This window comes from Amblyomma maculatum, chromosome 10 (genome assembly GCF_055883805.1).
Source record: "Amblyomma maculatum isolate TAMU_Amacu chromosome 10, ASM5588380v1, whole genome shotgun sequence".
Classification (NCBI taxonomy): domain Eukaryota; kingdom Metazoa; phylum Arthropoda; class Arachnida; order Ixodida; family Ixodidae; genus Amblyomma; species Amblyomma maculatum.
The window spans coordinates 149,367,990-149,439,576 of NC_139353.1; the positions used below are offsets into that span (position 1 = coordinate 149,367,990).

The 71,587-nt window shown below is 45.5% G+C and overlaps 2 protein-coding genes and 1 long non-coding RNA gene across 3 annotated transcripts; 1 reads left to right on the forward strand and 2 right to left on the reverse strand.

The window, feature by feature from the left end:
• Positions 1-2,982: 2,982 nt before the first annotated feature.
• Positions 2,983-21,646, reverse strand: LOC146177709 (uncharacterized). The gene is made up of 3 exons (XR_014701077.1): positions 21,563-21,646; positions 20,681-20,846; positions 2,983-3,677 (listed from the first exon to the last, which is right to left on the reverse strand). It is a non-coding gene; the product is annotated as an uncharacterized LOC146177709 (long non-coding RNA).
• Positions 21,647-22,787: 1,141 nt separating this feature from the next.
• LOC146177710 (uncharacterized) lies at positions 22,788-31,074 on the forward strand. Its single transcript, XM_084581623.1, has 3 exons — positions 22,788-23,035; positions 26,838-27,031; positions 29,201-31,074. The coding sequence occupies exons 1-3, from the start codon at positions 22,788-22,790 to the stop codon at positions 30,667-30,669; spliced, it is 1,911 nt and encodes a 636-aa protein (XP_084437749.1). The 3' UTR covers positions 30,670-31,074.
• Positions 30,980-50,658, reverse strand: LOC146177711 (uncharacterized). The gene is made up of 4 exons (XM_084581624.1): positions 50,561-50,658; positions 47,321-48,402; positions 31,118-31,177; positions 30,980-31,020 (listed from the first exon to the last, which is right to left on the reverse strand). Exons 2-4 carry the CDS (start codon positions 48,312-48,314, stop codon positions 30,980-30,982), a joined length of 1,095 nt encoding a protein of 364 aa, XP_084437750.1. The 5' UTR covers positions 48,315-48,402; positions 50,561-50,658.
• Positions 50,659-71,587: the final 20,929 nt, after the last annotated feature.

Sequence of the window (71,587 nt, forward strand, 5' to 3'; positions counted from 1 at the left end):
TGTGCTTTATGAAAATTATATCTTTGTGCTTAGATTCAGAAGTGTGCACCTAAGTGCCAAGGAATGGGTGACGCCGGGATTAAGGAGGTTGAATCAGGACAAAAAATGTATTCTGATCTGCTTACCGCTGTTTTTGCCCGAATTCCGTCGCTTTTAATATACTTTATTAACCTTTTTCTTCGCCCAGCACATTGATGAGCACGGAGGCTACGTAGGGCCCATCGCACGGTATTTGAGGGAACTGCTCTTGATGGCATAGAATGCCACCACGGTAGGGAAGATTTCTCCTTTGGCTACTACTCTTGTCTTCACCCCTCGCTTTGTTGATAACATTCGAAACGGCACCGCATTTTCATTTACCTTATGGAATGAAAAACGCAAGCGGTTTAACTACTACCGAAGCACTTTTTTTGCGCGGCTTCTGAGTGTTTGCTTCTGAGTGTTCTTTGCTAGAAGCTCTCCAGCACCGATGCTTGCTGCTTGTGCTAATGGAACGGTAGAAGTAGTGTGGCGTTCACGGTTTACATTGCTTGAAAGCAGTTTTATCTAGTGAACACTTCGCAGACTTGCAGCTTGTGTCAGCAATACGGCTATTTAATGCAGCAAAATAGAGAAATATTAATGCCTTTGTCATGAGGCGAGCCCAAGCTTTTAAGAATGGAATTATCTAGTGGTTGCATAGCGTTTGACCCAACAGTCAGGCAGATGACTCCACAGGCTGAGAATATTTAGTCAGCCATTTCCTTTCCTGTCCTGTGTACGTACCCTCTCACTATTTTGTAATGTTGGTAATTTCCTACACCTAGAATAAAGCAGCTTGTGCTTTGCCCTGTGAACCATTTAACATTTCCTAATCTAGACTTGCGCAGCACGTGTGCCAATGCTTTTTTGTGGATGGTGCACCAATCAAGCCAGTAGAAGACTTTACTGCCAAATAGTGTCATACGCTTGAGCTTATTGAAGGCACTGTGCAGCTGAAAAAAGCCATTTAGCAATCGCCATTCCTTGCAACTTTCAGGCTCCAGGGTGTTTCCGAAATGCAAATTTATTGAAGAACCCTGGCTAGTTTTGTTCAAGCTTGGTTGGGGGGCTAGAGTGCATCATTTTAAATGATGCACGTTAGCCAGCTGGCAAACTTGCACTGCAATAATTTGCACAATGCTAACGAATTAGGAACAGCCCAACAGCTTGAGTAAGCTTGAAGCATGCAATAAAAATGGATTCTTCACAGTTAAGCAAGGTGCGAAACTTTTGATTATCGGTTTTCAGATGGGCATCTTATGCACAACAGCTGTGCAGGAAACATGGATTTCATGTTTGGCAAAAGGAATTTTGGCTTTGTACACATCTTTGAATGAAGCTGAGCATTGGGGTTTTCAAAATGCATCATTTCATTTTTTGCATGTGCAGCTTTGTGGCCAAGCTTAACCTTAGCTTTGGAAACAGGTGCCGGCTTTGTCACTGCAGCCTCCTTGCAGGTTGTGCACAAATGTTGCTTGTTTGCAAGGCAAAATCTTGTAGAAAATGTTTCTGCACCTGAACTTAAGCCTACAGGTACACCAGCTGGGAAAACTTTCCATGCCGTGGATCAGCCATGTTCACTTGTACCCTGCTGCGGTGGCTCAGTGATAAGAGAGCTTGATTGCTGATCCCAAAGATACAGGTTTACTCTCAGCTGCGATGGCAGCTGATGGAGGCGAAAGGCGGCTTTGTACATTGCGATGTCAGTGCACATAAAAGCCCCAGGTGGTCAGAATTTTCTGGAGCTGTCCACTACAGCATCCCTTATAGCCAATAGACATTAAACCCCATAAACCAAACAGAACACTTGTCAACTGTAAACTTCCATGAGGAGAAAACAATCTATGCAGCTCAAAAGCAGGCCCTGTGGCTGCAGACAGTTCACCAAAATGTACATGCGAAATTAATTGCAAAATAAAGTACAATCCCTTTGTGCACGTTACACAAGGCATTGCAATCCAAGGCAAGCACAGATGGTGGAGGTAGGTGCTGCGTATGCCTAGTTATCAAAAGGCAGTATTTCTGTGCATATCGGCAAAGTATATGGGGTTTTATTTCCAGGCTGTAGGAGGGCCACAATTTTAGCCTCTTGGGAACCTTTATTGTGCACTACTAATACTGCTGCATATCATATGGGCATTTTCGCATATTGCCTCTATTGAAGCTGCATCACTTTTCTAGGTAAAAGTGAATATTCTAGTGTCTCATTGCAGGTCTGCAATAATCATTGTAAAAATGTTGAGAATCTTTCAGACGACTGCGTACAAACTTGACTAACTACACATAACTTTCCGCATCCACAAAACCATATGCTGGCTTAGTCCTTTATCTCAGAGCTTCATTTGTCATTGGCAATTGTGGCAGTATTGCCAGTGACAAGTGGCACTTGTCCAACCTGCTCTTACATTGCTTGCACTGCCAGTGAAAAAGGAATAGATTTGGTAAATACATTGATTGCATTTTCAACTCTACAGAGCCATAGTTATCCATGGAAAAAAAAGGCGCATTTCAGTCTTTAGCACACATTTTTGGCATGACAAAAGTCATTTTATGATAGTGCCACACACAAAGAGTGCCGGTGGCGGTGATGCCTCAACAAAAAAGAGCTCTTTCGTAAAGAGTTCAGGCAGCAGCTTCGCTGACAATCTAGTATTTGTACCTGACAGTTACTCTGACCCCGTTTGCGATGTGCATAAAGTGGTAAAAGAAGAAGAAAAAAAAGAAAAGATGGCGAAGTGACAGCATGCTTTACTAATGAAGGAAACTTTTTAGAATTAGAATGGTATGAAAAACATTACAACTAAACCTGGCGATGTTAGTATGTTTTTTGGGAGTTAACCCGTGCTATGGTCTTTCCAGTTGTGATGTATGGATGCGAGAGTTGGACTGTGAAAAAGGCTGACCGCCGAAGAATTGACGCGTTTGAATTGTGGTGCTGGCGAAGACTCTTAGGAGTTCCTTGGACTGCCAGAAGATCAAATCAGTCGATATTGTCGACCATAAACCCTGACTGCTCATTGGAGGGTCAAATTCTAAAGTTAAAGCTCAGCTACTTTGGTCATCTGATGAGAAGAGAGGAGTCGCTGGAGAAAGATTTGATGTTGGGAAAGGTTGAGGGTCGCCGGAGAAGGGGTAGGCAGCGAACGCGATGGTTAGATGGCATTTTCGAGGCATTGCAGATGAAGCTATGTGATGTTAAGAAGATAGTGAGAGACCGGAAAGCGTGGCGTGACATGGTCCATAGGGTCACGAAGAGTCGGACACGACTGAACGCCTGAACTGACTGACTTGGTGGTTACAGGGTTAACGTGCAGCTAACTTCATATGATTAGCATCAATTAAATGCTGTGTATCTTGGGGACCATCATTAACAATGTCATTAAACATACAAAATACGTAGGCACCTTTTATTCAGATAGCATTTGTATACAAAATCAAAAGCACCATGGCAATGTCAGAAGCAGCTTAGGCATATAAGTACAGCCTATTTTGAACATGATGTGGAACAGGTTCCTTAGCCCTCATATTTTTCAAAGTCTGCTAACAAACAGATGTGCATTTGCAAAACCCTGCATGGTATGCAGATGAGCCATTCCTGCCACTAACAAAATGAGCCACTTCACAGATTTCCATATGGTCCTTCCAGGCTTTGAACTCTGCAAAAAGAAAGATTTTCCAAGTGAGTCTCAAAAAAAGACAGCAAGAAACAGAACTCTTGTAGACTGGAAAATACAAAATACAAAAAAAAAATACAGGTATTGCCAACACCAGCGGATTGCACAAGTAAACTGCGCATGTTGAAATCAATTTTTGGAAGCAGATTTCAGAGGCTAGGCTACACTGCCATGCATTCAGCCATAACTACTGCTGGATGAATGTCAACATATCCAAAATGAGCTAGATAACTTCTTATCAAGTGGTCCTTTGTGTGCCTTCATAGAGGCTCTGACAGGGCTCAAACATGGAAAATAGACTTGTCCTCCGCACTCATTGGTTCTTTACGATGCCTGTCACTGGAAAGGCCTAAAGCTTTTCCTATTGGTTCATTGACTTGAACGAGAACATCTTTGGTGTAACTCCGCCTGGTTGGGTACTTGAAACAAAAGTTTAAGAAACACCATCACCAACCAAATTTTTTATTAGAACCCGACGTTTCAGGTCCAACTCAGTCCCTTCCTCAGGGGCGACTAAAGTTCGAGGCCCGCAGTAGCAGGCACACGTGGCGATGTCCAATTGTGTAGCAGAGCCAGGGTAGCATCCCCGGATTCTTGTTCACTGCTGCAGCTGTCAGCCGGATGAACCGAAAAAAGACATGACATCTTTTGAAAGGATTGGTCTCCACATCAAGTATGTTCACCTCGTCAAAGGCGATTTTGTGGTCGGCGCATTCGCAGTGCTCGGCGAGGGGGGTTGCTTTTCGAGTTCAATTGCCGGGCGTCGTTTTTGTGCTGCAATATGCGCAGACAGAGATTTTTTGTTTCGCCGATATACGAGGCAGAGCACGAGATTTTATAAGTAACGCCTGGTTATTTTTCTCTGGGAATATGGTCTTTTGGTTGCGGCAGAAAACGGCAGACTGTTGAGGTAGGTTTGTGCGACACACAGACGTGTTTGCGCAGGATGCGTGCAAACGCCTCACTGGTGCCCGCCACATATGGGAGCACAATGCGAGGGCGCTTCGTCGTTTGCGTGCTGACCGACCCTCTTGTCCTGCTAGCTCGACGGTGGGAAGCACATTGGAATAAAGGCGCGTGTATAGCCATTCTTCTTCAGATCGGCTATGCATAGGCCGCTGCCTACTACTGCAGGCCTCAAACTTTAGTCGCCCCTGAGGAAGGAACCGAGTTGGTCGCGAAACGTTGGGTTTTAATAAATAATGTGGTTGGTGATAGTGTTTCTTAAACTAGTGGTTCATCACACCGATTAACAAGCTAATGGCAGAAGGAGCACAGGTAACTTCTTCAAGAGCCTACATATGCTCTTTGCAACCATGTGTTCTTATTCCATCATTTACTATCAGCCAAAAAGAACTCAGTACTCTGACAGCATTATCTGCACACTGGATTCACTTTCAGAGTTTATTTCGTTGCAGCAAGGTGCCAATCACGACAAAGGCACTGGTCATCGAACAACAGAATGCCCAGTGCTGAGTTTAAAGGCAACAAGGAAACAGAGGTAAACCTGCCAAGTACAATGATCAAGAACAATGTAGAAGCAGTGTTGTGTTGTGGCAATTATTCGAGGTAAATCTCTGTGCATCATCATTGTACAACAAAAAAAAGTAAAAGCTGCGTCCAGGTGGCATAAAGCGTGAAAAAAAAAAAACAAAGCTTTGCGGTATGACTTCCCCCTCAAAGAAGCATCGGCCCAATGCTCTACATTGAATAGAAAGGTAGGCAAAAATAAACATCAAGCAAAATATAAACACAGTGCCCATCAGTTATAATAGGGCTTTAGGCACACAACATACAATTTTTGGACATGTATCACCCCTGGGGTCCTGTCAGCAGCATCTGGGGACAATTCCATAGCCCATTTCATCTAGATGAGTGAACTTGATTTGCGGAAACAGCAGCATAAAATTTATGGTTTTCATTAAATCCACGATGGTGATTCAGCATCCAAACCTAGAGTCGGTCTGCTGGCTCGTAATTTTCATTGTCATTGTAGGTTACGTTAGGCATTGGTGCCTTGCTGGCTTTTTATGCGCAGCTGGGCGAGTCGTCGGGCTGCTTCTGCACGCTGAAGGTAGGCAGTGACACTGAGGCTGTCCTTTTCCGTTACATGTGGCATCAGCATGACATTGAGCGCTGTATTAAGGCAAAAGCCTTTAAAGGGAAACTGCACCGGTTGTAGATTTTGATGAGTTTCAAGGAATCAAATGATTACAGGTTCCAGGTTAAGCATGCAAGATATCTTCGCGCTAGCATTTCAAACAATGGCGCAAATAGCAATTTAAACCGCTTCAGCTATCAAGCTTCTCCTCACCACACAGCGACGCATGGGGTGCACATGATGACATCATTGATGGCACCGGTATGTTTCCCGCATAGAATGGCTTGGTTGGAAGAAGTAAAAACAAGGCTACCAAAATTGAAGGCCCAGAAACACTGTTTGATGGCATTAAAAAAGGCACCGCACGATGTGGGCGAAGGTAACGAAAAGAAAAAATATTACCGTCCGTGATATCAAGCTTCTACACAGTCCTTCAGTGCTGTGAGGAGAAGCTCGAATTGTAATCGTTGATTACTTCATCAGTTTTAAAGATAGCACACAAACACTTTGCAAGCATTACCGACAGCTTATGAAGAGTCAAATTCTTTAATGTCGCAGAATTCTCAAAAAGTGATGCAGCTGCGCTTTAATGGCTCATACTGTCTGCGTTCGTTCGGTCACAATATAGCTTTCAATCAAATGACATCACCTGAAACCGAAACTAATGTCATCGGAAAGATAAAAATCCTGCATCCACCGGGAATCGAACCTGCATCCCTCGCATCGCCAGCCTAAGCTTTAACCAACTGCGCCACGCCCGGGATCGTGAACTGCACATAAATCTTTTCTACAGTGATTTGGTTTGGTTTGCGGGGTTTAACATCCCAAACAGACTCAGGCTATGATAGGTGCCGTAGTGGAGGACTCCGGAAATTTCGACCACCGGGGGTCTTTAACGTGCACTGACATCGCATAGAACACAGGCGCCTTGCTTTCGTCTCCATCGAAAAGCGGCCGCCGAAGCCCGGTTACGATCCCGCATTCTTGGGAACAGTAGTCGAGCGCCGTAACCACTGCGCCACCCCGGCGGGCCCTTGTCTATCGTGAGGATGAGTTAAAACACATTATAATTCTCCTTGTCTGCATGATGCTGATGCGGCCACTCTCCTTTGTAGTGAGGGATCACAGAGTTCTTCATTAGGCCAATAAATAAAGGAGTAGAGAAAGAACAAAAACTATACCAACTGCTGTGCATTGGCCAAAAGTCCAGAAAAAAGAAAAGAAGGAAAAGAAGGGGTCAGTCCTTCAACAATCTTCTCGTTTACGCCACCAGTCAAGGCGGTGCTTTGTCACCTCTACTGCCCTACCCAGGGTGTGCTCTTTGGGTGGTGACATCGACTGCAGACCAAGTGCTGTCGAAGGAGTCTCCATCAGTGCTGATGTCGCAGTTGTAGGGGGGGAGGGCCACAGTTTCGGGCACTCGATCACAACATGCTGTATGGTTTTATCGGCTGCGTCGCACTTGGACCACTTGTGCGCAGAAAACCACTCCGTGCCTCGCAGAGTAACCCGCTGCCGTCCGCTGTCTCGTGTGTTGTCATAGATGTTCTCATTATCGATCGTGTGTTTTGTGCTGGAGTCCACCGCCAGGGATGACATTGCCCGTGCTTCGCTGTGCCATCTCTTCATTTCTGCTTCTCAAACCTGGTTATGGATCTGCTCTCTCCACGCAAGCTGGAATATCTCCAACAGCCCGGCTTATGGAATTCCGTACTCCTCTGCCAACCTTCGCGTTCAAAGCATCCATCTGGTGTTGGAGCACTTGAGTACGATGTACTTGTATGCCTCGCTGGACCATCTATGGCAAAGTGCTCAGCCGGCGCTGCAAGGCAAGCTTGGCGGTAGTAATGTTCTCTTCTGTGCTTGGGTGTCCGCTCGTGGATGAGAGCGGCTTCCAAGAAGGTACTCAGCAGACGGTGCCGTTCAAGATAGCACAACAGGCGTGTATTTGGTTGCCTTGGACATAATACAACACACACACAAAAGACTAACTGTTACGCAGTACGCCGCAACGTACTAGTAGTACCGCGCACGGTACACTCACGGCTCGCAAGCCGTTAAAAATCGGGCCAGGCGCGCACGACTGCCCGTAAAATATGCGGAGCCCTCGGGCGACCGCGGGAGCTTCAAACCAAGCGACTGCTCACAGACGCGGCTCCGTTCTAACTCGAGTTGCCTCCCCGCCAGAGCGTAGCCCCCCGACGTGCAGCGCTCCATCTCTCTGTTTTACGAGCCGTGTCACTCGCGTACGCTTTACTTTCACGCGGCAGACAGCCGAGATCATCGCCTCTCCCCGCGGGGGTATTGCCCGCCGTTAGCAATGTTTAGTCTGGCTGTTTCTTCCGAGAAGTTCCGCTCTTTGCAGACACATGCGAAACCGGAGAGCGATGCATTCCTACCGTCCCGGTGCTCTGTCTCCGGAGAAACACGGCTGTTGTATATGGGCTTCAAGTGGGCGCATCGGGGCCCGCCCGGTGGAGGAGAATCTCCCATTGCCAAGGTGCCGACATCACTACAGCGGTTGTCTCACATGCGACGATAGTAGCGCTGACAATGACGCTGCAATTAGTGATATGACAATGACGACATTAGCAATGATAACGGTGCATTTAGTTGATAATGATAATGAGAGCAAACGTGATGCACCGTGTGCACCAGCAACGCTCAGCCTTTCGCACTTCTGCAGTGTAGATTCCACAGTGCTCTCGGAATTTTCGGGCTCCCTGCCATACACAAGGTGGAATGGAGTTGACCTGCTTCTCCGCTTCTAGCCGGCAGCAACAGCGTGGTGGGCTACTGTGCTGACATTAAAACGAGAAACTAGTAACATCGGCTTAACTTTCAGGCCGACTGACTGCTAATGCATGCAAGGAGGACAATGCCACGGACAACGAGAAGTGGGTTTTTTACACGACGGATATTATGATGTGCTTCTCGCTTTCTACAACGATAATTAGTCTGAAGAAGCCTTTGGCCCTTTGCTTCGGTGTTGCGAGTCAGGTAGTCAGTTGCTAGTATTATCCACTTGTTGCTAGATTTCAATGTCGGGAAATGACCTGGTAAGTCCATGCCGATCTGTTGGAATGGCCTCGCAAGTGATTGGTTTGGTTGTATATCCTGCAGTCTTGTTAGCAGTGTTCGGTGTCGTCAGCAGTCGCAGCAACTCCTGACATAGTGCGTGAGATTAGCAGATAGACGAGACCAATATGGGCCCATGTTATTTAACCTGAATGCGACTGAGAGTAAAATAAAGTTAAGACGCCCAGCTGTGGGCTCATCATGAGGGGCCTGTAGGATTTCATCGAGAATGCCCACAGGGACAAGTAAGTAGGCGGTCAGGGTGCGAACGCCATTATAAAGCGCAAGGGAGGCTAGTCCACGTTTGAACACTCTAAGCAGCAAGGATGACTTTCCTTCAAGGTAGTCGAAGTCTGAGTGCTGAACTTGCATGAAATAGGCCCCAAAATAGCATCGTTATTGTCTTCTTCCAGCACTTTTGGACAGGGGCTCGTGAAAAGCAGTACCATATGTGCGTGGCCAAAATAGGTGTCTAGAGCAGCTCTTGGAGCAAGCAAATATGCTTTTTGGAGCAGCTAAATGGAGCAGAAAGCAGGACAGACGTTCTGAAACAGCTATGGAGCAGAAATGTTAATGTTTTATAGCAGAAATATCGACTTTTTGAAGAAACTTCAGAGCATGTGGTCAATTAAATCTCCAATAAGTCATAAAGGCCTTTCTACCCTTCTTGGCAGCAGAAATTGTGCTGCTTACAAACAGGCCCGCTGTGTTCTGAAGACGTTTTACTGCGGACTGACTGTAAACAACATGTCACCAGCGTGCAGTTTAAAGGCCCATTCACGATTAAGGATTGCAAAGGGTGTGCGATTAAGGAACCGCTCAGATTGACCGATGTTCACACTTGCAAAGGCAACCCGTGGGTCGCTTTCCCAAATTGGCCTCGTTCAGAACGAGACTTGTCGACCTTGACTGCTCACCAAAACAGAAGCCGGATGTAAACCGAACTTCGATTCATATCAACTGTGTTGCTGAGTGGTGGCCGATTTAAGACCAGGAAGGAAATGTTGGACATGTGCCTTTTTATATATGGGAGCGCTTGTTGCTAAACAAGCTAACTCTCAAAACATAAAAATAATGTGCTTCAAATTGTATGCTTAAATAATACAGCATGAGCACATCTATTTTGGCTTTCTCGACAATCTCTAGACGAAGCCCAAAACAAGTCCAAGGATCGCTAAGGTTGCACACTATAGTGAAGGCTTGCCAAAGTAAAAATAATATGCGAATGAAATATTTTTGCTGAAGAAAGAAAAAGGCTCTTAGTGACCACAATCCACGGCATGCATGCAAGAGTGCCGCAGTCACTATGAATAGCAGAAAATATGGGGATGATATCGTGCGACGTCAGCGCCCAAGGTTGCCAAACCATAAAGCTGCTTTCGCTATTAATAATAAAAATTCATTTTAAACTATCTACTGCACTGAAATCTCAAATTCGAGGATTTATAATCAACGTGAACGGAGTGAAATGCAATAATCAGTTTATGCTCAAATTTTAGCTGTCATGCCCTTTAAGTGAATATAGTTCAAGCATATGGTACCAACATAAGAAACACTACAGAATTATATGAAAATGTCACTGAAATACACTGAACTACGAGCACGTGAATGAATTAAGCTGCTAAATTTGAAAATACACAAGATGCGGGCAGAGTCATTAAATAGAGCCCTAGAACATAATTTTTTCCATCTCCTCACCTTCAGGTGCATTATCTGCTCTGGTTTAGAGCTCTGCTCTTAGTTTAGTGACGTCACATAAAAACAGAACCTCATCTGGAAGAGTAATTTTTTTGTCATGGGCAGAATATCCAGGCTCGGGAACCTCTGGGCTTTTCAAAAACATAGCAAAATTATGAATGCTGCTTGTCTTAATCTCAATTATTGAAATGAAATAAATAATTTTAAAAAAATCGAATTTTCCAGCGTGTTTACGAGCTTTGCAAGCTCTGCAGACGTATAAAGAAGACCTCGGTGGTCAAAATTTGAGATGAATTCGTTTTCTTTTTCGCACACATAATTTGCTCAAAATTAGATACAGAATAAGTACTGCATTTTGATTTGTGCCAGAACTTTCGAGCCACATATCTTGCAATATACCGGGTGCGCGAGGCATTTGAGGATGCAATGTTGGCTTCAGGCAGAGAATATCTCCAGCAGATATATATTTTCACCAAACTTTAGGAGATATTTCTCTTACTGTTTATTTTCACATTACTCAACGAATGCGCCACTTGCAGCAATAACCAATTCAATTCGGCTTCGGAAGTGGCTGCATGCACGGATCAGGTGGTTCTTAGAGGTACTGCCCATTGAGTTCGCAGTGGCGACCTTCAGAGCTTTTTGTATTATGTGGCCTTTTGTCCGCTTCTCTCTCAACGATGCCGAGTGGATTCAAATCTGGACAACTAGGAGGCCACAAGTTGGGAGTGATGTGGTTATAGGGGAGAAAACCTGGGCCAGGGGGCGCTGCGCCGCTCTGTGCGTCAGCGCCCTCCATGGAGACCCCGTCAAAATCTACGCGCAGCCCGGCCGCGTCGTCTGCTCCGCGCTGCTCTCCAGCATGTGTTTGCGCGCGCGCGCTCGGTTGTTTCTCTCCTCCTCCGGCCGCATTGTGGCCACCGTCGCGCTCTAACAATGAGGGGGGGAAGAAAAAAGAAAGAAAAGAACTAGAAGGAAAATAATGACGGCGCACTTTTTTCGCGAAGCTTGTGTGGAAACGGTAATGGGATGGTTGTGGGCCTTTCTTTTTTTCTTTTTTCTTTTTTTTTTTTTGGGGGGGGGGGGATTTCTCGTACCGCTCGTGTGTCATACTTCTCTAACTGGCGGTGCTGAAGCAGCCATCGTGGAACCGGGTCGGCCTCAAGAAACAGATATTCGTCATTAATGCGATCACTTTACGTCAATCATCCTATCCTCATACGCGATCCTGCTTCGGGAGCTCAAAACTGGGCGTTCGCTATAGGAGATAACTGAACTAGGAATTGCGCAGCGTAACAGTGGAATTAAGAAGACAAAGATTTCCGTGGAGAGATGTCCCCGTCTGCATGGAAAGTCGTCAGACATTTCCTCGCTGTTCGTCTCGTGGAGAGGAAACTGCCGCAAAAATGGCATGCCTCGGCTTCTGGGGAATGACCCAGGTCGTTAAGAAACCCCTCATCGTTAACGGTAGCTAGGTCATTGATTTCGGATGGCAGCGCTGCAGCAGTGAACTTCCCCTGGCCGGTGTCGGCAGGAACCAAAGGGTAAGGCGGCATGCTTTGTGCCTTTGTAGGGAACGCATCCTAAACGCGCCGAAAACAGGCCCCATGGCGCCGGCAGCACTGCCTAAAACTTTTGTCCCCAAAGAGCTGAATAGGCCCCTTTCAAGTGACCAGTTACAAAGGGAAAGGAAGGAGCACTCGAAGGCTGGACCCTTCATTCTGTGAACATGGACAGAGGCATCAAGAGGTGCCGCCTCAAGTCCTTCAAGATACCTGTCGTGTACCTCCGGCCTCCAAGCAGCGAATTCGCGTTCTTTTTTTTTTTTATGTATGTCTGAGCCTGCCAACAAGCGCTCTTTGAAAACAATGTCTGGCGATCAATTAATCATAATTTCTTGCTTTCAAAAGCACCGATAAAAAACATGCCTCCAGCCAGCCTCTATGTCAGCCGGGGCACAGAAAAAAGCAAAATTAAGAAATCCCACTGGCAAAGAGCGCCGGCTTTGCGCGCGAGAACGCGCCACCAACCCCCCTCGTCCTCACTCTCCTTCTCCCGCTCCGCGTGCACGCGCGGCTGAATGTAGCACGCGCTCCCGAGCGAGCGGGCTGCGCAGACTCCGCAGACAGCCACGCGCAGCGCGGGCGCGGATGCGCGTAGGTTTTGTAGTTCCTCTCCGCTCCGCTGTAAACCGAGCGCTGGCGTCGCGGAGCAAACTCCAGCTTTGGTTCCCTATTGGAAGTTGTTGGCCAGCCACTCGTGGGTGACGCAGGCGGTGTGGGCGAGAGCCGAATGTTGCTGAAAGACACGAGGTTTTTTTTTCAAAACAGTATCAGTCCAGGCCTTCACAACGGTGGCAAGCACCTCTGCGTACTCGGCAGCATTAACGCGGAGTCCTTCTGCAAAACAGTGCGGCAGCATGACATCACCCTTGTTGCTGACGGCTACTGACACCATCACAGACAGAATTTTTGTGTGCAATGCTGTCAGCACCTCATTAGCGCTTCCGTAAAGCCATATTTCATTATGGCAATTAGCTTTTTGGTCTTGATCGAAGTTCTTCTTATCTGAAAGAAAAAAAAGCATTCCAGGCTCTTCAGCTTGCCTAGCAAGCGCTTGGACCAGAGCAGACTATTCTTCCGAGCTTTACCAGAAAAAAATTGCGCCCTCCTCATGACACAGAAATGGTACCTCACGTCCTCGTGCACAGCAAGCCTGACAGCTGACTCTGCGACATCGAGCTCCTTTGCAATGGCCCGCATTGACTTCTCTGGGTTGTCACTCACGATGACTTGCAGCCTCTGAAGAAAATCAGGTGTTCTGACGACGTCTGACCACTGAGTGTGCTTTTTCCTTTTCGCCACAGATGCCACGTCACCGTCACAGCACATCAGTTCTGTTCGCACCTTGTTAACGAAAGACTTTGCTACATTCAGAAAGTTGGCAATTTCCAAGTCGCTGTGGCGCGCGGCCAGTGCGATGAGGACTGCATGGTGTTTCATTTCCTGCGTCAACTTGTATGCTTCCATTATTCAACAAACTGCGCAGTATAAATGATAAGGGGTCAACTAACAAGAAGCCGCATGCCTAGATACATATGCTGAGCCTGCTGGTGTCTATGGCGATAAGGAGTAGTAACCTCAAATGCCTCATGCACCCAGTGTATAACTGTGCCTAGTGACGGGCAATCAAAGTAGCTTCAACGTCCTCGAGCCTTCCCTCGTGAAGCAAGTGGTCAAATTCATCATTCGCAAAGAACACGCAGTGAGCAAAAAAAAAAGAGAAATTACAGGTTCTCAATTTGTGTTTGAAGTTTTCAGGTGCAAGAAAAAGTAAGCTTGCAGCGATGGTATACTGGCTCCTAATCACAAAAACACCACTTTCGCTGAAAACAAAACTCTTATAAGGTAGAAAAAAGAGAACAGAAATGCAGGCATTGCAGAAATACAGAAATCGCAAATGCATGCACAATGACATGCAAGGGATCCCGGAGGCTGCCTAACATGTATTATTGTTGCATGTTTGAATTGTTAACTTTTGTTTCAAAAATGGCAAAAAGACAGGCTAAATATTGGAAGCCAAAAAAAAATTTGCGCTTGGCAGTGCCACAGGCAGTCAGTTTTGTTTTGGTATGTTTTGGTTCTTTGAAGTCACAGCTATGCATTTGGCATGCCCACATGGTTTCATTTTTAATATACATGCTTTGGTTTACAAGTGCGGAGCAGCAGTTTTCCTCTGATGAAGTTCATGCCTCAGTAAGCGCTTCTCTATTGAAAAATCTGGTATGAAATGCACACAGGATTACCATAAGTTATAACTTACTGGGCAGAATAAACCTGCACTGACCCGAGTGGAGCTGGGAAAGAAAAGAAAGGCTGGAAAAAGTAAGATTTAAAATGGCATGGGTGCTTAAGGAAAAAAAAAAAAAGCGACAAAAAATAAATAAATAAATAAATAAAAAAAACCAGCCTCGAACGGGATTTAATCCTAAGTCCTTTGGAGTTTTAACTGAATGTCTTAGCCATTGCGCCACACGAACAGCTGAGACCTCTCGCATTACATTACTTGTGTAGTGCAATTGCATTTTTTACACATATTTTTCACTCACCGCTAAAAAATTGCATCCCAAGTGTGCTGAATGCTTTTGCTGGCTGTTGATAGTGTCACCGATGTCTCATATCTATGATAAGCATAGGAGTCTGCCAAACTATCTCGTAATATTTCTATTTCTGTATTTTCTGCTGTCCCAGCGTGCATGCACAGACCTTACTGGCACATCAGTTTGCCATCTGCAGGGCAGCGACGCTAGAGTACACCACATAAGGTATTTTTCCCAAGTCTAAATCCCTTGGAAGGAAAAAAGACCTCTGCAACTTCAAATCGAAATATCTGGGCAATAAATGTTTCTTGCTGCCGGACAAGCGACAAAAAAGTCACGAAACACTGCACTATTGGATTCTGGCAACAAAAAATATTCTGATGGGTCCCATACTGCAGAAAATCTGGCATCCATGAAAAATTATGGGCATGTATCTGGCAAGTGGCAGGAAGGTGACGCAGCACTGCAATGACTGTCCGTCAGGTTGTGTGACATCACAAGGCCACATGACATGACCAAGTCAGCAGGTGCTGCTACACAGGGTGCTTTTCATGGTATCAAGTTAAAAAGGAAAACAAAGAGAACATCGCTTGGAGCAATTACGCGCCACTATTTGTCTCTTGCAGGTGTATCCGTGACAAAGGTTTGTGCATGCAGGGCTACTGGAATCACTTGAGGCAAATCCTTGAAGCCTTTGTTATGAAATATTAAAAATTGTAGAGGTTCAGCTCTCTTTGAACCAAGTCAAGAGCATTAGCCATCGGCCGGTGCCGCATTTGTAGCTGCCGCTTCAGTCTTGGCTTGATTCCGCATTTGGTAAGCTCAGCAATAGGCTAGTCTGGCTTCTCGTTCGATGTCTTGGCAACCTGTCTGGCATGGTTGCAGTCTCTGTCACAAGCACAAGTGGATTCCTCTACACCACACTGCCTCCTTTTGTCATGCCGCCTGGTGAATTCGCCCAACACTATGCTCGCGGTCTCGACTGCACTTACCCAGAAATGTTTTAAAGCAACGAACAGAATATGGGTGCACAAAACACAGACAACAGAACATGTTGGTGCCGCTGCAAATGAAATAGCTATTAGAAATGACAGCAGTGCCTACTCTGCTGGCAGAAATCTTAAGCAAAAATTTCTCATCAATTGGCCCTAATTGGCTATACAAGGCCATGCGACATTTTCCCATGAAAATAGCAGTGACTGAAATTTTTCATACTTTCACAATCATCTTTTAGCAAATAATGACCTCCTTTTGTTTCGCACTACATGCGCCATAGTGTCAGCAAATAAATTGCAATGCTGTTTGTACAGCAAGCGACTGCAGGCAAGGGACACGTCTGGGTGATATTTTTGAGGTAGTCGTGTAATCCAGATATCACCCAAGTTTCCAGGGCAAAAAAATTATGGCATGTAATTTCTTCCTAACAAAGATTACCAAAGTACTGCCTGCTGAGAACTTATTCTCGGCAAATAATTTCAACAGTATATGGAGCAGAGCATGAATTCAGGCAGCCCGAAAACCTGGGCCGGGCTGGAAAATTGCCGTTTTTATGGGTCTGGACCTGGCTCAGGCTTGACATGCAGGCCTGGGCTTGCAGCTTGAAGTGGCGGAACCAGGCCAGGCTGGGTAAAGCTGTGTATGGCTTCTTTTGGAGATGGAATTCCAGCACTAAAATCATTCCAGTGGTTTATGAATAAACCACTACTAGTACATATGTTGACAGAGAATGAGAGAAAGCTCATTTGTAAACAGAGTTTAATCAGTGCCCATCTGTGTTTTGTCCAAGTAATTTAGTACGAACATGCCGGGCTGCATTCAATGACACAAGTGAAAAAAGTTAGAAAGAAAAGGCTCAAAACTCGATAGCGAACTGTACTACAATGGAGGTGTTATGAAGTGCTGTGACCTGTCATGCATGACACAGCCCGTTTGCATAAGCACGTCAGGCCGCGGAAAGTCAGGGGCACTTCCGTCCCGTCTAATCCGCCTTTTGCGCGAGTTTTCTGCGCATGCGCGAAGTCGTAGCGGCGACCGATGGAAACACATTGAGCGGCGTCGACGGCGTTTCTCGGCGCCGCCAGTGCATGGGGGCTGGCGGCACCGGGCGGCACGGTGGCCGTCACAGGCTTGGCAAAGCGATGCCAACCACATCTGCCGCGTACGGTTGCCACACTCTCTAAGCGCGCCAAGATGCAAGACGCGGTTTTTCAGGTTTCCTTCGCCGAGCCGCGGCCAACAACGACGTGAAGCTACAATTAGGGCCACCAAGTGTCAAGATGCGAATGGCCGACCTTAGCAACCGACTGCGTACTCTCGACTGTGCAAAAAACACTTCGTTACAGGTATGTATGCATCTAAGGGAAATGTGCATAATGAAAAGTATCTACCGGAGTTTGCACCAAGCCTGTAACCCACCAGTGATAGCCGCAATGAGCATTTGTTCGGCGCGTCTGATGGCGATGTATTTTGTCGTTTGTTTTCTTTATGTGCGAAGGGGCCGGGTAGCGCATATATCAGGTGGCTGTGTGCGCTAGACCGTAATATTTAGCATGTTTTATCGCGACTGCCGCCTGACTAAAAAGAAAAGAAAAATTGGGCGTTTGTTGTGATGCACCGCCGTTCGCGAGCCGAGTGGTTGAGCTGGTCATGAGGCTCGCGAACGGCAGTGCATTAAAACGCCGTGTTTTTTTTCTTGTTAGGCAGTCACGATAAAACATGCTAAATATTACGGCCTAGCGCACAGAGCCGCCTGTGATATCTAAGCTACCTAGCCCTTTCGCACATAAAGAAAAGAAAGGACAAAATACATCACCTTCAGGCCCCGGCGCAACTAAAGCAATCACGCACCGAAAAAATCCTCATTGCAGCTATCCCTGGTGCGCTACAGCCCGGGCGAAAATTCCAGTAGGTACTTTTCATTATGCATATTTTGTTTAGATGCATACATACCTGTAGTATCTGTGTTTTTGCCGCTCGGCGCATATGACGCACTTGACACTCTTGCACAACGCACAGTATTTTTTTTTTTTAAATTAAAGGCTCGCCTTCGTGCACGCCAAAGCATCCAGATTTTGTTCCTTTGGTGTACGCAATCAGATGCACTTCGTTAGGGAGCTTGATAATCGTCGTCTACGTCCAACCGTTTGCAACGGCAAGGAAACCACCCGGCACAATAAATGAGTCTCCTGGAGGGTTCATGCTCGTTCACTTGCAGAGTGGATCCCTCTGGACGTAGAACAGGGTTGGTTCCTGACCGAGATGCGCATCCGATATGTAGGAGATTCACATGTGTCACCAAGTTGTTGATTCTGCAGAAATCGTGGCGGAGGCAGAAATGAACGTTGGAGATCCTTTCACAACAGAATGACCATTCTCTGCGCACCGAGAACCTTTTCACCACTGCGATCACATCTGTTCTGACTCCTGAGGCCAGAAACTGGCTACAGCTCTGAATCATCCATTGCCAGAAACATGCAGCGCGTTTCCTGCAGGTGTGCATTCCGGCCGGGACAATGCCCTTTTCACGGGGTGTGTATATGTGCCCCTCTGCCGATCTTCGTGGATGAAATCCTATAGCTGCACGGTTGTAGATGACGCGAGGAGGAAGCGACGCCCATTGCACCATGCCGGCGCCGCGGTGACCGCATTGTGCTCGGTAACTCAAGACACCCCGCGCATATGCGCCGCTCAAAGTCACAGGAGACGATTCCACCTAGCTCTGCAGCATCAACAAACCCCTGGCTGCTTTGCCCTTTGAGATCCCTCTCTCTCTCTCTCTGCCCCCACCCTCTCCTGTCTGCCGAAAACCTGCACGCTGAGAGCGTCTCATTCTGTCACGTCGAACACGGCCCGCACTACACGCTCTTACAATACGAAGATAGTATATGTGTACGTGCGTTATGAGTGGATTGTGAAAACGCTCTACCTTCCCCCATACTGCGTGAACATGATATGCTGCAATCACTGTCACTACTTTTCGCTCCGAGGCCAAAAAAGGGGGGAAGCTTTCGCTTTCTACCAGCGTTGGCGTGGCCATTTCGTATGGTGCGCTTTCGCGTCGTCTGCTACACTGCCGCTCAATGTGTTTCCCGCCCGCTCCCGCATGATGGCGCCACATCCTCGCGCAAAAGGCGGATTCTCCCAAGCGGGGGCGAAAGGAGGAAAGAAAAAGCTGGGAGGAGGACTTCTCCCTCGCGCCTAAATTTTCCCCTCGCACTGACGGCGCCGCCGACTGCGCTGCGTGGCTTGCTTCGTCCTCGCGTGAACCGCTGCAGCCGTTACGACTCCGCTCGTTTTGAATGCGAGCGAGTTGCGATTTTTCGTCGCGGTTCTTTTACTCTGTGCATCTCATTCCTGCTGGCTCTTCGCCCCTTCGTGAGACGAGAGACTTGTCTGCGTGCACCTCCAGTTCCGTGGACCCATCTCGTCTGCTGATTGTGCTGGCCATTACAGTCGGCGATATCCGCTGTGTTTCGTGTTGTTGAACTTGTTACCTTCATGTACTGTGGAGAGACGTGCGTTTCGAAGAAGACGGTTCTTCCAGGAAGGGTAGTGTAAATTTTTAATCATGCACAGTGACATGTGATTACTTGCATCAAATACCAAACTAGGTAACTAGAACGCAGGTATTTGCTCATGTTTCTACATTGCTTTGATGGTATGGAATGCGTAGAATGAATATGTGCATCATTTATTTAATTTCATATCAACTGTACACATGCTGGCAGAAGCAGTGCCGGCAAACTGGGTTCTTTTGTAGTGATAAAGCAAGCGTGCAAGATTACAATGTTAGCGCAGAACACAGAACACTACTGTAAACTGTTAGCTATGTAAAGTGCGTGTGTCTGAGGGATACCTTGTCGCATCTTTTAATTTTCTGTTTCACGTGCAGTTAATAAAAAAGAGAAACGATATCTGCTGTTCTCTGTGCTATTTCTTGCTGCGGTCGGGTAAGCTTGCTCGCGAGCGCCTGCGCCCTCGAGAGCGCTATGCTTGTGGTTTTTCTTTCCATCACACTGTTCCTGCCGCGAGCCGGTCGCGCCGCGGCAGAACGATGATGCGGTAGAAAATCCACGGGCGCACGTGAGCGCGCGACCCGCGCTGCTTGAAGCAACCTACCCACACCCCCTTCAGCGCACCGTTTTTTTGGACCAGTCCGCTATACGGCCTCCCCCGTCAAGTCCATTTTTTACGCGCCCCCTCCCGCTATAATCCTATAATGGGGAGTTTGGCGCTAGCGTCTGTAATTCGTGGCCGCTGGGAGGTATAGGGAGTTTCACACCCCTGAGCACGTGCCTACTGGAGTACTCAACACCATCAGCTTAGGATTTCTCAGCAATCAGTGAGCAAGAGGGTAGCTTCTAACCTTTGTGTTACCGCTAACGGCTGGACATTTGAAGCCTCATAACAGCCCCTGGACAAGGACCTTCAATTGACTGCTCGGCAGGCAGCCATCTGTTCATAAAAATTCTGACTGTCTGCTTTGCCCCCCCCCCTTCCCCCCCAAAAGAATGTCTCTACGCTACAATAAATGCTGTAGGATAAGAGCTTATTGCTTTAGGAATCTTTACGTATTGAATAACATATACATGCACAATGAACAGACACTACCGCTTTTTGTCTCCACAGAGATGTGGTAATGTGGCAGTGATTTCTTCAATGAATATGTAAATTTCGTTTTTTTTCTGCCCTTGCCCACACATGTTCCTGGGGCAAAGTTGCCAGGGGCAGTCTTTTTGTAGGTGATTAAGCAAAGAACTTGCACCAAGAGCCAATTGTTTATAAGGAGTCATAGTTAAAATGTCCGTAATCCACACCTTTTAAATGTACATTGTGCTAGATAGCTTTACACAAAATGTCTTATCAAAATATTCTTCACCAAGCCTTTGCTTCTGTCGGTGCTTTAACTGTGCCCTTCTCTACCAAGAATATTTTACAAGGTTTGTCTCTCATCTTGATTTATTGTTATGTGCTAGTTGAGCAATTTTTAAGGCGTCTGCTCAGACTTACTTTGCAGGTTTGGCTCGGGCCGTCGTGGAAGCGCAGGCCGGATCCGGGACATGTAATCATTGCCGATGGGCTTGGAACCATGGGCCCGGGATGGTCTTCAAACGTGGGCCAGGGAAGGGGCTGGAAAATCCAACCCGTGCAGGGCTCTAGTAAGGAGTGTAAGAAACTAAAGGTACAGGAAAAAAAACACACACACATAAGGGGAGTTCAGTAGCGAGTTCATTACTTTGCAGCACCGCTACGTGGTCTCCGTGCTACAATGGAGTTGTCTAAACGGTATTTACGTTATCATTTCTGTTGCCTCAACAGAGCTTATCCTTTTGTCGTACCCGACGCAAACTAGGTAAAATTTCATCAAGGGTACGCAGGATATCATCCATATAGCTGCCGCTTTTGGCTGTAAAAGGTTCAGTGCTAGTTTCGAGCTTTTGGTGCTCAATATGTATCACTAGTTTCAAGCTAGTGATGCTCGAGCGATATCATAGGCAAGTATTTCACCCGGATGTGATCAAAACGAACAGCGTATGGAGAAGCTGGGCCAAGAACGAAAAAAGCATAAAATGAGCTTCGTCGCCCTAAGCAGCTAATCACTGACGAGTGCCGTGAGTATCTGGTTGAGAGAAGACAAAGCATCAAGCGCCAGTTAGCAGCATCATAAGACAGTGCAGTGCTCGCCTTCAACCGTGCTAAATTGGCGCGTGCTGTAAGTGCATACCTTGGCACAAATCCCTGCAGTATGTGACAAATAAGAACGGTAAGTGGGCAGCATATAACCACGAACATTGTACGCAAATGGGGCAGCTAAAATTTGAACATGGCGGCACCTTCATTGGCATGCTTGGTCTACAACTAAACAAATCTTTTCACAGACCGGGCACTAACCTTTCTGTACCGAAGCCGCAGCAGATGTGCCAGGGTTGTTCATGGCGCGCACACCAGTCAGTTCAATCGCACCCGTCCGTCCCTCGTTTACTACAACAAAAGCCACGGCACCAAACCGCCGCCGCGGCACCGGCGGCAACCCCAGGCAGGGCGGTTGGCGGGCGATGAGCGGTGGCCCGCCGGCACGCCGTGCCCCCAACTAGGGACAATCCGACCTAGGGATTGCTAGGGATTCAGGGCGGCTGTCCAGCAAAAATCCAGGCAACACTGGCATTATTCATGGCGGACGCGTCACAGGGGGCGCGCAGGGAGAATGTAGCGATCATGAGCCCTGTATACATGGACTCGACAGAGTCGGGTCGAGTAAGCCTGTCGAGTAAAAAACCAGTTGTCGGGTTCATGAATACGCAGTCGGGTCGAGTAAAATAGCCGCGGAGCGGGTCGCGTTAACTCGCTTGCAGGGGGTAGGTTAACTCGCTTGACTCGCTTGTCTAAAAGCATGTAGACGCTGTCGAGTCAGCGAGTCGAGTTATGGCGAACTCTGGGATTAAAAAGCAACCGGAGCGGCGATGAGCGTCAGCGAAGTTAAATGCTTTTTAGCCCTCATGAATGATAAAAAAGAATAATCGAAGCTCTCAATAGTAAAAGGAAACGGAATCAAATACGAGTAAGAAACTTGCACAATAACTACAAATCTCGACGCTACGCGCCGCTGCGTTACTTACTCGCTAGAAAGCGAGTTCGTGTAGACACCAATCGGGTCGAGGAATGGTGACTTCACTTACTCGACGCTTACTCGACCCGGTGCTGTCGAGTCCATGTATAGACCTTTTCAAAATTGGCCAAAGGGCGCTGCCATATTGGAGACTGGGCTGTGCTCATAACACAGGAAAAAGCTGCGGATTCTCCCCCCCCCATACCTGGTTCTCAGCCCAGTCAAACCGGTTTCTCCAAGGGTCGTGAAAAGGTCTATACAGGGCGCTGGGGGACACGAGCCCCGATGGTAACCGGAGGGAAGAGGGGACACGGGTCGAGACAGCAGGGACTGGATACCACTGACAGGGAAGAGACAGGAGCCGGCAGCAAGAGGGTATGGGTGGTAGGGAGCTCTAATGTCACGAGAATTAAAAAGGCAGTCTTAAAGACAGTGAAGTTTACTGAGAAAGTACAAGTGGAAAGCAGGCCGGGCGAGTGTTTTGGGCAGGTAGTGGAGAGGACAAGGGATATGCTGTGGGAAAATAGAGAAGGAGACAATCTGGTAGTCATCCATGCCGGAGTAAACGACGTGCTAAAGAACAGGGGACAAAACCTAGGCAGGCAGATAAGAACAGGGGTGGCGAAGCTACGGGCTACAGCTGAAAATGTGCACATACTGCTGTGCACAGTGCCGGCAGTCAAGGGACAGGGCCCGTATGTAGCACACCAAGTACTGAGGGCTAATGAGATGATCTGGGAGGTAGGGAAGGCCCTCAGGTGCGATGTCATGGATGTGAACAGGGTGATACATGGGGATAGGAACTACCTCCCCTTCACGTCTGATGGCATCCATTACACCGCACCAGCGGGATGGCAGCTTGGGCTGCGGATGGGGCGAAGGGCGCTAGCTTTTTTACAGGCGAGCAGATTGCCCCTGCATACCGAGAAGTAGGAGACAAAGATGGAGGGAGGAAGGGCAGGACGAAGGCACGGAGGAGGAAAAAGAAACAACCCGTAAATTTGGCCTTCATTAATATGCAAGGGGGTAGAAGTAGAATTAAATGGGATGAAATTCAGGAGCAGCTGCAAACTGGAAATTTTGAAGTATATGGTGTAGCAGAAACCCACCTTAGAGACAGTGAAGAACCTCCACACATTGAAGGATACTCATGGCTGGGGTGCAATAGAAAAGGGAAGGACCGAAAAGGAGGTGGCCTGGGGGCGCTAATCAAAGGCCAAGATTGGAAAAGGATAACAGAAAGCCGCAGAGAACATATATGGCTCCAGGGTAGAGTGGGAAACCTAGATACAGTACTAGGGTTTGTTTACCTAAAAACAGGAAATGACTCGAATGAGGAAAATTCAGAACATTTCAGATGTTTAGCTAAAGACATAGAGGAATTTGGCCAGAATGAGGAAGTGATAATCTTAGGGGATATGAATGCCCATATGGAATTTTTTGATGGAGCTACCGATACGACAGGCAAAATGTTAGGAACATTTTGTGAAACCCAGGATCTCACAATAGTTAATTCAGAGATAAAGTGTGAGGGAAAATTAACATGGGAAAGAAATAACTCTCATTCCACAATCGACTATTGTCTGATGTCCCCACAAGCTGTATGACAGGTTAGTAGGTATGGAAATTGATGAAGAAGGGGTGAAGAGCTTAGGAAGCGATCACAAAAGAATTAAACTCCAATTTGGCGGGACAGCGGCCGCAACAAAAATGCAGGTATGTGAAAGCAACCAGAAACTCAATGATATGCAGTTGGAAAAAGGGTCAAAGCGCATTGAGGACATAGTAAACCAACAACCAAATAGAGAATGGACATACGATGACCTAGTAGAAGTATTTAAAAGAGAGCTAAAAAAGGGCAAGATTAGAAGAGGAAAGAGAAAATATAAACCAAAAAGCTGGTGGGATGCTGAAGTTAAAGCAGCCATACCGAGGCGTCAAGAGGCATCCAGAGAGCACAGATTAGCAAAGAAGAGGGGAGCCACACCAAGGGAAGTAGAATCCAAATGGGAGGAGTACCTTGAGAGAAAAAGGGAGGCGTCAACCTTAATCCAAATCAAAATAGGAAAAGCTGGGGTCCAGTGGATGATGGACATAAGTAAAAAAGATAAAAATGCTGCAAAGAGGTTTTGGAACCACATAAGGCTACAAGCAAAAAAGACGGAAGGGGTCCAACACTCACTGACCACACAGGAAGGAAAAAGAGTGGAGGGAGAGGAAGCACAGGAATATGTTAGGCGCACAATAGAAACAGCCTTTGCCAGTCTGGAAGTGAATGCCGCAGAAGAAATGGAGAATAATGAGGACCACAGGGACGAGGAGCAAGAATACAAGGAGATGACAGCAAGAGAATGGGAAAGAATAGAACGGAAGGTCCCCTTGGGAACAGCGACAGGACCAGATAGCATACCCATGGGATTGATTACCAGATTAGGACAAAAAAGCAAAGTAAAATTGCGACAGTTGATTGAACAAACAATAAAGGGCGGTCAAGTACCAAAAGATTGGAAATTAAGCAGGATGAGACTAATATACAAAGGCAAGGGAAGCAGAGATAACATAAAGTCCTATCGGCCAATCACAGTTACATCAGTTATATACAGGGTAGCAATGCAGTTAGTAAAAGTAATGATGGAGGAATGGGCAGAAGGAGGGAATATCCTCGGAGAACTACAAAATGGTTTCCGCAAGGACAGAAGACTAGAGGATAATTTATTTGTGGTTACCCAGTGTATAGAAACAGCAGCTGCAAGTCAGAGACCACTATGGATAGCGTTTTTAGATATTAAAGGGGCATACGACAGTGTAGATCAGAAAAAACTGTGGGACCAGTTGAAGGAATATGGCCTGAATAAAAACCTGGTTCAGTTCATACAAGAAGTGTATGCAGATAATGAGGCAGTGATAGTATGGGAGATGGAAACAACAAAACCAGCAAAAATAAAAAGGGGGCTTAGGCAAGGGTGCCCACTGTCACCGCTGCTTTTCATGATATACATGAGCCAAATGGAAAGGCGCCTGGAGGAAAGTAATATGGGATTCGATGCAAGCTATATGCAGGGAAGACAGAAAGTAACACAAGTTCTACCAGGATTGATGTACGCGGATGACATTGTACTGCTGGCAGATAAGAGGGATGGGTTGCAGGAGCTGCTTAAGATCTGTGGAGAAGAGGGCGAAAAGCTGGGACTGCAATTTAGCAGCGAAAAATCAGGAATAATGGTATTTAATGATGAAAGGGGGGACGTGCTGGAAATACAAGGCACCAAGGTTGAACATGTGGAGAGCTATAAATACCTGGGCATATGGATCAACGAAGGAAAAAATTACCTAGAAAAGCATGAAAGAATTACGATAGACAAAGGGAAAAGGAGTTCGGATATTATGAAACACAGGGCCCTCTGGAATTATAACAGGTATGAGGTTGTTAGAGGGGTATGGAAGGGTGTTATGGTACCAGGACTCACTTTTGGAAATGCAGTCCTGTGCATGAAATCAGAAGTACAGTCAGGCCTTGAAATCAGACAGAGAAAGGTAGATAGATTGGCATTGGGAGCACATGGCAACACACCTAATGAAGGAGTCCAGGGAGACATGGGCTGGGCATCATTTGAGGTTAGAGAGGCAATTAGAACTAAAATATGATCAGAGACTAACCGAAATGGAGGAATCAAGGTGGGCACGAAAAATATGCAAGCACCTCTTCATGAAAAGCCTGAATACGAAATGGACTAACAGAACCCGAAAGCTCAGATTTAAGTACCTAGAGTTTGGAGATACACCGCAGCAAAACAGCAGCATTGAAAAGCAGGTAAAGGAGGTAGAAAGGAAAATGTGGGAGGAAAGAATGCAAGGAAAATCAGCATTGGGTATGTATAGAACTCGAAAACAGGATATAAAGAAAGAAAGTTTATTCGACAACTCACGAGGGAGCTCATTGCTGTTTGAGGCTAGGACAGGGACCCTCAGAACAAAAACGTACAGGAAAAAATTTCAGGAAGTAGATATATTATGCGCGGCGTGCGGAACTGAGGAGGAAACAACGGAACATGTTGTTCTAAGGTGCCAAAAACTTCGTCCTGCCCTTCCCGCGGAAAAAGCGGCAGATCTGGAGAGAGCGCTGGGATTTGCTGGGGAAGATGGACGAATGGATGAGGAACGCGTTCTGATAACAAAAGAGAGGTTAGATGATTGGTGGAAAAAGTCAAGAGAATAAAGAGAGGAAAAAAAAAAGGGGGGGCAGATACGGGCGAATTAGAAGCTAAAAATGGGGAAGAGATAAATATATTTCTTTTAATTTTTTGGCTAGGCGGCGCAAGCTGCCGTCCGATACAAAGGGCAGAGCCACTATCATCCATCCAGTTTTAGCCGCTCCCCCCATTGCTCCTTGCTGCGCGTGCCAGAGTGGTCGGCTTGAACTCTTTGCTTTTATCCAACTGTTCTTTTCGTCGCTGACATGGAAAGCCAAAGTGCAAGTAGCGCGGGAATCCCTGCTGCGGTCTCCGCTGAACAAGCTAAGTATCACTGTTCGGTGTGTAATGCTGTTTTCACCTATGAAAGTGCCCGAAGGCGGCACGTGCGAAAACAGCACCCTGACGTTGCCGACTCGTTGGTTCCTAATCGCAGCGCTTCGTTTGCATGCGATGTTTGTTCTAACGTGGCATTTCCCCATCGTGGTGGCCTCTTGCGGCACCACGAGCAGGTCCACGGGTTTGTGTCAAGGCGTATCAAGCTCGAATTCTCTTCTGTAGCAGGTGAGTGCGGCGCCGCATGCGCTATTGTTATACCGGCAGATTGAGCGTGTGAAGTTGTGATTTTGATATTGTATAAAAGGTTCTCATTGTTTTATTATTTATCTATGCATTTCATGTGCTCGATCCGCTGAGGCGATAGTTTTGCGACAGTCACGCACACCGCTCATATGTAATCATTTCAGCCAGATTATTCTGTTTCATATAACTAGCCGGTTGCAATGTTTGCATGCACAATATGGTTGACATCATTGACCCTTTCAGATGTCCAAGCTTTAATGCGGAAACATTTCTTGGCGCATGAGGAGCGTGGACGGGATCTGTGGGCAGAGCTGTCCGAACCGTCACTTAAAAAAAATAAAATAACATGCCATCACTGGACTTCAAACCCGCGCAGCACGAACAGATAAGCTTCTCTGGTGCAGGCTTGAGAGCACTATGCATTGCTGCGGTCTATCACACCTTGTGTAAATTGCCACACACTCTTGCGCTGAGTAGTAAACATAGTCTTCATTGAAGTTCCATCTGCGCCGTACCTTCATTTAACCTAGGTAATAAGCCGTCCGAACGAGTGTGGCTGAGGTTCGCTAGTGTAGTGTCAGGCGAATCTACCAAGTCTCACAGAGCTTGCAATGTTTTTATACTACTGCACCAACTTAAAGTGCACCCGTGGAATTTTTTTTCTGATTGGGCATGCAGCCAGTGTTGAGCTTTGTTGATTATTTTAGCAAACATTGGCCCCGATTTAGGAGGGACAGTCCTGCTTTTGCAACTTTGGTCACGGTGTCCCACCGAGGTGCTTGTGGGATGCCGTTTTGTTCCGCTTTAGCTTTTCTGAATGAAGCGCTGGTTGATAAATCGCTCTTAGCATCGTCTACTTTGAAACATGGTTGGTACAAGCAACACGAGCAAATTTATTTTTCTTTTTCTGCTTTCCAAGCTGTACGTGTTTGAATCATAAAAAGAAATCTTATCTTGATCACTAATGCCAGCCCCTCCGTGGCCTCCCCAAACACGTCTGCTTGCGCAGCGGCTGGATAGGCCAGAAAAGGCTCGCTTTCATGCTGCCTATGGCTCGAAGGCCTCCATTGTTCAGCGAGCCGCTGCCATAATCAAAGCCAGGTGCACGTGGGCTGTGTGATGTCAGTGCAAGTTAACCCCAGGTGGTTGAAATTTCTGGAGGCCTCAACTATGGCATGTCTCAAAGCTGGAGTTGCTTTGGGACGTTAATCCCCACAAACCAAACCAAAGTCAAGCATCTCAACCGCCTTCGTTGACAGCGCTTCTTGGTGCCTTTGTTTTTGGGTACTAGGCTAATATGGTCATATTAGCCTAAATGAACGAACCAATCAAATTGCTTATTCTACCTGTTCTAGGAGAATACAGTACTACGCACACTCTTTATGCTGAGGTGACTGAAAATATAGTAAACATTCGTTAGTTGGGCATACAAGGTGCTAGAAAAAATGTTTTAAATTATTCAAAGGTTCAAATTATCGAATAGGGCCGAAAAAAAAATGTCGGAAACCATTTCTATCACAGTAATCTTATCCATTATCTGTAGGTGGAATCCAAGTGAGGATGATGGATTTTACCAGTTTTGTCATGTGCTTTCTTTTTGCTTTGTTGGCAGCATTGAAATAGTGCTCCAAAATTGTATGTGCTTTCACTAGCCTTTCTGCAGCGAGACGCAGTTGCAATGGTGCCTCTTCACAAACCTGTTCCCTCGTGTTTTCAGGATACTTCACCATGCTGTCGATGCACTGAAGCATCACGGTGAGGCACACAGTGCATGAAAACTGCACGTCTAGCGCATAGTTTCTTGGATGCAAGCTAACCACGTAGACATAACCGTATGCCGATGACACTGAAGGGGTCAAGCACTCTAAAATTAACCAAGACAGATATGCTAACATACTGAGATGGCTGGAAAGAAATATGGTAACAAAAACCTATCAGCATAAGATTTGACGTGCTTCAGCTAGGAATAAACCACCAGCTGGGAATAAACCACCTGGACAACATATGAATGCCAGAAAAGTGTAGCATTATTTTGCGGACACATTACAATGAGAAGCAATCATTGCTGCTTTCAGTTCGGCATAATTGCAGTTCTGGTGTTTTTTTTGCTCCAGCCTAGTCCACGTTGATGTTTATTGTTCCTATACACAGATTTTGAAAGCTGGAAAGACTCTGAAGAAAAGAAGGAGGTGGTTCACTTCGTGTGTAAGGGTATGAAACATCTGGCATCAGGAGAGACAAAGAAGTATCTTGTGTGTCATCGTGCAGGGTCATATGTGAAGACAGGAGAAGGTAAGCGTCAGTCAAAGGTTCATGGCAGTGTAAAGTGTGAGAAGCACTGCTTGGCAACAATGAACGTGACTGTAGGTGATGAAAATGTGGTAGTAGATTATCAAGTTGAGCACTATGGCCATGACAAAGAGCTACGGTGCCAACCCTTGTCACTTGCTGACCAGAAGGTCATAGCATCCAGATTGAAGATGCAGGTCCCTCGTAGAGCTATTCTTTCAGAGGCACGCTTGCCTGCCAGAGCTCCACTGCACAGGCTTCACCTTCTGACCTCGTCAGATATTCAGAATGTAAAGGTAAAGTTTAAAATTGGCAATGAAGTGGAGAAAAATCGTGATGACTACATCAGTACTCAGATGTGGATTAAAGACCTGAAGGACTGCAATGCTTTGCTGTATGCAGACCTAGATAACCTGACAAAAGAAGGTATTGGTGACTTTGTGGTTGCACTGATGACTCCTACCCAGGGCGATATGCTACTTAATAATGGCCAAAGAACAGTGTGTGTTGATTCTACTCATGGCAAAAACAGGTATAAGCACCAACTTGCAACTGTGATGGTTATAGGCAATGATGGGTCAGGCATTCCGTGTGCCTTTCTCCTGTCTCGGAGCGTGTCAGAGGATGTCATGATAAGGTTTTTTATTGCCATCAGGGACAGGCTTGGGAGTCAAGTTTCCTGTAGTGCATTCATGTCAGATGATGCACCAGCATATGCAAATGCTTGGGAATATGTTATGGGTGCCCCTGAGAAATGCCTGCTATGCGTGTGGCATGTGAGATGGAACTGGAAGCTCAACATGGCTAAGGTAAGTAATAGCCAAAGCAGAGAAGTTGTCCAGGAGAAGCTGACTGCTATGTGGACCAGCAGAAATGAAAAAGACTTCCTGAAAGAGCTCTCAGAGTTCCATGCTTTAAAGGAGCATGATGGGTACATTAAGTTTGTTGAGTATTTTGACAGAGTGTATGCCAAGCGGCCGGAACAGTGGGCTCTTTTGTACAGACAGGACGCAGGACTGACAACTAATAATCACCTTGAGTCTATGCATAATGAGCTCAAGAAAGGTTATTTGGGAGGGCTTCAGAACTGGCGGTTTGACAAATTGCTGGCATCTGTGATGAATTTGGCACGTGACCGGCTGATGAAGCAGCTCATCTGCCGAGTGAAACCCAAGGCAAACCATCGCACAGTAGACTGCTTCAAAAAGCATACTGCAGGAATGGAAATCTGCAAATCTGGTGTGACCAGATTTTCTGATGGAAAGTGGTTTGTGCAGTCACAGTCCAAGGAGTGTGTCGAGTACACTGTTGTCAAGACAGACACACAGTGAAACAAATGGTGCCCGCAAAGCTGCTTTGTTTGTGTTACTTGTGTCCACAGCTTCCAGTGCACATGCATGGAATTTTTTGCACGCATTAAACTGTGCCACCATATCCATGCAGTTGTGCAGTGGGAGCTGCGGGCAGCAGATGGTACCGTTCATGAGCTGGTCAGTGAGGACGCATCTGCAGATGGCCATTCAATCCCTGCCAGTAATCCTGAGGCACTATTTGAGAGTATTTAAAGTGACATGATTCAGTCACAAGAATCAAATGTACTCGCAGGTATTGACATTGAGCTTGCTGCTCTTACACGCGAAGTCAGTAAAAAGACTTCAGCCGACCCAGAAGTGGCAGCAGCTCTGCATAAACAAATTGGCATACTTAAGCAGATTGTCGGGAGATGTGCTGATAAGGAAGAGGAACCACCTCTGCCTAGGCCGCCACCTGCCAACAAACCGCACGAGAAGCAGTCAAGGTCCTGGCCAAAAAGTAGCAATGCCACCATTTCTGCGTCAGCTGCATCAAGTTCACAAAGTGAGCATGCAAGACAGCAGCCCTAATGTCAACAGGATCCATGTAACAGCAGCATTATCTTTACTCTGTAATCTCGGGTGTCGAAAACGTAAATGCCTTGAACGTCAGTAATGGTTCTTTGATGACAGGAATCTAAAAACCTTGTGACTCATTGCAAATATTTCCATGACAAAATGGTTACAGCTAATTGTAATTTCTGAATATCTCAGGCAATAAAAGTGTGCAAATATAAAGTCACAGGAAATAAGGTGCAAATTTGAAAACTGCTTTAAGAATTTGAGGCTGTTTTGCTTAGTTGGTTTTTGCTTTTGCATTAACATTTCTTTTCACAAGCCTTTGGCATTTTTGCCTGCTTTCGCTTTCCATTGATAGATATGTTCTAAATTACTATTACTGCAAGAATACTACTTGTACGAGCGAAAATTCATTTATACTCTATCATATTTTGGGATTGGAGTTTTTGGCTATATTCTCACAATTTTACATGTCTCTCAGTGTTTAGTTCACAATGCTTGTATTGTTTTCTCGGCAATTAATGATGTAATTTACATTGTGTGATTAATTATGTTTTACCATCTATTTCCAACTTAAACAGTTTATATGCCATAGCTTACGCGTAAACGGCAGTGCTTCAAGCAATGCTTGTTGTAAAGGAGTTTCTAACCTCATTACAAAAGCAATTCAAATTACATTCGCCTGCAGACAAAAATGCAAGTGATTGTAAATGACATTGATATTCACAGCACAATCATCGCAGTTGAGCAAGAGGGCAAGGAATCAAGGTTTGTGCTAGTGATAGATCTTTCGTAACGTTGACACAAAAATCCCTTGTATTCCATGATGTTGCTGAAGCTATTTAAGTGATACATATGGCAAATTTTCAACGAGTGCATGTAACTCACTCATAATAGCTACCTACATATGCATTGCATGTTAAATTGGTGACCTCTTTCGTTGACAGGCAAATTATGAAATACGATTTTGGCATACTTCTAATTGCTTTAACCAAAAAGTCCAACCCTACACATATGCGAAGCCGGGCATTACAGGGTTAAGCATTGATGTGCCTGCTGTGGTTTCCTTGAAATTGTGGTACTGCTTTTTTTTCAGTGGTGATCTTGTGTGTGTAGTCTGCAGTTTTGTTGAACTATCTGGCTTTGTTAGTATGTCTGCAGTAGATTCCCCAGGTGTTGTCACATGCATAGTGGGAACACGTGTATTGTGATGGTGTGCTCACACGGTGTGGGCAGTCATAGTTTGCAGCCAAGTGGCATTAACTAGCCTTGGAGGAACATAGTGATAGTTTCCTCCAGGTGTTGTTGCTACATCATTGTGTGAACAGGTGTATTGTGATGGTGTGCTCACACGGTGTGGGCAGTCATAGTTTGCAGCCAAGTGGCATTAACTAGCTTTGGAGGAACGTAGTGATAGTTTCCTCCAGGTGTTGTTGCCACATGCATTGTGTGAACAGGTGTATGGTGATGGTGTGCACACACGGTGTGGGCAGTCATAGTTTGCAGTCAAGTGGCATTAACTAGCCTTGGAAGAACGTAGTGATAGTTTCCTCCAGGTGTTGTTGCCAAATGCATTGTGGGAACAGGTGTATGGTGATGGTGTGCTCACACGGTGTGGGCAGTCATAGTTTGCAGCCAAGTGGCATTAACTAGCCTTGGAGGAACGTAGTGATAGTTTCCTCCAGGTGTTATTGCCACATGCATTGTGGGACAGGTGTATTGTGATGGTGTGCTCACACGGTGTGGGCAGTCATAGTTTGCAGCCAAGTGGCATTAACTAGCCTTGGAAGAACGTAGTGAGTTTCCTCCAGGTGTTGTTGCCACATGCATTGTGGGAACAGGTGTATTGTGATGGTGTGCTCACACGGTGTGGGCAGTCATAGTTTGCAGCCAAGTGGCATTAACTAGCCTTGGAGGAACGTAGTGATAGTTTCCTCCAGGTGTTGTTGCCACATGCATTGTGGGAACAGGTGTATGGTGATGGTGTGCTCACACGGTGTGGGTAGTTGCAGCCACTAACTGGCGTTGTGTTGCATGTGTGACAGTCACCTGAAGTGTTGTTCCCTCATGCATAGCACAAACAGGTGTATGGTGATGGTGTGCATGAATGCAGTGTATAGTCTCAGTTTGCAGCCACTAACTGGTTTTCAAAATCTTGCTGTGGTAAAACAGGGGGGTCAGTGTTGCCAGTTGCACAGGTTACAGGCATAATGTTATGTGCTGTGACGGTGCAAACATCTGTCTGTGAGTGGTGGCGGGCTGTCACGGTCAATAGAGAAAAATTTGAGCTTGGTGTCTAGGTACCCTGTCGAAGTCAGTTTTCATCTCTGCCTTAAGCACTGTTCAATAACGATTGTTCAATAATGATAATGAATGGAGTTAATGTTGCCTGTTGCATAGGTTAAACAGGCATAATGCTGTGTGCTGTGATGGTGCAGACATCTGTCTGGGTGGTGGCGGGCTGTCACGGTCAATAGAGGAACACATTTGAGCTTCCTGCAATCTAGGTACTGTAGTGCAGTGGATGTTGTTAAATTCGGCCCTGTCTAATAATGTTTGTAGGGTGTACATTCTGAGCCAATGCCTTACAGCTCCCTCCGAATCTTGGTCTTGCTGAATTGTCAAATTACAGAACAATTTTGCACAACTATCTAGGTTGTGCTGACCTGCTTCCAGTACCATGGCATTAAATTCTAGGTATCACTCATTCAAAAGCTTTTACTATAATTAGGTGTTCACTTTCGGGTGCATTTCAGTCTAGTGAGGCATGAGTCATACCTTAATCCATATGGCCCATTAAAATGGGCTGTTCTTTCCTTAGTTTGGAGGTTTTCTAAGCATCTGAGCACGCCTGCTCTTTTTGTCTTAAGGTATTCTATTCCTCTATTTTTACTTGCTAGCTTTACTTTTGTCTATTTTGCTGTTACCTGCGGTGGTTGCGGATGTATTTACATTTAGATGACATTTTGTAGTCAGTTTAGATTTCTAGGATGGTGATATTTGTAATGTTTCATTTTAGCTGTGATAATGTGCCTTTCTTTCCAGGGTGCTGCTTGCAACTAAGGCTTTCCAAGGCTTTCTATCCTTTTTGGAGGTGTGAAATAAAGGAGCAAAGGAACACAGCTTGTTGTTGCATTATTTATTTACACAAGTTCAGGCTTTGTTGACCAACAAGGTCAAGGTAGGCAGCAGTGCACTACCGAACCTTCATTTTGTTTATGCATTTCATGACTGACCAAGCCGCAGCATAGTCCTAATAACAATGCATCCAGCAAAACTCTTTGTGTGCTTTTAGTTCATGCAAAAAAAGAGCAACAGGACGCGGTGTTAATTCTGCTGTCACTTATATTCATGAACAATATCCCTTTATTTCTTTGTAGCTCTTGCCCTGCAGAAAACATTGCATTAGGGGTCGACTCACATAGGTATTAGTTCGATTGTGACTGATGTCTTTTTGTTGTCAGGTTGTTCCACTTTTCCAGTCTGGGCAAAAAAACACTTCAAATGGTCAGGTGTGGTCAATATGGCATGAATGACGAAAGCATTTGGGGAAGAACAGCAAAATATTGTGAAAGGAAAAAAATGTATTTGATTGCAAAAGCAATACTACGCCAGGTCTAACCGCTCGTCGCTGTGTGCCGTGTCCGTAGACAAAAAGAATGCTCTGTCACCCGCAGCTAATGCTTTCGCTCCATATTTGGTTCAGCAGCGTTGAACCCTTTCATTTTTTCGGTGCAGTTCAATGCAGGGAAAGTCAGCTTGAGATTTCATAGATGAAAAGCATGATTCTGGATGAATTTCAAGGGCTAAAGTTTGACGGGAGTCCAAAATCGCACATGCATATTCAAGATTATTTTTTTTTATCAAAGTTAAATGAATAGCTACTTTTACTACAGGTGGGACGAATATATGGTGTTTTAGGTAGCCAAGGAAATAGTTAGTGGCTGCATATGCTATAATTTGCAGGATGACGATGAAATGGGACTAGTGTTCTCCTATACCAGAGGTGGAGTGCTGCTCCATTCTGCTCCAGACCAGCTGCCTCAATGTTTTGCCATCAAATTTAGCAGAACACAGATTTTTGCTGCACAGAGGGTTATTTATAAATCATAATATTTCTTCAGAAAAATGTGATTCGATGCAATTTGATAGTGACTGAGAGAAACACACTGGGGCGGTGGCATGCTGTGAGTTCCGTGTACACACTCTAGGGGCCGCTTCAGTCGAAACAAAGGCAGCACAATAGGTACGTTTTGATTCGTCAGTGGTGAGAGAAGTGAGCAAAGCAGTCACGGCGGGTATCTCGAGCCATTAGTAAAGTTTTTTGACAACACAGTACAACTCGAATTCTAAGGGTTCAGCTGTGAAAACCAGCAGGTACTTCACCATCGTGCCTTTTTGTTAGTAACAAGCGTGTGAAGCCTACATCAGACCAAAGCATACTTGAAGCATAAAGGAGTCGCGCCACAAAAATGCCATTCACTTCACATGTTCTCAAAAATGTTCGAAAGCCACACGGGCCTATCGCCAACGCGTTTAAATTAAGGAAGCGCTGAAGTCGCTCAGATGAAAATATGATGAGCCATTGGCAAAAGGCTATGAAGCAAAAGAATGTGGAGGAGGAAACTACCATCCTTGAGCGTTGTCTATCCTTCCTGAAGGCACTGCTGACCAGATCCCTGGAATTTTTCAGCACAGGTACATGTTTAAACTGATATGCACAAGACAGAGTTGAAATGTGCTTTTCATTGATGTCAACTTCAAACTAGTGGTGGGTGGCGCTTGAGCACATCAAGTGGTGAACTCCACGTTTGAACCTATCGTGTCAAAACAGTCAGACTTAATAGAAAGGAATCAAATCGGGTATTTTGGTGTCAGGAACAAAAGCTTGCAATTATTGAAAGCGTTTGACCTTAGAAGCATGCTCTAAAATATAATATGAATGCTCCAAATTCTCATTTTATTGCTCCAAACCTGCTCTAAATAGGCTTTATTACTGTTCCCTGAGCTGTTCCAAAATGTTTAAGCCTGCTTCCACTCTCTGTCACATGGGCAATCTCAATGCCCATAGAGTGAATGGCAATTGAAATTTTTGATGGTCATCGACATGCACCACTGCCGCACGGCATATTTCAATGACAACTGAGTAGTGAGCGTGTGATCCAACAGGTAGTGCCACGGGTAACATCCATTAAAAATGAAGTGCAACGGGTGGATATCACACTAAAAGCTATTTTTCAATGAAAGTTTGTTCATAGAAAGTTATTCAAATACCTCACAGCACTGCATAACCCATAGGCAAGCGACGACGGAACGACGACATGCAATTGCGGCATTCTTTTTGCCCCAGGATGCTGCCACGGCTTGGTGGTCTTCATTGTGTTCGTAGTTGCTATTGTTAGAAGCACATGTGAGCCTCTTGGTCTCAGTTGTCGCAAAGCACGATAAAGGGCGAACATGAGCGGAACACTGCAGGATTCCACACAGCCACACACCAGCAGCTAGACACCCTAGGACAATGTGTTTACATCTGAACACTGCCCATTCTATAGATCGAACAATCCTTTTGACTCCTGAAAAACTAGTTTATGAACTGTTTAACCCAGAAGATGTTCATTGGGTGGGTACAAGGCTGCTCTCAATATTCCTTGGCATTCCAATGGTCATTCGCAAACTATTGAGTCAATGCTGACCAAGTTCAATAATCTTCAAACTGCTGTGAGGCAGTGGCCGATCCCCATTGAGTTCGATCTCCATCGTCTCAATGGACATTGAAACTGGCCGTGGGACAGGGGTATTATTAGCATTCAAGGACGTCAAGTTAGAACAGCAACTTTCAATTAGTGTTAAGTTGTTTTGTAGATGGGATTAGGCACTTCTAATGTTGCTCCATTAGATGATGCTGCCATTTGGAAGACTTGACGCACATTAGAAATTAAAACTGTTCATAACTGCACAATCTTGGTCAAAAGTCTTGAAGCCAAGGATTTTTATCTCAAGTGCAAAATCAATCAGTCATGGCACCATTAAAAACTAAACAGCCGTGAAATGCGATGAGACAGTTTCTTGCTGTGATAAATGATTTCCTAGAATTTTAAATGTCATTTGGCCTTCAACGATAGCCTGACTGCTCCACTTTGCGGTTCAGACAAATCCTTTGGTTGGTTGGTTTGTGGGGTCTAACGTCCCAAAGCGACTCAGGCTATGAGAGATGCCGTAGTGGAGGACTCCGGAAATTTCGACCACCTGGGGTTCTTTAACGTGCACTGACATCGCACAGTACACGGGCGCCTTGCTTTTTGCCTCCATCGAAAAGCGGCCGCCGAGGCCGGGATTCGATCCCGCGTCCTTGGGAACAGTGGTCGAGCACCTTAACCACTGCGCCACCCCGGCGGGGCACAAATCCTTTGGCTTCAAGACATTTGATAAGACCGTACCTTGCGATACACTACACATTACAGGGAACATTGAAGACTCACGGTAGCCAAAACAAATTGCTGGCAGCTTCTGAAAACCCTTAATGTGAAAATTCATCTGGCATTGTAGTTAATGTTATCAGCACACTATAGAACAAACATAAATGAGGCAAGTGGTACACTGAAAAAAAAAGTTAATTCAGTTTAATTGCTTGGCATTAAGGTTTAAACCCCAGCCCTCTGCGCACTAAGCAGGCATGCGACACATAGGCCAGCCACAAAGGGTAGTTGGCTCAAGCATGCCGGAGCGGTACCTAGCGAACGCGTGTGGTGTGCTTCTCCGTACCTGTCCTCGTCCCTGTGGTGCCACAACAAGATGAATCCATACCAACTTGCCCAGTTTTCTATTCTTGTGTATAACTTATGTTTGGGATGCATACTGATACTGCAGCAATAATCACCGAATGCAATCGGGGAATGCGGTGGATGTGCTGAGGCGGTGGGTTATGTGACCGACCTTCACGCACTGAAGCACTGCACGATATAAACATGAGTGAAGCCTCGAACGCACCTATGTGTTATCAGGCCACACATAGTTGGACTGGAATCTGTCGTTTTGTAGCAAAAAGATCCAAATATCAGTGATTTGTTGTACAGCACTTTATAAGAAGGAACTTCAACGAATTTAAAACAGTTGTAGCGAGATTGCAGGCACACAAATGGCTATGCTTTCGCATTCTCACACTGAAGCAGTTTCAAGCGTGTGTGCCAAATGCTTTTACCAATGCAACAAGAATAACTTTCAGTTCAAGTGTGAGAGTTTGCATAAAATATGTTTAAAGCCACTTTATCAAATGCTTCTTCAAAATCTTAATCTTAAAAGAATTATATCCTCAGGTAGGTTAAAGCGCTTTTATTGCGTAAGCAATACTACGCCAGGTTTTAGCCCGTTGCGGGAACCGGCCAGTAGCCACGTTTGACCGTTGACCTTTGGAGAAGGAGAAGAGGGAAAAAAAGATACGTCGGCCTTGCCTACGCAACCTACCGGATTTGACTAGAGCTAAACTCCAGCTAATTTTTTTCTACCATTGTTTTCTTGCATTAATTGAAAGCTCCTCCTAAATTGAAGAACACACCGCTTGCAAAAGTCAGGGACATAATATATACTTTGTGTAGTAACAATGCAGCTCTACGGACAGGAAAACTGCCATGGAATTTAGGTTGCTTGCAGTGGCAATAAGGACGACACTAGTCAAGATGCGCAGATTTTGTTAAAGCTGTTAAAGAAGAGTTTATGTTAAAGAAGGCCAGGTCGAGACGGCAAAGTCGTGACGGCAAGGCAAGGTACGCTGTGTCAGCGTTTTAATCTGATGGTGAACCCAGGCGTGTGCTGGAGCCGGCGCCGCGGGACGATGACGATGGTATGTACAAAAGAAAGAAGAAGATTATGGTATGTACAAATGAAAGAAGATCTGCGGAAGGCTCGCAATATAGCAACCACCGTTCTTGCCTGTACATGGCTATCATAGATATACCAACAACCACGCAGTACACATCTATCGTACTTGCCAGTTCAATCGAAACTGGTCTGCTGCAGCCAGTATAAAACCCGGGCACCGTGGCCTAGCAATCGAGCGCTCTAACCACTGAGCCACCGGGGCGGTGTATTAAGTCAAACATCTTAATATTTTTTAAAGCAGGAAGCATGGCTTTATTTCATTCATCTCATTGCTATAATGCCCCAAGTGTACTTCACTTTCCAACTATGGATCAAAATAGACATCAACCCTCTTATGTACAGGCACAAGCCTGATTCGCAGGCCCGGCCCAGGCCCAGTGAAACGACTCATGTGCTGGCCCAGCCCGAGCCACTGCAGTGCTCAAGTGGAAACAGGCTCGCGTATTTTGGAGCGGCGCAGGGATCCAGGGAGCAGTGGTAACACCAATTTACAGAAATTAAAAGTCAGTTTGCAGCATCCTAATCATGTTTTGTAACATGTTTCTAGAGACATTAATAATTGTGACTGCCCATTCCTGACATACAAAGAAAAGATTACTCCTTTTTATTCAACCTTCAATGCTTTGCCTACTAAAGATTACTATGCATGCATCACAGACAAGATGAAGGCTAAACATGTACACGTTTAAAATAAATTGGCTGATCTATACGCACCAATTTGGCACAGACTGGCATAAAAAGGAATGTTTGCTTTATAAGTGAATGCCCAGTTTGACTAAAAGCTGCTTCCTCTTTTCAACTGATCAATTTGAACAAGTTCTACCACTTGGATACACTCAAGCATCGTCACTAGATTGAAACTCACACCAATAAACAAGACATTTCCACTCTTTATCCTGTGCATGCCATTTTTGATGCTATGCCTGTGCTGACAGATTCTGAGCAATAGCCAGCAGTGCCTTAAGGGGGACAGACAGCACTAAAGGTTATTTTTTCCGCCATTTAGCTGCTTCACTGCCTTTTGCCACTGGCTCATATTTTTGCTTGAGTGATGCTAGAGCTTCTTCAATTTTAACATGTTGGCGACAGGCCCTGTACAGATTTCCCACACCCTAGAGAAAGGTTCTAGTGACTGGCAACTTTGGTGCATCATCCCCATAATACTTAAAGTATCCTTTTGTTTGAAATAGGCTTGACATGCTTGTTATTGACAAAAAGGCTCCATGGCGTAGTACCTGCTTGTTTTCATAGCGAAAGCCATGAAACAAGTAATTTAGTTCTTTGTAGCTGGAGAAATTTCCTAAGGTTTGCAGTGTCTGCTTTGCTCGCCATCAGCGACTGAAAAGGCTGGGTAGATGTGCTATGCAACGTTCACAGAGCATTTTTTTCGCAATATCCTCCAATCACTTGTGGTTCGTTTCAATTTAGTTGCAAATAAACACTTATCATGCTGCATGCTTCTCTAGTTCACAGAAACTAAACATGGTTTTGGCCCCACACAATATGCATTAGACCTCTGCCACCGCTGCACTTCCATCGTTTCGACTATGGCGGCCTGGATAGCACCGATGCACCACTCGCAACATGCCACCGGCCTGGTGAATTAAATCAGTCTGAAACAGATCGCATTTTTAGTAGGCAATACAGTGACCTACCGTGTGACAAAAAGCCACATTCTGCTAAATTTCAAGGTAAAATATTCAGGCAGCTAGTATGGAGCAGTCTTAGGCCTAATTTCGGGTTTGAAGCAGGATGCAGCAGGGAAAGCAGTTTGAAGCAGAACAGATTACCTATAGAAACACTGCCACCCCTGAACAAAGGTGAAACACGTGGTGCACTTGCACTGTGTGATTCAGTGCACATTACAGAATGCTAGGTGGGCGAAATGTCCACAGCACTCCCCTATAACATCCTTCATAGCCCGAGTCACTTTGGTATGTTAAGCCTCATAGATTATCCAGAGTATAAATACCCGCAGGTTGTGAAAATGCACCAGGTAGTGCACATGCACTAGTAACCGTTGTAAGGAAAATGCACAGCTTTCCTTTGAATCATTAGTGATTTAGCTTGCCGGAGACGTACTGACGTAGAAGTATACCGGTTTGCTGGGCCCCTCCTGCGCACGCACATTGATGGGTGAGTGCAATTGCGGCCACTGCGCCTGTGTGGGAGGGGACGGTAAACCGATATACATCTACGTCAGTATGTCTCCAACAAGCTGAATCTCAATTTATAGCATGTGTTCTCACTTTTGGCATGCAGAAACTAAACTACATTTCCATGTTCAAAAATTTTGAATTCCTCAAGAATCTCTAAGAAACACTTGCATTGCTTTTCTGGTTACCTGTTGTACATGCGTTGCCCAGATCAGTTAAAAGCAAAGATTACCAAATGATGCTCAGCAACACTTACAGTGATGCTATTTTTAAGCTAATAACAATAATATATAGTCATGGCCTTAGGCTTGCAGAAAGAGGATGAGGCTCAATGCTGCTATGTGGTTGATGGGGAAGACAAAGTGTATTCAAGGAATGAGCCCTCATTGCTTGGCTCCTTGGCCGTCTCTCTCTCTCTCTCTGTATATATCTTCAATACTCTTTTGTGAGCATATTTCTTCCCGTTACATTATTATAAAAGTCAGTACTAGAGTAGGTATGCCACAACAAGTGTCATCTGCTCTCTTAAACAAATGTTCCAGGTGCCCTTATTCCAAGCAACTTGTAGCAATGGCAAGGCACACAGGTCTAATTTATGGTTTCACAGATTATGTAACGCATCTATGCGGGTTGGTATCAGGCGTTTGGAAATAGTTATTCGAAAAGCCAAGCCTAGAACAAAACTTGAAGTTCCCTGAATACAAATAGGCATGACGAGCTTTTAAGGCTAAAGCTGAGCATAAAATGAAAATGTATCCTCTTTTTCATTGCTCCACTCTGTACTCAAAAGGTTGAGGTTACTAGTCAGCCATTAGAATTTCATTTCTAAACGTGCGAAGGAATGTAATCATGCAGAGGAGAAAGACAGGTCACTTCAGGATCTTGAACTGTAGAGATGGTACCAACATCATTCTTGCAGATAAACCTTCCACCACACACTGTTTCAACACATTTTACATATAGCATACAGAGTATGATATGCCTTCTTTCAAAAGCAGTCCAACACCCTCTTTCCTTGAGCCTACTGCCCTGCGTACAGTTGCCCAGATGGAACACTTGCAATCTAGCTTGCAGGTTGAAACGAGTTTTACAGTCCTGGCTAGACCCCAATGTAGCTTGTGGCCTGCCCGAATAAAGTGGCCTGTGTTCAATAAAGGACTTTGTTGTCAAACATGCGTTTGACAGACCCAAGGGCAGCCAAAAATCTTAAAACTTCAATTTGACCTCAGCATCCCATTGCGAATGTATCAAGGAAGGGCAACGATTGCTTGGTTAGGTGAATACCGATTTGTAACACAGCCTGAGTGTGGGTGCTTAATGCATGATCAATTGAATGACAAGGAAGCAGACAGCATCTCAGCCCCACTTCTTAGGCAGTGGAAACATCCATAGTTGCATTATCACAGCCGTAGTTGCTGTGTGTTTTTCAGATGCCTAAGATATGCGAAGCATTGAAAACTTAATTTTCTGTTTGATATGAGCAAAATGTTCATCCTGCTGCATTTCGCTCAAAGTTAAGCGTGAGGTGCTTGTGTACTATGCAATATGTGTACGCATTCAAGAACTCCAGGTGGTCAAATTTTCGGAGTCCTCCTCTTAGGGAAGCTAAACTCGTAATCCAAACCAAACCAAGCCACACTTTCATGTCACATTAAATTATTGGCAGTTTAAAATTATAGACCAAAACATCACATTAATATATTGTCACGGTGTTGGCGACTGGGGCTAGATTAACAGAGCCGGCACAGGTAGAATCACACGGTCCAAGGTTTAGATACGTCCCGCGAGTCCGGAGCCGATTCACTTCAACGTCGTCTTTCACTCTGAGCGCCCCCTGGCAATCCTCCCTCCTTAAGCGTAACGCACACAGTTACACGTGCACACAAGCGTACAAAAGCAACCTCCCCCCTCAAAAAAAAAGTTTGTAGATGTAGTTTGTCAGTCACCGTGCAAAGTACGGCTTCAGTCGCAAGACATGAACTGTCTCTGGACGAGGTAGCCGACGGCCTGTGTGCTCTGATCCATCCGGGAGCACCTCGTAATTGACGTTACTGATGCGTCGCACGATTTTATACGGTCCGAAGTAGCGGCAAATTAGCTTGTGTGAAAGGCCGCGGCGTCGAACAGGAGTCTACACCCACACCTGGTCTCCGGTGTTGTAGAAAGCTTGTCTGTGGCGGAGGTTGTACCGGCGTGAATCCCTGTCCTGTTGCTGGGTGATGTGGACGCGTGCTAGTTGGCGTGCTTGCTCAGCATCTTGGGCAAACTGCTCGGCGTCAGAACAAAGTTCGGTATCTGTTTGGTAAGGGAGCATTGCGTCCAGCATCGTCCGAACCTCCCTGCCGTAAACGAGGCGAAACGGTGTGAAACGTGTAGTCTCTTGGACTGCCGTATTGTATGCGAACGTCACATATGGTACGATCGCATCCCAAGTCTTGTGCTGGGCGTCGACGTACATCGCCAGCATATCCGCGATGGTCTTATTGAGCCTTTCCGTCAGCCCATTGGTCTGCGGATGGTAAGCAGTAGCTTTTCGATGCGCCGTACCACTGAGATGAAAGACTTCGGCCATCATTTTTGAAGTAAAGGCAGTCCCTCTATCAGTAATAATACAGGTAGGAGCACCGTGCCGTAGTATGATCTGGTGTACAAAGAAATGGGCAACTTCAGACGCTGTACCACTAGGTAACGCTTTGGTCTCGGCATAGCGAGTCAGATAGTCTGTGGCGATGATTATCCAACGGTTGCCACCAGAGGATCGAGGGAAAGGACCTAGAAGGTCCATGCCGACTTGATCAAATGGTGCTCGTGGTGGTATTATGGGCATGAGGAGGCCCGCAGGCTTTGATTGCGGAACCTTCCGACGCTGACATTGCCAACAGCTCTTGACATAGCGCTTAACAACAGTGGCAAGGTTGGGCCAGTAGAATGTCTGTCGTATCCTAGCAAGTGTGCGAGAATAGCCCAAGTGGCCAGATGTTGGTTCATCGTGGCACGCGGAAAGGATTTCCTCTCTCAGAGCTGTGGGTACCACGAGGAGGTAGGTTCTTGACTCGGATCTAGAGTTCTGCTTATAAAGCACACCACCTCTCAGGCAGAAAGTTGAGAGGCTCCGAGAAAAGCACTTAGGTATGGTGGCTGGCTGACCTTCTAAATAATCAATCAGTGCTCGTAAATCTGGATCTGCACGCTGCTGATGTGACATATCTGAAGCATCAACAGCTCCGAGGAAACTGTCAGCGTCATCCGTGTCTGGTGGAGCGAGCTCGACTGGCGCGCGGGAGAGCGTGTCAGCATCTTCATGCTTATGTCCGGACTTATAAACAATAGTGAGATCGAACTCCTGTAGGCGAAGGCTCCATCGCGCCAGGCGGCCGCATGGGTCACGCAGGTTGGCCAGCCAACACAAAGAATGGTGGTCAGTGACAACTTTAAATGGGCGACCATAAAGATAGGGGCGAAATTTCGCAGCAGCCCAAATAATGGCGAGGCATTCCTTTTCAGTAGTTGAATAGTTCGTCTCGGCGCGGGATAAAGTATGGCTGGCATAGGCGATGACTCGTTCAACACCCTCTTGACGTTGCACGAGAACCGCCCCAAGGCCAATGTTACTGGCGTCGGTGTGTATTTCTGTCTCCCCCTGCTCATCGAAATGGGCTAGAACAGGCGGCGATTGGAGACGGAGACGCAGCTCGGCAAAAGCAGCTTCTTGTTCGTGCGTCCAAACAAAAGGAGTGTCTCCCCAGGTGAGCTGAGTCAGCGGTTCAGCGAGATCAGCGAAGTTATCGATAAAACGCCGGTAGTAACTGCACAAGCCGAGAAATCGGCGAACAGCTTTCTTGTCACGTGGAATCGGAAATTCCGCAACAGCAGCAATCTTGTCAGGGTCGGGCTTCACGCCGGCGGCGCTGACGACATGGCCGAGAAATTTAAGCTCTCGGTAGCCAAAGTGGCATTTCTGTGGCTTAAGTGTCAAGTTAGCGGATCGAAGGGCTTCGAGTACTGACCGCAGGCGCTGAAGATGTTGTGCAAATGATTCTGCGAAGACCACCACGTCATCTAGGTAGACTAGACAACACTGCCATTTAAGGCCGGCGAGGACAGTGTCCATCATCCGCTGAAATGTGGCCGGCGCGGAACACAGGCCGAAAGGTAGAACTTTAAATTCGTAAAGGCCGTCGGGTGTGACGAAGGCCGTCTTCTCACGATCTCGCTCATCGACCTCAATCTGCCAGTAGCCACTTTTTAGATCGATGGACGAAAAATATTTTGCACGCCGAAGGCGGTCGAGAGAGTCGTCAATCCGCGGCAAGGGGTAGACATCCTTCTTGGTTACGGCGTTCAGTTTGCGGTAATCGACGCAAAAACGTAACGTGCCGTCTTTCTTTTTAACTAGAACGACCGGGGAGGACCACGGGCTATTGGAAGGCTGGATAACCTCATCTTCGAGCATTTCCTTAACTTGTGACCTAATAACTTCGCGCTCGGTCGAAGAGACGCGGTAGGGGTGCTGGCGGATTGGGCGCACATTATCGAACGTCACGATCTGGTGCTTGGCGATGGGAGTTTGATTCACTTTTGACGACGATGCAAAACACTCCTTGAATTCGAGTAACAATGAAAACAGCTGGTCGCGCTGGCTGACCGATAGCTCTGAGCTGACATCGAGATTGTCGAGGGATGTGGGCGGTGGCACGGTTTCTGCGGACAAGCACTCGGAGAATCAGATATGCGTTCGGCGAAAGCTACGGAAGTGTCACGAAAAAGGTGTCGATACTCGTGCGAAAAATTTGTAACAAGTACCTTGGACTGACCACGGTGAAGATGTATCAAACTGCGGGCCACGCAGACTCCTTGTGTCAACAGTAACGATACGTTAGTTTCGGCTATTGCGTCATCATCGTTAAGGGCATTGCATTTGACATTAACGAAGGTGCTGGTTCGGGGTGGCAGAGTGACACTGTCCTCATAAACTCGAAGCACATTGAGTGGTCGCTTTGCACCGCTGAGGGCCACTGCTTTTTCAGTAGAAAACGAGACCTTAGAATTCCGGAGGTCAATAATTGCGCCATATTCACGAAGGAAATCTACGCCCAGAATCAGGTCACGTGAACAGCTTTTCAGAACAAGGCAGCTTACCACAAATGTTGATTCTTGAATTTGAACTCTGGCCGTGCACATGCCCAGAGGAGTAATCAGATGACCACCCGCGGTGCGAACGTTTGTGCCAGCCCACGGAGTCAAAACCTTCTTGAGAACTGCGGCAAACTGGCTGCTCAAAATAGAATAATCAGCGCCAGTATCCAACAGAGCCCGAACATGGCGACCATCCAGTACTACGGGTATGTCCAACGAAATCTGCTCGCGAATGTCAGGCTTCTGAGTCTTTGAGTGCTCTGCGTTGGTGTACGCGGTCTGCTTCACCTGCAATTCGTCGTCGTTGCAGGTGTGTTGTTGCAGCGTCCGTTCCACCGGCAGTTCGTCGTCGTTGCGGGTGCCTTGTTGCGTCATGTGTCCCACCGGCAATTCGTCGTCGTTGCGGGTGCGTGGTTGCGTCGTTTGTTCCACCGGCAATTCGTCGTCGTTGCGGGTGCGTGGTTGCGTCGTTCGTTCCACCGGCAATTCGTCGTCGTTGCGGGTGCGTCGTTTCGTCGTCGGTTCCACCGGCAATTCGTCGTGGTTGCAGGTGCGTCGTGGTGGCGTCGAGGTGGCGGTATGATCGGTAACCGCGGACTTTTCCAATGTCGATGCGTAGTCTTTCCGTGTCCGCATCAATGGGGGGTCTCCCGTGCCGCGATGTCCAGCGAGCCTACCCCCGAAGGTCGCTGGTTTCAGTTTTCCCTCTGGGGACTGGGCGAGCGGCCCTGCGCTGCCCATGAGGAACTCGTAGGAGATGGCGACGGGCGAGACCTGGGTGACGGTGATCTAGATGGTCGCAGACGAGACGGAACGATCCGGCGCTGATCATTGACGAAATCTTCAACGGCTCGAGGCCGTTCGCCGTAGCGAGGAATCAGCGGAAAACCCTTCGAGACCTAGTCGACGGTAGGGACAGCGCCGATAGACATGACCCGGTTCACCGCAGTGAAAGCATAGCGGCCGTCGGTCGGGGGTACGCCACTCGTCTGCTTTCCGTGTAGGCGGTCGAGAATCTGTGACGTACTGGATCACGGGGGCTGCTGTTTTCGGCCCAGCTACGTTCGGAGGAATCAGGGACGGCGACGAGGGCGGAGAGTATTGCAGCACCTGGGAGTATGTAGGGCGGTGACACTCTGGTGGTGTAGGAGGAGGAGTAGGGCCAGGTTCACCGATTGGAAATGGAGGCCGGAGCGCTTGCTGCACCTCGTCGCGGACAACGCTGGCGATGGAGGAAGGAGCTGGTTGAGGTGTGCCATACATCAGTCGGAGTTCGTCGCGCACAACGGAACGTATGAGCTCCCGTAGCGCCGATGTGTCCATGCTATGCGATGGGAACTCAGCAGAGACGGAGGCGGCGTGGATGGTGGGATCCCGTGCCGAAGCTCGCTGCTGAAGCACTTTCTCTATAGTGGATGTTTCAGCGAAGAATTCTGCAACAGTTTTCGGCGGGCTGCGCACCAGGCCAGCGAAAAGCTGCTCTTTGACGCCACGCATGAGGTAGCACAGCTTTTTGTCCTCGGACATCGTAGGATCCGCACGCTTAAACAGGCGCGTCATGTCTTCGATATACGCCGCTACAGTTTCGTTAGGCATTTGGATCCGAGTGTGTAGAGCGCGTTCGGCCCGTTCGCGGCGATCTGAGCTTCCGTAAGTTGCCGCAAGATGACGTTTGAACTCACTCCAAGACGACAGCTGCTCTTCATGGTTCTCGAACCACGTCCGAGCACCATCCTCGAGGCTGAAATATACATTTCGAAGCCGTGCGGCGTCATCCCAGAGGTTGAATGTAGCTACCCTTTCGTAGTGCTGCAACCAGTCGTCGACGTCTTCATAGGTGTCCCCGTGAAAGGTCTTTGGGACGCGGGGGTTTTGCAACGTCACGTAGGTGGGGGTCGCGCCAGGCATTGCGACGACGTCGTGGCTACTGGTAGTCATGCCCGAGGGGGAAAACTCAGGTGGTAGGCCTCGTTGCCTGCGGCTAGTGCGGTGAACGGGCGTCTCCTCGAATATATGACCAGCACTCCTGCTTAGCGTAGGGGTACGGGACATCAGACCTGACCTCCACCAGATTTGTCACGGTGTTGGCGACTGGGGCTAGATTAACAGAGCCGGTACAGGTAGAATCACACGGTCCAAGGTTTAGATACGTTCCGCGAGTCCGGAGCCGATTCACTTCAACGTCGTCTTTCACTCTGAGCGCCCCCTGGCAATATGTTGGATTACATTAACACCATGAAGCATGATGTGACAGGGAGATTTAAGATAAGCTGTTCTATTGTACATACAGATATCATGGGTGCAAGGTAATCTGCTGGTGTAGGTAAAAACGTCCCCGGAAAATTCGGTGCCAGAAAAACCGTACCTGGATGAAAGGGCCCCTTATGAAGCAACTCCTAGGAGAAAACATCCTCAAGGACGAATTTTGCCCATAGAATATAACCTTCCAAATTTCACTTCGCAAAAAAATGAACCTTTTGTTGCATTCTGCGCTGACGTTAATAACTGTTGATAGTAGATGTAAGCATTGTATAGTATCTGGGTCCTGTGATTGCCTAATTAGTAGCCTTGAGTAACCGCCCACAGTAGAAAGCGTTACTGAAACACCCTCACAGATCTTTCAGTGATGAGGGTCAACCGTTCTGGTGTCCACGGTACGAAATTCTAGCTGCACTACCAGTAGTGCTTTACTAGGGAAATCAGGATGACCACCCTGAAACGCCCTTCCCCGCTTCTGCCACCAAAGCCGGTGGTCAGCGCGCAACAAGACAAAGACGAGGCTACTGGTCAGCACCAGATCATGCCACGATAATGTAGTGCAGGTCAAGCCATAAAACACCACGCTACCACTACTCGTTGCCATAATCTTTGTTGTTGCAATAATGTATGCTGATATGGGGTGCATCCGCACTGATTATTGCAACTCGACATGTATAATCATAGTCTACGCCTTTATAGCACAATGAGCTGCTGCAGCATGTGGAACGAGAAAACACGCAGAGAAACATACACAAAAAATTCAAATCAGGTTCAAGCTAAAATCACAAAAGGAGATGCAAGGTCAAATAAGCAAACAGGGGCGACACTAGTGTCCTCTTGTTAATTCATCATGTAAAGGCTCGCTTGCGGCCGTTTTTCACACTATGTTAGGCAAAACACCCATTTTCCGAGCATTTAATCCCAGAGAAGCCAATCTCCAGGGCAGGCGAAAGACTGAGATTACGATACGTTACTTTGATTGCACTCGTTTGGGGATATGTTCCCCTATTTCGCAAAAAAAAAAAAAAAAAAAAAAAAAGGACTTTCTTTCCGGGGGCGTTTGTTCCGGGAACATTTATTCCGGGAACCTTCTTTCCGAGGACGTTTTTACCGGAACCAGAGAATCTGCACACCCCTCTCTCGGTACCCGACTACAAATCTCATCTGCTGCTGAGAACTGAATGGGTCGCGGGGCCTTAAGCTTGGATCACCTGCATTTTGGCTTGGTCAATGAAACAGAAAAACGGAATTCAAACGGGAAATAGTAGTATCATTAAAGTCTGAAACTCTCCGCGATACCTTGGTTGGGTGATTTGTCGTTTACCTACTGGCTTAGCGCAATAGATCAAAGACCACAAATGCTGAGTGCCACAATGGTTGGGGAGCTTTAGATTGCGGTATTAGTACGACGTATGCCTATAATTGTCGCAACACTCTTAGGCGTACCGCTTTCCATTGCTCTCAATACGAGGTTGTCTAGATGGTCGCATTCGGGCCATTTCATCCGCTACAATGGTAATATACTGTTTCGCTGTGATGCGTAGCCCAACTAGATGCTGGACGTTCATGTCCGCATAGCCTCCAGCGTTAAGTAACATAGAGACAGCAGAGCCAATGCACACTTGTTACTGAAACATCAATGCTCGACGTAAATGGTCTTGCCTGACGTTTGATATTAATGACCGTGTGCTGAAAATTGAAGCCTGCACATCACGCGAAACATTTACAGTCAACTGCTCACTTTCCACTATTTCTTAAACAGCCTCTGGTACATAACGTTGAAGTAAAAACAGCATTCGTCCGCCTTCCCACGCACCAGACTACAGCTGCCCTGCCGTGCCTTGAAATCAGCTAAGGCCGGTAACGAACAATTGTGTGGTTATAACACACAGTGCATGAGTTGCTATTACATAGAGTTTAATTACCTTTAGCAAGGCTGACGTCTTCACAACTCTTTGCGATGTTTTCATTAATCTTTCCTTCATGTTTTGATACGTAACGCAAGCAGCACGGACGCGGCCATTTTACTAAGCGCTGTTGAGACTCCTAGCGGCGAACGCAAGCACATTACGAAAAAGAAAACCTTATCTAATTTAGTTGTGCGCTTTAAATGCTTTTCAAAACGCACACCAATATTTCATTAATAAGAACTTTTCAGTGCCCCCAGCATGGAATGACGTGCAGACGAAATGCCGTGCATCTATATATGTACGCATTGAAAAAGAGGCCTAAGCTGCCGAGTTTGTATATTAACTCTATGCTAATCTGCGTACTCTAGTCGTGCATTAATATTAACTACAACAGGTGTATTACTCTTACATGTACCGAATAATGAATACTGAACTTCTATATCTTCTGGTTTCGATTTTAAAAGGCCTGTTAGCAACTGCAAAAAAAAAAAAAAAAAATTATTTCTGTGCAGGTTATGCAAGCATACGGAACTCTATGATAAAATTCAATAACAATTTCAAATTATTTAGTACGCGTTCGTTAAACCTCAAGCAATAAAAAAACTACGCACCGTTCTAAAGAAAGCACACGCTGTTCAAGATGAGCCCGCGCGGCGTGCCCATGGCGTGCCTATGTCGTCTAAGCACAACTTTTCAAACTTACCCCATGTAGGCACTGTATTCCGCTTGTCGTGAGTGGTATATATGCTTAAAAGTTAACCGATACTTCTTGATAAACGACGATGTTGTCAATATGAGCAGCTTCACGGCATTGCAAGAAACACAGCGCAGTGAAGCCGTCATCCTGCGGTACACTCGCTGACCGACATTTGCAGCCCTCATTGTCCTGACCACACCGGGAAGCGTATTGCCATACCATATCCCATAGGCGCACTGGAACAGACGACGCTTTCAGCGAGTTAAACGGCGATTGTTGTTGAAAGATCTCTGTGAACGCAACCTAAAGGTAACATACACTCACTGTAAAGGGCGATTGTTGCTGAAAGATGTCAGTGAACGCAACCTAAAGGTAACATACACTCACTGAGGCATGAAATGATTGTGGGAAAGGTAATTGCTTAGTGTAACTGTTGTCATACCGATTGTTACTTAAAGGTGTCTATAAACGCAACCTAAAGGTAACCTACGCTCACTGAAGGCAGAATATAATTACAGTGAAGACAACAGAAAAAAAAAAAAAATATTCAGAAAAAACAATAAAACACAGGAGTTGAACGCATGTTTAAGTGGCATCAGTGAAGAGATGCGTGGTGTTAATCCATTGAGCCACCAAAACGACGGGAACGGTGGGCTTTAAATATGTTCTTATTTGTTTAGACAATATATCCACTATTTGTCGCTTGGTGGCGCTGCTCAGAGGAATCACGCGCCAGAGCGTCGTCTGCTCGAGTGCTCCTACGGGATATGGGATGGATGGATGGATGGATGGATGGATGGTTGGTTGGTTGGTTGGTTCATAGGAAGGGAAAGGCGCAGTATCTGTCACACTTGCTCTGTGGACACCTGAACCGCGCCGTAAGGGAGGGGATGAAGGTGGGAGTGAAAGTGGATAGAGAGAAAGGGGAGCCGTAGTGGAGGGCTACGGAGTAATTTCGACCACCTGGGGATCTTTAACGTGCGCTGACATCGCACAGCACACGGACGCCACTTCGCTTCGCCTCCATGGAAACGCAGCCGCCGAGGCCGGGATTCGATCCCGGGAACTCCGGCACAGTAGTCGGGCGTCTTACCACTGCACCACCCCGGCGGGGCAAGCCACCGGGATTGTACGCTGAAAAGTAAATACGCTAAGCCACCGGGAAGCGCATTTACTTTTCAGCGTACATAGCCGCACTGGCCGCTAGTCGCGCTAGTTGTCTTGAACGTCACATCCGGCGTTGTCATGACAACATTGGAACTGATTGGGACGCCAGTTCGCTCCTTGCTTGCATATGGCCGCCTGCATGAAGTATACGCCCGTGTAATATTCTGCGGTTCAGTACGCGAAGCGACTAATTTCAAAGCTGTTATTCGGCAAGTGAGTCACAGTGGTTTGTTGCGTAAGGTTTGCTGTCTCTTCATGTTTTGTGCCATGCTGTGCATCGAGAAAGTCTTGATCCGATGCCAGGAGGAGAGCAATGATGTGTATAAAAGATCGCTTGCCAAAAATAAAACTTGCTCTGGGTAACGACGCTAGAGTATCGTTTTTCCTAGAAGCAAGATGTTTGCTTGGTGAGTTATGCTTATGTGGAGAGATGCTTATCACAGGAGGTTGCAGGATCGTAGCTATCTTTTTCAGCTGGCTCGGGAACTGAAATATTGATTTTGTACATTACTTACGAATTAGTACACGCCAGTGGAGATTTGTTGCATGACATGCTAATTGCAACTATTTATTTTGACATTGTGCATATTTAAATAATGGCTTTAAGTTCAATCAAGCTATACAGTGAAGCCCGAGGCTATCCAAATTGCACATCAGCGCTGCCGTCACATGTTTGCTTCCAAATCACCTCGCAATCTGCAAGTGCAACAGAAGGATCACTTTTGTTCACTGTATATATATATATGTCACCTTTCAGCCATTAAAATTAAGTTTTGAGTCTGCGCACGTCCTGTCCACCACTTTTGTTCGTGTGTTTTTTAGCGCAGTACCCCCCTTCATGGAAAAGATGAAACTTGGTAAATATGTTTGGCATCTGAATGATCAGGAGACTTAGGTGCAGTCTTGCTGAAGCATCCTTTTTGGTTGTTGTTACATAGTTCTTACTAACCTCATTGAAGGGCCACATTATTTCTGGGATCTCAAGCTATTATTCAGCAAGTGAGTGACAGTAGTTTGCTGTGAAAGGTTTGTTGCCTCTTGATGTTTTGTACCGTGCTGAGCTATGCCTTATGTGGAAAGATGCTTATTATAGGAGGGTGCAGGATAGTAGCTATCTTTTCCAGCTGGCTCAATTATGGAGGAAAGAATGTAAGCACCCTGGCATTGACATGTTTGCAAGCTAAAGTATTGATTTTGTACATTAGTTGCAAATAAGTACATGCCAATGGCGCATAGTTTGCATCAATTTTGTACTCAAGGTGAACATGATCCAGTATGCTATCACGAAGCACATCACCACATATCGCGCAGCTTAACATTATGCTGCTATATTGTAGGACAGCTATCTTTTTCCGTCGATAGGGATATTTATGGATCGCTTCTGTATTCATCTTTCAGTTGATGTTTTTTTTCTGGTGTCTTGTGCAGGGACTGACCATCGAATGTACCCCTTATATGAGGGCAAGTACATTAAAAACCCGTTCAGGCGATGAGGAGTGCACGATTGCCAAAGACACATTTCGCGTACAACGTTAGTAACAAGCCGAGGTTGATGAAGAGCTGCCTTGGTGATAATTATGGGGGGTTTGCAGTTTGCATGCTTAATGCAACCAAAGGAGAGTGTGCTGCAGAGATTGGGGGAGCAATAAGAGTGATCCATACAAACACTGTGAAGTCTACATGACATCATAAAAAAAAAATATGTTTGACACTAACAATCGCAAAAGTGGAGAACAGCTCTGCAATAGTGCACGTTAAGGCGGTCGACTACTGTGCTCAAGGATGCTCGATCGAATCTGTGTGGCGCCTGTGTGCTGTGCGATGTCAGTGCACGTTAAAGAACCCCAGGTGGTCGAAATTTCCATAGCCCTCTACTATGGCATCCCTCATAGCCTGAGTTGCTTTGGGATGTTAAATCTTTTAACCAAACCAAACTTTCCTTAACCTTGCTAATACCTTGGAGTTCACGTAAGGCACTGAGTGCTCTTGTTAGATGAACATTGTGCACAGAACTTCACATTTGTTATGGCATTGTCAAATTTCACATTCCTTTGGTTCAACTGCTTTTCTGCTTGAATTAAATACTTCTAAATCAGCTTTTTCTGTCCTCTCGCAAGAGTGATTCGTCAGCAGCATTTGCCTTTGCTCACGTATGCTGCTTTAAGCATACGTGATGCCTGTAGGGGTGGCCAAAAATAATTAGAAAAGCTAGGAATGTTTGGAAGAGGCACTATTTTGAGGTTTATAAATATATAATTGCCTTGGCCCACACCACTTGCTGTGGGGTGGGACATCAGAAAGGCTGCTAATTTTTACATATACACAGTAAGCCAGTTACTGCTGGTATGTGCATTCATTCTTTCAAGGATTCTCAGTATATTCTATTCTTGTTCTATAGAACCACCAAGTTCTTACTAGGATCCCATAAGTGGTTATACCCAAGAATGCATGAACCTGGAGCTTTCCTTTACTCACCTTAGTTTCGAAATACTCGCAATAATTGTGATAGATGTGTTCACCATATGGCTAATCATAAATGACAATTTTCCTCTCAGAGGCTGTCGTGCCTCTCTATTTTCTGCCTACACATGTGTCCTGCATGAAGGGATAGAAACTAAGGTGAGTGGCATTTCTCGGCACTTCAAGAAAGCTTTTGTGGTTCTCCAAGGAACAAAGACTGAGCATTGTAAGACACGCACTGACAGCATGAGTTATGCAAAAACAAAACAATAAAAGATCATCCAGCAGCACTGTATCTTTGAAAAGGTATTTATTCTGGACAGATTTACTACTGCAGACACATCTAGTGGTGATGAAATTGTCCCTGAAAGGCAGCTGTCTGCTGCTTGAAATACAACTTTGGCTGTAAAAGAAAATAAACAGCACTGTGAGCCACAGTCAACAAGCCTTCAACATGTAAGCATTAATCATGTTTGTCTAAGGACAATATTTCGGTGATAATGCACATCCACTGTGGAGCAAAAACGCATGCTTACACAAAGTGATTATCTGCACTGTCTAGGCATCAATACATTTGCATCCTTAAAAGGTGCCATTCGGCCCCTTTTATTACAACAACAATGGCAGTGCCCCTTACCGGTACAACACAATCACTTCTTTTGTGCCAAGTACAGTACCATATCAACCAACAAGGAAGTGTTTGAGCTGTACTTCTATTAAAACATTTCTCAAGTCTTAGCGCTCTTTCATGCAAGATATATAGTACTCGGCAGACTTGCAACTGCCTGCAGAAATCCTGTCAGTGCAAACTTAACATTTATTTACGTGCAGTCTGAACCAACTGCTTTTCTTCAAGCTTGAAGCAGACTAGCAGCAAGATGGAATATTTAAATGTGTAGGAACAGAAAATTTTGTCCCATCTGTTCATATGTTTAAATACAAGAATTATAGTTAAACTGGTAATTTCATCCTGCTTCTGTTTCAACAGCTGCAGGGGTCAAGATAATGTTGGAAACTTGTAATCAAGTGCTACTTTTTGGCGTCTTTTGCTCCAACTCGTAGGCCTGCCTATCCCAAAAGTTGGTAGGGCAACAAATGAATAGGCAGCAAATTTTTCTATGCTTCATGTGACGAAGATTAAACTGGGCTCAGCTGGTCTCAGCTACCACAGCTAACTGGTGGCTCTTCAGGCAAATTCCTTGCACAATCTGATAACTTGTACATTATCATAAGAGCTAGCAGCCAAATGAGGCTTTGAATGCAGTTAAGCTCACTTATAATAAACCTGATGGTCACATAGATTTTGCTTGTATCCAAAGTTTGTAGTAAGTGGACTTGCTTTTTTACAGTCAAAAAGAAAAGATCAGAAAAAAAGTGGCATTAATTCTTTGAAAAGTGTATTGCACACGTTTATCCTTTCAAATTTCATACTATCGAGCTGCTTTCTAGGCTCTCAAGCTGTACGGATTATCCGCTTCAGGGATGTGAGAAGCAATTGGAGCATCAGTGGCAGATGGTGTAGAAGGTTGGCTTCAAACCTCAACTAAGTTATACGGATCCAGTGACAAAGCTATTACAAGCCATGTCTATGCAGAATGCTCAGTGCGAGTTACTTTTTTAACTGCTCCAGTGACAAATTTGCCTCCAAATTAGGATACACCTTCCTGTAAATACATGGACTTTGATGTAAGATCTGCGTGGAAGTAGAGCCACTTAGACCTAAAAACAAGGTGGAAACTTGCACTTTATCTGAAAACCGTCAGATCATGTCAGATTTCAGTCTTCGTTAATTCGTGTGCACTGCCCGCTAGACACCGAAGTGATGCATCTATCTGTGGTCTGCATACTGTCTACATATGGAAGCAGTGCAGCAGGCAGAGATATGATTGTGCAGACAATGCAACTTTAACATGACTGGGTAGGCCATCAAGTCGTACCATGCAACCAGTATTCAAGCTTATCAGATTGCTCTCATTAGCGGACGGCTGGCAGTGTGCAGTAATTTAGTTTTCAACACAGCCCCTATTGGGCACTTACATTTCTTGTTCCACCATAGAAACTTTTCCCAACTAGCATATGTGCATGCACTAGCAGCCCTTCTAGCTTGTCGGGACACTTTGACCAGTGGCAAACAGCCAGTGGTAAACTGCCAATTCAAAACACATTTTTACTTTTTATTATTGCAGGAGGGGGGGGCATCACTGGGGCTTGGAGACTATTTATGATCTCCGCACTCTCTAGATTAGAAGTGTGCTCCGATTTTGAGGGCGAATTTACGGGGCCTCCTCATTCGTTAACATAGTGGTGCAGCCACAGTTCCCTTTTTTTCTTCAAAATGCAATGCCATAGCCCTAATACAGACAAATTTTGTTGGTAGTCCTGCCCTTTTTGTGATAAGCAGGTGTTTTGTTATAGCTGCAGCTGTTCTAAGCGGGTTAACTGCTGAGCTAATTGGTTGTCAGACATAATTGCAGGGAATTCAGCACAACACTCACACAAGAAATAAGCACCCATGGTGTCCTCTTTCTTGTGTGACTGTTGCGCTGAATTCCCTGTAATTAGTTCTAAGCGGACTCGACTGTATTTTGCTTAAAAATATTTTCATTACCCTAACTACCAGTTAAAGGGCCCCTGAAATGGTACTTTCCCCTAATATTCTATTGAATGGACTTCATAGACGTGGGTTTTTATTAAAGCCAAATTCGGAAGCTTTGTATGAAGCCAATAATGTACAAATAATTTTCAAAAAGTGCTCCTGGCGACCGCTCACAACCGATTATTGCAACCCGTTCCCTCTGCGCAAACCTTCCATGTGAAATCATCGAGGCTAGCTGGGTGCGCCTATTCATTGGTGGCTCCGAAGTGACGTGGGCAGAATGGAGCGTGGTGGAGTGAATTCACGGCTTGTTTTCTTCATTTTTTTTCTTCCGCGCTGGCGTGTGTCGAGTTAAGGGGAGAAAGGAGGAGCTTCGTTTTTTATTGCCAATATTTTTGGTGTTAGTGACGCTAGGTTAAAAATTTTTGCATTGAGGAGAGGATTGATAGCATACTATTACTCGTGTGCGTTTTCTAGATTTTGTTTTAACAGGGCTGGGCAAGATACTTCAAAAAAGTATCTTCAATACTGATACTCGATACCTTGAAAAATTGTATTTCCGATACCGATACAAGATAACGAACCGAAATTGATTTCCGATACAGATACTCGATACTGTGACTTTGATACTTCGATACATCTCTGAAATCCCAACGTGATAAAGGTGGTAATATTATTAGCGAAGCTGGAAAATTTTACCATGCTTTCAAGAACTCTCAGTGGTACATATATCGCAGTTTTTGTTTCTCTGAAAGGGCTTAAACAAATTTGATAGCTCAAATTTATGAAGCTCCGCTGTCCGGGTAGCTGGCCTTTTCAAAACGTCACATATTGAATTGAAGCCATGGCTACAAAACTTCCACAAGCAGCCTAGCGAACAATTTCTTTAAGGTAGTGTACTTCATACGAACCACCCTGTGAGAACTAGTCACTAACTAGTTCTAATTAGCAATTAGTCATAACTAAATAGTTATGAGTAATGATCTGGAACTCCTTTTGTGGCTTTTCATTTCATATACTACACATTAATTACCCGATGACCCCCTCCGTTTTCTCTTTACTATAACGCTCAATGCTGCGTGCGCTTGGGGAACTGAGCAGGCATTTTGATATTAGCGCTATAGCAGACTTTTGAAGCTCGCATTCTGTGTTAAAAGCTAGAGGATAACAAAAATAAAATGGCTGAACGTTTTCCGAAATAGCTGCGCCATGTGGGCGTTCTGTAAACGAGGTGAATAAGATAGCATCTTTATATAATTAATCGAGCACGCCGCACTGTTACATTTGATGAAGGGGCCCTTTACCAGAAGATAAGAGTGAAGTATAGCCGCGTCGACTCAAGGATCTTGAAGGTAGTTAACAAAGTCAAGATTCACTAGCATCTGGTTTATATAAAAGAAAAAGTTGTTCTTTTTAGAGAGAGTGGATAATATGATGTCAATCAATTTGCATATTTCAAAAACATTTTAACAGTTTATTGCTTTATGAAACAAGCGTATGTTCACAAGTTTTATTCACATTTCGCTAAAATGTTTTTGGCAGAAAAAATTCTTTCACCATGTATTTGTTATTCAAATTTATGTGCTGGAAAAGTGCAGTTACATAGCTTTTACGTTGTGTATTTCTTAATATTTTAGACGTAATAGTTTTTTACAGAAAAAGCCTAGTGGAAGAAAGATGTTTGTTTCAAATCAAACGCTGTAAACGACAAGATTGGCAACTGCATCGTGCCCAACTGAGGCCTTAGACGCTCATGTTCTTGCCACCAAACAAAGCCGACATGGGAACCTCGAGGGTCTGAAGAGCTATGGTAGTGCATAAGTTACTGCGTTCGTCAGCGCACTGAGCATGCTGCTTGACAAGAATCACATGCCTCAGAGGTGGACAAGGAGGCGGATTTTAAAGGGTGGGAGAGCAGCTAGGGATGAAGTGCGCATGGTCCCTACTCCCTGTTTGTCTTCTTAGCTGTTTGTTTGTTTATTTTGTTCTTTGTTTCTGCGCGTCTGTTAACAGCTTAAGGGCTTCGTGGTATGCACTCGGTGCTCACAAGTAAACAACCTCATGAGCGCCTACTTGCAATTGGCTCCTTCAGTTTTAAAGAAAAGAAATATGGATAGATGGAGGCTAAGAAAACCGGGCGTTTGAAAGAAACTTCTAGCAGGAGGGAATTCAGTATGCACTGCAAGCAAAGATGCCTCCCGGCTTGTACTAGCACCTGAGTGAGCGCCGTCAACCAAATGTTTGGCACACAGTGGTTTCACTATTTTGCGGAGTATCGAGTATCATTAAAATACACGATACACCAAAAATGTATTTTCAATACCAATACTCCGATACTTTCATTTTCAGCACTCGATACCTGATACCGATACACAAAATGTATCTAAAGATAGTATCAAAGATACATGTATCTTCAATACTGCCCATGACTGGTATTTAACCTATTGAGAGCATTTACGGTGTTTCTAGTGGAGCGTTAATATCCTTTTTTTTTTTTTTTCTAATACGCTGAGGGCGAGACAATAATATGTGTTTATTACAAAAGGTAAGAATGTTTTTGCAGCAGTTTGTGCAGGAGTTTTGAAAAATATATATGAAATTGATATAGACTGGCAGCTAGCGCATTGATTTTTTTACCGCTTTTAAAACCTGCTAATGCTCCAGAAGTTTGCATAGTCTTTCAGAAAAGTACATCCCTTCAGAAAGCAAAAAATATGTTCCAAAATGGGGCAAATGAGATGTACAAAAATGTGATAGGCTGAATTTTGAAAACAATGTCCCATGTGGTGCTCTTTTCAAGTGCAACTGTGGTATTTTTTAGACTTCCTCAGATTTTCCTGGAACTTTGTAACTGTATGTTCTCAGCTTGCTGCTCATTTGTACCAAATTTCATGGTCCGATGTCTTGTTGCAGGAGAACAAATTTATTTTTATTCCCATTCCATGCCCTAAATTGGTGAGGTTTCTACGGATAACTGCTTGACATTACAGAATGCAAGGCCATATTATTCATTCTGTGTTTGCTGCAGGACAAAATTTTAATTTTAGACATAGAGCGACTTCAGCTGTAACTTCCAGTTGCCAACTTAATCAGGATGCACACACACAACTGGTCTTGTGGCCGTATCCAGGATGTCACAGGTTGGTTGAAACCTACTTTCGGTTAGTTTCCTGGTTTCAGCTATCTTAAAGTACTTCTACTTTGAATGTTCTTTTTTACCAGAAATTAGGGACACCAAGTAATGTGATGCAATTATAGACTCAAAATGCTAAAAGAAGCACCAGATTTGCCTTTTAAAAACAGAGAAGTAGCTTTCAATTTCAGTATGGCTCAGTAGAGACAAGAAAGCTTTGCACCAATTTTGTAATGCAAGACTACAAAGAAAATCAGAAAAATAAATACTCTTAACTGGGACACAAAGCAACTACTGAAAGCATCGGCTAGTTCATTTCAACTTCTATCCATGTGCTAAAATTTTTAGCTCAACAGATTCCAGCACTGCGTGGCCTTTGGGAAGAAGAAAATTCTCCCACGTGCTGCTTGCCAAATGCATATACAAGACAGTGTATCAGCACAACAATGTGGTACCTATTGCAAGCGAGCACCTTTTTTGTTTGCACCTTTCTTTCTATGTCAACCGACTCCTTCCAGCTGCTGTGTGCCTTTTCTTTTGTGTCGGGTTCTGTCAGAGAGATGCTTTGGCAACTGGTCTTCTGGTGGGTATCCCATATCCCCTAACATGCTGATCGTTTTCTCATGCTGGGCACACATACCTGCACACAGTCTACGACACATATGTGCAACTCTGCGTGCGTGGTTGCGATTTTCTTGCGTACGTTTCATTCATTTCTGGTGCCTTCATTTGATGCGCAGCCATGCAGAGTGCTGGGAGAGACTGAGGACAGAGTGTGTGGACAAGCAGTTGACGAGCAATGGAAGTGTGCGTGCGGTGCGCGAATGTTCAGATGTCCGAGCAATGTGTGTGATCTTGTTAAGTGTATATTTCTAGATTTGTAAATAAGTTTTTTTGGCATCCCTACAACAATTATGCATTGTATAAGCAAGCATAATGTGTCAAAACAGGCTTTGTGGCATGTCTTTTGAACTGTTAAAATAACAGCAGAGCTACTATTTCCCTAAGTCGCTCAGCAAGTCTGAAAGTGTCAATACTCACTTTTGATTGCACGTGAGGACTTATTTAAGGTAACATGTTCTAGCTAGGCCAAATTAACCTCTAGTTCGCTCGAAGGTGATAATGTGACAGCTTCAAAACTGCACAGAGTTCGACAAGAATTTTCTCAATGGTGACTAACACAACTCATTAACTGCTTCTCCTTTATTCATATATATATTGCCCTCTTGTTTAAAAGGCTGCATGTGAAACTTAGGTAAGAGGTATGCCTTTTTGCAAATACTGGTAAGGCCTCTGACATATCTCACTTACTCATTACACACACTGAAATACATAGTGACATTGAGTAGTGCCCCAGGTGTCAGTATTGTCACTGACTTTATTTAATACTGCTTTCAACCTCCCAGCATAGTGTGTACACAGCATCCCTGCAATTTTTTTGCTATATGCTATTGACACCACGGTGTGGAGCCCTCACCAAGATCTGCTCATTCAAGAGGGTGCCCTCCTATCAATCTTGGATACTTTCTCTCATTAGGCTTCGGCCTTCAGCTTTGTGTGTGCAAAACTACATGCACGTCAATTGCCAACAGCTGGGTTGGTTGGTTGGTAAACATTTATTAAAACAGTCAAGGGGCCGAAGGCCAAGATCTAGGGGTCGGCTAAGACTCTTTGGAATCTGGCAGCCACTAGAGCAAGACCGATGAGCGCTTGTTGGTCGTCCAGGGTAGAGCTGAGTAGACGAGCCTCCCAGGTATGCTGTGTGGGTGTTGGCGTGTGTTGTCGTGGACAAGTCCAGACCATATGAAGGTCTGCTGGGATACTGCAGTGTTTACACATCGGCATATACCGTTCAGGAAATATATTGTTACGTGGTGGTATGACAAGCGATGGAACACAGCGGCACAACAGAAACAGAACGATGTGATGACATGACGATGAAATATGCTTTTATGGCCAGCGGGCCTGGCGCGAGCACTCCGCTCCGCGCCACTGCCCGCTTCGTCATCTTCGTAGCAATATTATGAACCTTTTAGAATTGGGGAAAGTGTCCATCTGGAGTTGGCGCTATATGACGGCCTTTGTCTTTGTAAGTTCTTGGTGTGGACCTGGATGGAGTTGCCGAGAGCAGGTCGCGTGAAGTGATTAGGGTGTCCTTCTTGACCAAGGCGGGCGTGTTGGGGGCAGGATGATAAGCTGCTCGGAAAGTGAGCCCTCGAGCTAGCTCATGTGCTTACGCTTGAGACCCATGTGGGCTGGAGCCCATATCAGGAGGGTCAGGTGTTTAGGAGGATTTGATATGAGTACGCGAAATGGTACGGCTGAAATACAGCCATGAGTAAAATTAAGAATGGCGCACTGTGAGTGGAGAGCGCGAGAGCAATAGCTACTTCCTGCGCTGTAGTGATATGTGAAGTGCATACGAAACAGGAGGCATGAAGAGCCATGTTCTCATCTGTGGCAACCACTGTTGCAGCAGTCCGAGTAGGATGGTCTGCCGCGTCTGTGTAAAGTATGTCAAGTCGGCCAGCATATTGCAGTTGAAATGACGCGGCCCAAGCTTCTCTGCGATCTAGATGATGATTTGGTTTGTGGGGTTTAACGTCCCAAAGCAACTCAGGCTATGAGAGACGCCGTAGTGGAGGACTCCGGAAATTTTGACCACCTGGGGTTCTTTAACGTGCACTGACATCGCACAGCACACGGGCGCCTTGCTTTTCGCTCCCAACGAAAAGCGGCCGCTGAGGCTGGGATTCGATCCCGCGTCCTTGGGAACAGTAGTCAAGCGCCGTAACCACTGCGCCACCCCGGCGGGGTGATCTAGACGACGAGTTGGATGCATGTTGCGGAGGAGAGGGAGAGTCTTGATGTTGGCCCTGATGGCAGATGGGAGACTGGCCACCGAGGATGGCGGATGGAGGGGAGCGATGCGAAGTTGTTTGAGGATAGAGCGGCCTGCGGAAGTTAGTGAGAGGCGTTGGCGCTGGGCTAGGAGGGCTCCTCAATGAGCTCGCCAACCGTGTTGGAGACACCAAGGGTGAGGAGCCTGTCATTGGGAGTAGAGAGAGGAAGACCAAGGGCTGTTTTGACGTCGCTGCGGATAAGGCAATCCAGGCGGTGTTTCTCCGTGAGCGTGAGACATAAATATGGAGCAGTGTAAGCAATACGGCTTACGACAAATGCTTGAAAGAGATGAAGGAGATTGGCTTCCTTCATGCCTGCCCGCTTGTATGAGATGGGCTGTCTGCTGTGTGTATCGATGCAAGCGTTGTATTGTGTTGGTGTTGGCTCTGTTTGCTTGGAGGTGGAGGCCAAGAATTCGGATGGTGTCGACTGTAGGCACGTTAAGGCTGTTAATAGTACAGCGGATATCTGTTGATGTGGGGAGTTTCCGGGTGCAGGGATAATGCACAAACTAGAGCTCAGATTTTGCTGCTGAGCACTTAAGTCCTTTATCTGATAAGTAGTCTTCAACTGTGTTGATTGCAGCCTGGAGAGAATCTTCAATGTGTTTGTCACTGCCGCCAACATCCAGAGGGTGACGTCATCCGCGTAAATGCTATGACGAAGACCCTCGTGGCGGGCGAGCTGAGCCGGAAGGCACATCATAGTGATGTTGAAAAGTAGCGGAGAGAGGACGGAGCCCTGTGGCATGCTCTTGTTGCCCAGAAAGATATTCTCGAGGGAGTGAGGACCGGCAACGAGCGTGGCAATGCGATCCGTAAGACTACCGTAAACTTGCTGCAGGTTCTATACATGTTTAGCTGCTAGGTACGCTATTAAAAGAAAGTCCGAGCATGAAAATTCTGGGCTTGACAATTCACCATGCAGTATAGACAACTACTCGACTTTCTTGAGCAAAAAAGCAAGCTCAACAGCTGCCAGGTTTAATGAGACGAAATTGCTTCAAAAACGGATGGCGCTGGCTCATCTGTTGCACACTAATCTGTGAGGGCAGTTCTGGAGCCACGTCTTGTTTATCAAACCTAGTTTCCACATCTTGCAAGGGCACAATGGGATTACCATTAAGCCGTGAAGCATGAGGTTATGAAAGCCATCACATGCCTTCCACACATCACTTTACAAGAGAATGCGCAGCAGCACCATGATTTTCATGTGCTTAAGGCCAGTCTATCAAGCACCATGCAAGCACTGAGGGCTGACACCAACCAATAATCACTGTCCAGTGTCTGTTAACTCAGCATTGTCGGTTCACCAGAGATTTGAAGACCTGCCTTGAAGGTCCAGGTGCAAGCATCCAGGTTTGTGAGGCAGGAAGAGCAACCTACTGCCTGTGAATACCTGTCCTTAAGCACCCCTCCAGATTTCAACTCACGGACCTCCTATGTCAAATTGTGCTGAGCAGGCAGCACTTCAAGAGACATTCTGCTCTGTGGCCGCCTGAACTATGCTCTCTATGCGGATAACAACTGTATGTTGTTATCCGCAGCGACACACTTCAAGCATTCTGGTTGCTCTCACATGTCAGCTGCCACCCAGCAATATGTCAGAACATCCACTGGAGCGCATCCCGCAGCCAATATGCATTGAATGGGTCCCATAGAACCTGCTGAATTCTATAAGCCGTGCATATTTAGTGATTGACCCCAGGTTCATCATTGCCTAAGCTTCATAATTTGAGCAATACTACTCTCAGGTGCACCTTTAATCAAGAAAGGTGCACCTCCAGCACCGCACACATGCTCTCATCCCTCCAAGTGCGGTAAGCCTGCCCCTACTATTTACCCATGTAGAAGAGGTTGTGCTTTAGAGGATTTGGGTCAAGGTTACATTCACTCCTGATGTGGCCTCAGTTTCGAAAGTTCTCTCCTCAACCCAAAGATATTGAAGCAGACATTCACCACTTGCTGAGGGTGAGGCCAGCACTGAAGCCTACAAGAATCTGGCACATGACATAGCGAGTCTTTCACTAGATACTTCATGTATTACCTGGATGTAAGGGCAGCATCAAAACCCTCTTCTTAAATTCATAAAATCAGGCATCTTTTTTTTTTTTTTTTTTTTCATTTTTTATTAACTATTTCATTTTTCATCAAATACCCAATTTATGCCTTGAAGATATCATCATCAGCAGCAGCAAGTCTGTATCCACTGCAAGGCTAAGGCCACTCACATTTTCTTCCAATTAACCCTATCCTATGCTAGCTGCATCCACTTGACCCCTGGAAACTTGTTAACCTTGTCCACCCAGCTAATTTTCTGCCGCCCCTGCTACGCTTTCCTTCCCTCGGGATCCAGTTTGTTACTCTTAGAGACCATTGGTTATCCTCTCTCCGCACTATATGTCCTGCCCATGACCATTTCTACTTCTTGATTTCTGCTAGAATGTCAGTAATTTGAATTATTTCTCTTACCCACTCTGCATGCTTCCTATCTCTTAACATTACACCTACCATTTTTTGTTCCATAGCCTTCTGTGCTGTCAACTTAAGTCGACCCTTTTTGTTAGCCTCTATTTTTCAGCCCCATAGGTGAGTGCTGGTAAGATGCAACTGTTCTATACTTTCCTCTTGAGCGATACCGGTGAGCTGCTAGTCATAAGTATAGCTGCCCTTAAGCAATAAATATCGCTTAAAAAAGATGTGTTTGCATTTTTCTGACTTATTTCCTCGTCACATCAAAACTTGTGCATCAGTATGATCGCCAGTATTTCGCATGCACGCCTTTTTTGTTGATTGCCACTTGACAATACTGAGCCAAGGAGTCCAAGAAGCTGTCAATGAATGTCTAGTCTTTTTGCAGCTGTCTAAATTCTCTGCACAGCTGTCTTTTTTGTCTGCGGGACGATGCATTAAGCCTACGCAAAAATAATTCATCGCCGCAGTGGCTCGGTGCTTACGGCACTTGTATCAAATTGTGGCCTCGATGGCTGCTTTTCCATCGAGGCAAAAAGCAAGGCATCCATGTTGTGCTATAAGAGTGTATGCTAAAGATCCCCAGGTAGTCTAAATTTACACAGCCCTCCACTACCTCATTTCTCATAGCCTGATTCCCTTTGTAATATTAAAACCTATAAACCAACCAACCAGCCCAGGCCACTACATAATGTCAACTCTCCTTTCCGTCTACCAACATCTCAAGCTTAAAAGAGTGCTTCGGGTCGTCATTTTATTTAAACTCTCATCAAAGCCCAGATTCTTGCGTGCCTATCGTACCATGTTTCCAAGAATTGCCCATTATCTTTTATAAAGTTCCACCTTGATTTAGTGAAAAAGGGCAACTGCACAGAAGGAGAATCAGCTCGTGGCAGTAGTGTTCCCGCCTCTATGTTTTGACGAGAAAAGTTGATAATGAGGTTCATAGAAAGCGTATTAGGGCTAAGTATGCAACGAATCCTACCATTTCCACATGGCAACAACTTTGACCTAATAAAATCACTATTTTCCATTTGATACCTATCTGTATCAGCTAAGTGTTCATTGCTTACATCTTATTGGATGCCCGATTCTTTTCATTCGTGTGCAAGCATGGAGCTGCGCTCCAGTTTCCCTCAGCACATAGCTCATGACATTTAGCAGGTTATGGGGCCACTTTAAATCCTATTACCAGGAAAAAATCTTCATAAACGTAGATAGAAAGTTTAGAGTTTTCTCGGATTGTGTAAATAATAATCATCATAATCTGCTCGTGTGAACAATTTTTTTTTTTTTCAGCAGCTCACTTATTAATCTAGCCTCTCCCATGAAGGTCGAAAAACTAAACCTTTTCATTATCTACATCCTTTAAAAACTTGGAAATCTACCGACCTAATCTGAAAAGCACTGAAAGATGACAGTGTTTAATCCCAGAGTGGTGTCCATGGATAATGACCATTTCAGCAGTCACGGTAGCTCTACGTCTTACCCGCTGCTGATAAGAATGTGCAGTGATCCCGCACAACACATCACATGAAAGTAACAGCAAGTTAATAATTTACAACATATGAAAAATTGAGACAATGGAAAGAGCTCAAACAGGACAAATATAAGCAAACAGAAATTAAAAAGGTAAGCTACTTGCCAAAAGTAGAAAATGCAATAGGTACTCCTGTTGTATTTTTAAGCTAGCAACAATGAAAATAGCAGTCAAAAATGACTCATCTCCCCCATCAACTCAGCGCACACTGGCGGGCAAGAAAAATTGACAACATTTCGCGTTTGTGGGCCTCACGTGATTTTCTATAGCCACTCGTGACAGCCCAACCATCGGCAATGTGAAACTGTGTGGCAGGAGAAATTCAATAAGACGTTACTTATTGAATGCAGTGATTCATGCTTACTAATATTTTACACCTCTGAGGTGCAAATAAATTATTCGAGATGTGAACTAGAATTCTTATGATGACCAGGTTAAGTTCAAATGCTTTCATATTGCAATGGTTCACTGAGCACAAATAACTCATCTTGCTAAATATAGATGAGAACCATCTCATTTAAAATAATGCCAGCAACGATTTTCACTTGCAGGACGAAATGGTTACACCTGCCTTAATTTGACCTAATCTCTTTGGCAAAACTGCTGACAGGTGTGAAATATCATTTACTAATGAGGAGAGGCTTAAGTTTCATTCACAGAGGCAGCAAGACAAAGGTGGCACAGGAAAGAGCTTCGCGAACAAGCTCAGTACAATAATAAATGTCATTCGACACTGAAGGAGGCTTTAGTGTTGGCCGAGATGAACACAGGTTCGCGCGAAACCTTTATTCGGTTGGGCCGTCCTTTGCTTTGAATGGCACATTTTATTTTAACCATTGTGTAGTAACAACGAATTGGCATCGGATAGTCCGGCTTCACAGTGGAAAATGATCAGTAATCTGCGACTTGTGCTCGCCTGAGCTAGCAAACGATAGCAACGTCCCCATTCACTGCTTCGCAATATACAGTCAGTAGTAGGTGTTCGAGCTCTAGTCTGGCTTATATCAGTGTCAAGCTGGCTCAAAGAGTCTATAGATTGCAGACTTGCTAATGCATGTCGCCATGTTCCCAAGCCGTTTGCAACAACAAAACGTATGCATATGCATGACCCCTCAGAGCCCCTTGTTACAGATCGAAGCAGCCGTATTGCAGCTGTTGAAGGAATTAGCTAGGAGACTGTTTTGGCACAAGGGACCAACGATCCCGGACAACTCTTCACGGGGGCTTCTTGTACCTGGTATCGGGGATCAGCCTAACTGTCGCCTTCATAAGCGAAAATCATTACCTTATATTTCTGGCTGCCAGCATCACAGGCTGCCAGCATCTCCTCTTCCGATCGTTGAGAGGGTCGCTTGATTGTCGCTTGGAGAAACCAAGGGAACTGAGGATGCTAGAGAGAGCAGGACTTTAGGCCTTCAGGTGCCTCAATGCCAGCACGCCGCCGTCATCGCCAAAGCAGACGACAGTGAATACCACCGAAAGAAACCATACGTTTTTCTGTGAAAGGTCGACACGCTACTATAGTGCCTAGAATATACTGGCTAGTGTGCCGAGGGCGCGCGCTGGCGTGTCCGCCGCGGTGATGCCTTCCCGCTACCACCGCGGGGCGGCGCTACCAATAGCTAAGGTGCTATCGCTCCGCGTTCGCGGCCTCGGCAGCATAGGCGGCATATAGGTCCGGATAGCGCGCTGCGCTTTTCACTATGAAACCTGTCTCTCGACCGTTTAAGCGCACTTTGTGTCTAAAAACAGTCTTGGTGGAAGACATCCATACCGTCCTAGTAGTGTGCGGAGAAAATCATACGCTCAAATAGTGCTCGAGGAAGCGTTTAACAAATACTGTCTGGTCCATGTCTGCTATATATCTGTTTTATTTATTCAGCTGAACCGGATAAGGTCTTAAGCAGAACACATATTGTCTTCAGCTGATATCCAGCGAGAGGAGAAATTTGAGAAAACCACCTAAAGTTGACACGTTGGTTGCAATAGTTTGTTAATCTTTGATTAAACTATCGAGTCCGGGCCGGATTCAATATATTGCTATGAAATATTCCGATGACGATTTTATTTGATCTAGAGCCACTCGATTGCGATCCACGCATCGCGATCGCGGATGTTGCGTATCGTATCTATCTTCCTTCTGAGTGAGCGCTCAGTCAGCTCATATCCAGGTGGTTGTCCCGAATTATGGCAACTATATTCTCAATCGCGATCTAACCCGGAACGGATCGACGACGACTGTTATTGTCCGTGTGACACAGGTATCAGAAAATGCCCTTAATATTTTACACTGTTCATTAATCCAACTTTGAATTTTATTTACTCTTCGGTCTTTTCTTATGGTACATGGTATATCGCGATGCCGCAGTCAAGTGCTACGAACGTCAATACGGGCCTCATGCTTTCGGATAGTTTACGTCGACGTTTCTGCAATTCAGTCATGCTTATTGCTAAGGTGATATAGGTGATAGGTTAGTGACGTTTTATAGCGTCACATATATGCTACAGAAAAGAAGGGCGCTTTTTATGTTTTCAAGGATCGCATTCGACAATAAACACAAGCAGTCTGAATCTGTTCTTACTCTTTATTCATTTGTTTTATTAGGAAGTCACTTAATTGTTGCTTCATACATAAATGATTATTATGCGGTGCGCTTTTTTTTGTAACGGAAGGAAAGACAAGAAACAAAAGTGGTGATTGTATCACTGATTCTTTTTTTTTTTTTTACAAAGTCTACAATATAGTAAAATTTGAGAAAAAAAGGCGCAGCAACAATAAACAAGTAAAAATATAGAAATGCACCGCCAAAGGTTTTGAAGAAAGGCCGCACATATGACACCGCAATAATTTTAAAGTAGTCTGATACCAATTTTTGGTGGTATTTTTTTTTTTTTTTTCACTTGCTAATGATGCGCTAGATATTCCTGTATAATTCTCCACGTGGTTTCTCGCTTACCACCGCTAAGTAATTTATAATAATTTTACTTTCTTCACCAGTTTCGGCTTCGCGGTTTCAGCAGCGGAGCGGTTGTTGTACGGTCACAATTGTCTAGGTCACGCGCGGGATTTAAAAAAAAAAAAAAAAAAACCGTTAACCACAGACTCACTTATTAGCTCCTCATTTTGCGCTTTCAATACAGCCACTTGTTCTGCGCTCCATGCCAGTTTTCTCTTAGCTCTTCTCAGAGCGCGAGAAATGTTGCAGCATTTATTTGGCTAGTTGCATGCTTTTTCCTTCTTTCTGCGCATCTTGTGTAAGCCTCCGCTGGTATTTGCATTAAGCGCAGCTAACCCCTTCAGAGTTGACGGTCAAGCGACACTTTTTCTGCAAAATATATTCCCATGAATGATATGTGCTTCCTGAATCAGCTGGTTGCAGGCCACATTCGGAACAAAGACCCTCCAGTGCCTATATAGCTCTATCTTCAGCTTTAGATATTGTTGTATTGCACGCGCTTGTTTTTTTCTTTTCCGAGAGTATACACTGTAGTGTCCACAGAACTGCGTTCAGGCTTCCAAAAGTTATCACTTTTTCTATGTACAAAGTGACAAAGTTCTTTTTTTTTTTTTTTTTTTTTTTTAAGGCTCGATAACGCGCGTAGGCTACAGATCCAGCAGGTGCTTCGGTTAATTTGGTCCAAGTTGCAGGTATGTAAACTGAGTCAAACGGATCCCGATGCTCAAAGCTGCACGTCTGCTGCTGCGGGCATGAGTTCTCGCTCGGCTCTTCTAGCTGCTGCCAGCTCCTTGGAAGCATTGTCAAACATCCTTGACGGTGCGTGCATGGCTGTCGTCCGCACCACTGGCATTACGGCACTGCGTTTTTTGTCGTTTAGCGGCCGGTTGGTCACAGAGGTTCCTCAACTTTCTTTTAGATGTCTTCTTAGGCAGAAGATAGTTCGGATAATGGTCGAATAGCATTGGCACGGTTTCAGGATTAATTCGTGGTCTATCTCTATAGCGAGCTCGTTGACGATGCCGTTTACTGTCACTTTGAACGTTCTCTTGATGTAGCTCTCCTCAAAATATTTTTCGCAGACAACACACGTTGAAGTCAACTTGCGGTCCTGTCT

Excerpts from the sequence above, each read along its gene's own strand:
- LOC146177710 (XM_084581623.1), top strand. The coding sequence starts at position 22,788 with ATGCTGTGGGAAAATAGAGAAGGAGACAATCTGGTAGTCATCCATGCC. Across the intron at positions 23,036-26,837 it reads GAGGTAGGGAAGGCCCTCAG|TGCCCGAAGGCGGCACGTGC; the intron begins GTGCGATGTCAT and ends CACCTATGAAAG. Across the intron at positions 27,032-29,200 it reads CGAATTCTCTTCTGTAGCAG|ATTTTGAAAGCTGGAAAGAC; the intron begins GTGAGTGCGGCG and ends TCCTATACACAG.
- LOC146177711 (XM_084581624.1), bottom strand. The coding sequence starts at position 48,314 with ATGACTACCAGTAGCCACGACGTCGTCGCAATGCCTGGCGCGACCCCC. Across the intron at positions 31,178-47,320 it reads GCCGCTATGCTTTCACTGCG|CTGACGCAGAAATGGTGGCA; the intron begins GTGAACCGGGTC and ends AACTTGATGCAG. Across the intron at positions 31,021-31,117 it reads CCTTGACTGCTTCTCGTGCG|AGCTGCTGCCACTTCTGGGT; the intron begins GTTTGTTGGCAG and ends TTGTTTATGCAG.